General features: G+C 49.4%; 6 protein-coding genes across 6 annotated transcripts; all 6 read left to right on the top strand.

The window, feature by feature from the left end:
- Nucleotides 1-2,407: 2,407 nt before the first annotated feature.
- On the top strand, nucleotides 2,408-16,692 carry LOC116960399 (electroneutral sodium bicarbonate exchanger 1-like). The gene is made up of 24 exons (XM_042800714.1): nucleotides 2,408-2,622; nucleotides 3,309-3,443; nucleotides 3,905-4,040; nucleotides 4,255-4,415; nucleotides 4,788-4,919; nucleotides 5,249-5,355; nucleotides 5,488-5,645; nucleotides 6,019-6,106; nucleotides 6,609-6,748; nucleotides 6,914-7,012; nucleotides 7,488-7,662; nucleotides 7,802-7,935; nucleotides 8,852-9,097; nucleotides 9,204-9,309; nucleotides 10,218-10,379; nucleotides 11,026-11,139; nucleotides 11,508-11,669; nucleotides 12,227-12,478; nucleotides 13,245-13,313; nucleotides 13,859-14,032; nucleotides 14,132-14,266; nucleotides 14,710-14,813; nucleotides 16,208-16,312; nucleotides 16,554-16,692. The coding sequence occupies exons 1-23, from the start codon at nucleotides 2,607-2,609 to the stop codon at nucleotides 16,293-16,295; spliced, it is 3,093 nt and encodes a 1,030-aa protein (XP_042656648.1). The 5' UTR covers nucleotides 2,408-2,606; the 3' UTR covers nucleotides 16,296-16,312; nucleotides 16,554-16,692.
- Nucleotides 16,693-19,354: 2,662 nt separating this feature from the next.
- Nucleotides 19,355-22,090, top strand: LOC122154134 (acrosin-like). The gene is made up of 5 exons (XM_042800707.1): nucleotides 19,355-19,839; nucleotides 20,143-20,343; nucleotides 20,681-20,946; nucleotides 21,232-21,377; nucleotides 21,528-22,090. Exons 1-5 carry the CDS (start codon nucleotides 19,769-19,771, stop codon nucleotides 21,891-21,893), a joined length of 1,050 nt encoding a protein of 349 aa, XP_042656641.1. The 5' UTR covers nucleotides 19,355-19,768; the 3' UTR covers nucleotides 21,894-22,090.
- A 4,473-nt stretch (nucleotides 22,091-26,563) lies between these two features.
- On the top strand, nucleotides 26,564-28,893 carry LOC116961848 (uncharacterized protein K02A2.6-like). The gene is made up of 2 exons (XM_042800711.1): nucleotides 26,564-27,136; nucleotides 27,624-28,893. Exons 1-2 carry the CDS (start codon nucleotides 26,926-26,928, stop codon nucleotides 28,289-28,291), a joined length of 879 nt encoding a protein of 292 aa, XP_042656645.1. The 5' UTR covers nucleotides 26,564-26,925; the 3' UTR covers nucleotides 28,292-28,893.
- A 362-nt stretch (nucleotides 28,894-29,255) lies between these two features.
- LOC122154136 (acrosin-like) lies at nucleotides 29,256-31,965 on the top strand. Its single transcript, XM_042800709.1, has 5 exons — nucleotides 29,256-29,714; nucleotides 30,018-30,218; nucleotides 30,556-30,821; nucleotides 31,107-31,252; nucleotides 31,403-31,965. The coding sequence occupies exons 1-5, from the start codon at nucleotides 29,644-29,646 to the stop codon at nucleotides 31,766-31,768; spliced, it is 1,050 nt and encodes a 349-aa protein (XP_042656643.1). The 5' UTR covers nucleotides 29,256-29,643; the 3' UTR covers nucleotides 31,769-31,965.
- Nucleotides 31,966-41,038: 9,073 nt separating this feature from the next.
- LOC116964185 (acrosin-like) lies at nucleotides 41,039-43,748 on the top strand. Its single transcript, XM_042800710.1, has 5 exons — nucleotides 41,039-41,497; nucleotides 41,801-42,001; nucleotides 42,339-42,604; nucleotides 42,890-43,035; nucleotides 43,186-43,748. Exons 1-5 carry the CDS (start codon nucleotides 41,427-41,429, stop codon nucleotides 43,549-43,551), a joined length of 1,050 nt encoding a protein of 349 aa, XP_042656644.1. The 5' UTR covers nucleotides 41,039-41,426; the 3' UTR covers nucleotides 43,552-43,748.
- Nucleotides 43,749-52,009: 8,261 nt separating this feature from the next.
- LOC122154135 (acrosin-like) lies at nucleotides 52,010-56,088 on the top strand. Its single transcript, XM_042800708.1, has 5 exons — nucleotides 52,010-52,774; nucleotides 53,078-53,278; nucleotides 53,616-53,881; nucleotides 54,167-54,312; nucleotides 54,463-56,088. Exons 1-5 carry the CDS (start codon nucleotides 52,704-52,706, stop codon nucleotides 54,826-54,828), a joined length of 1,050 nt encoding a protein of 349 aa, XP_042656642.1. The 5' UTR covers nucleotides 52,010-52,703; the 3' UTR covers nucleotides 54,829-56,088.
- The last annotated feature ends 4,860 nt before the right edge of the window (nucleotides 56,089-60,948 follow it).

Raw genomic sequence — 60,948 nt, 5'->3', positions numbered from 1 at the left:
CAGTTCCTGGAGTCACAGGACGGTTGGGGGGGGAAGGGACCTTTAAAGTCTATCTAGTGCAAGCCCCTGTCGTGAGCAGGGACACCTTCAGCGGGAGCAGGTTGCTCAGAGCTCCATCCAGCCTGACCTTGAACGTTTCCAGGAATGGGGCACCTACCACCTCTCTGTGACAGGGCCTCAGCACCCTCGGCATCAAACGTGAAATAACCCCTCCAAGACCATGGCAGTGGCCTAATCAGGACCAAGGGAGTTCTGAGTAGGGCCGTTTCCTTCGGTGGCATCTCCGTGCAAGGCTTGATGTGATTTTGGGGTGCTGCAAGGGCTGGGGAAGGGCAACGCGATGCTCAGGGCATCGTGTCACAGAGCCAGAGGTGCCCAATTGTCCACTTTCCTCCTGTTCCTCCTGAGGCTTCAATACGAAATAATAAAAAAGGAGTGAGTTTGGATCATGATGGGATTTGAACTGATTAGACCTCAGTGTCACCTTCCTTTGCCGTGTTATTTTACACCCGTGTCGCCTTTCACGTCAAGCCCAGCGGTTAACCTTTGTGCTGAGCAGTGCTGGGAAGGAAGTTCGTTAGAGCAAATGAATTTGTAGGATGGAAATGACAGATTACCTCAGTTCATAAAGTAAAGTGGTGCTGGAGATAGCTGGAGGGAGCGATGAGAGTAAAACCTGTTGCTTATCTGGACATTTCCGTACCAGGCTGGGACTTGGTCTGGCTAACAAGGATTTCTTGAAGCACCAAAAGGATGGAGGCTGTGCCAAAACGAGACATTCCTGAAACGCCCTGATTTTTTTCAGAAAATCAGTGCTGCCCTGTAACATGTATTTTCCCAACAGTTTGCATCTCTCTTTTATTTTGGCATCTTGCGCTTTTAAATACACCCAAATGCTGCTTATGCCTTTCGCCTTGGTGGGACACAGCATTTATACCCCGCTTCTCTATTCCGGCTGGTTTTTGCTCAAAACAGAGCTGGTTCCTCCCCATCCACTAAGTCTTCCGAGCAGGAAGGGTCTTGGGGGCCGTGGCTTTCAACACCCACCCGGTTACGCATCACAGTTGATGATTTCATAATGGCCACGGCTGTGTCTCCGGAGATGGTGCACACGGGGGGCCACTGAGCTCCTCTCAGAGAGGGGTGCTCCAGTGTCCTGGGGGTATCTGTCCCCCTGACTGATCTGGAGGTTCAGTTATCCCCAAAAAGTGGTGGCTGACGTGAGGATGGACCAGAATGAGAGTTACAAAAGGACACTGCTGGAAGAGTTACAGGTAGCATGGCCGGGGCTCTGCCGAGGGGCTGAGCATCCCCCAACCAGTGGGAAAACTCTCCCCAAAACCCCATGGACATTTCCCCAGGGCACAAAAGGATGGGCAGGGGGAGATGCCTTTGTTTGAATAGTGTTTGGTTGCTGTAATGACAGCAGCAGGCTTCAGAGATGAACCTCAGCAATTCAGTAGTCCCAAGCTTTCCACTTTGTGCCTTTAGTAGAGAAAGAATTTGAACAGTGATGAAAACTAAAGGGTGTTTGAGCATTGCAGAGTTTTTCTTTGTATGGGTGAACAGATTTTGGTTTTCTCAGATTAGTTACTGTCCATGGAGGCAAGGAAGGAGAAGCCAAGTGGCAGCAATGTATTTTCTTTCTATTTAAGACACGCATAGTGATTAGAAGTGTAGCCTAAAGAGGGGAAAAATGCACCAAGTTCTCCAGGAGGCCCTTTCAAAGCCGCAGTTGTGACTCAAGTGTGAGACGTGGCTGGGGTTTTATGGCTTTGAACACAGTAATCCTGCTCATCCCCTTCCCCAGCCCAGGTGTCAAGGGGTAAAGAGCAGCAAAAAGAGTTATTTCTGTTTGCTCCTGTAGTTCTCCTTTGGCTTTTAAGACACGGCTGCTCTTCAGGCAGTGAGAGCAGTGGTATTTCAGGCGAGGAGAGCATTGGCTGTCAGTCTTTGGCTTTTGCAAGGATAAAACCCGTGGTTTTGGTGGAAAGTGCACTTGCAGCAAGGGAAGCCTGAGCCTCGTTGGGCTGAAGATGAAGCTTCACCCTTGCAGGTTCCTCAGGGCCTGTGGAGGTTGTTGGTGGCCATGTCCTGGGGCCAAGTGCCATCTGGTGATTCCTGCAGCTATTGCCTTTCGATAAAGGCTGTGAGAAAAAGTGCAGGGTTTGGGGGGTTTCGCCCACATTGGAAATCCCTTTGTTTTTTTGTTTGTTTGTTTGTTTTTTTAAAAAAAGGAACTGCAAGAACGAGGCAGGAGGTTTGTTTTTCTAGTGTGAAACCCTCAGGCCTCTCCCCCTGTAGTAAGTAACTTCCCAACTCACATTGTATACAATCTAGGTGATGCCACGTGCTGTTTTATTTGGGTATGGGAAGAAACAGCTCCTCCAAGTCTGTGTTTTTAGGGCCGTGCCTGGAGGAGGAGGCACCCAGAGGCCTCGTGGACTGACGTGGAGGCAGGGGTGGGTGATGGCTGGGGGGACGTAAGGGAGCTCTACACACCCATCTCCAACTTTTCCCTTCTTCTCGTTGCTGAACAGAGACATGACGAAGAGGCGGTAATTGACCGGGGAGGAGTGAGCAGTGTTGTCAGGATTCACTATGAGATGGAGGAGTTGGAAGGTGAGTCTCTGCTGAGATGCTCAGAGAGGGGCCACCAGCCCAGCGCCTCTTCCCACTGCACAAAGACCCTACAACATCCCTTGCTCAGTGTCCCCTCACATGCAGGAAAACGTGCTGTGCTTCTTAATGAAGCAGCACAGTTATTTGCACATTGTTTACTATTACAGTTTCTCAAATGGAGGGGAAAAGCCCCTGCAGAGGCCACGGTGTGAGTTTTAGCCACAGGGTTGGATAATGCGTGGTTTGTTTTCCCACAGCAGCTGCTCCTGGGCTTGGAGAGGTCAGGAGACTGATTTGACAGCTGCAGGCATGGGGCTGTGATTTATCATGGGACTGATTTGATCTTCTCACCTTCTGCCATACAAAGATTTTATAAATAAATACCTTCTGTCACTGCTCAATGAGCAAGTCTGAGTGTTGTCGAGCCAAATCTGGAATTTGGGAAGAGGTTCGATAATTCAGGGCACTTTCCGATGACCAGGAGCCATCACTTGTTATTTCTCTGTTGTTGCAAAGCTCGAGTAAAACAGGCTTGGAAAAAAAGGAGAGGTCTCTGATGATCCAGTGAAAACAAAATTAAGAGAAATGGGTGTTTCCTTCTGGGACGGCTGCACTGATTTAGCCGTGGCCTCTGCATGAACCATACCCACAATACCAAGAATGCTGCAAATGCTGCTTTTTCACAGGCCACCGGAACCTGTCTGTGGGCATGTGGATGCCACCAGTGAGGCAGAGCCACCGGCACCACCGACCCCGCAGCCAGAAGCACCAGGAAGGTGACCAGGAGAAGGACTCTGCCCCAGTGGAGCAGGGCTACCACTGTAAGTCCCACCACAGTTTTCACTAAACTCCTCAGGGCTATGTAGGCAATGGGGTCTTCTGCACACAGGTCCACTGTGACTAGCTGGAGTGACTTGCTGCTCTTCCGAGGAAAAGTGACATTATTTAGCAAGACCTCCTTTTTCCAAACTTTGCCCAGTTTTTTTGTTTGTTTGTTTTTTTTTTTCTTTAAGGTAGTTAAATGCATAATGGATTTAGGGTCACCTTCCTTCGAGGGATCCTGGCTTTAAAAATGGAAATGTGGGGAAGAAAAGCTGCCCATCCTTTTGCAGAGGTGGAACTGATGCTTTTCCTACTTGGTGGCTCTGCGCAAGCCTGGACAGAGCCAGGGGAGAGGGGACAGCCGGATATTTATGGCTGAACCCATGTCCACTTTGCATGTGAGCGTGACGGGCCATATTCAAGCACGGTAACAGGATGGGGCTTTTTCTTCTGCCCCCAGACACCCCATCCCAGCGGGTGCAGTTCATCCTCGGGACCGAGGAAGATGAGCAGCACACCCCCCATGATTTGTTCACTGAGCTGGATGAGATCTGCGTGAAAGAGGGTGAAGATGCTGAGTGGAAGGAAAGGGCAAGGTAAATCTCTGCTGCCGACGGCGGTAGGAGAGGAGACCCTGTGCCAACAGCACCCGCGGGCTCTGCTGTCTGCTCCCCGGCAGGCGAGGCTTTTGCAGCTGCAGGTGCTGCTGCGTGGAGCCTTCCCCTCTTGCCACCCCACAGCTCTACCCAAGGGGCTGCGTTGCTGGGGCTGTTTTCTCGCAATGGGGCTGATGGTGCCCGATGCCCGCAGGTGGCTGAAGTTTGAGGAGGACGTGGAAGACGGTGGCGAGCGCTGGAGCAAGCCCTACGTGGCCACGCTGTCCCTGCACAGCCTCTTTGAGCTGAGGAGCTGCATCCTCAACGGCACAGTGCTGCTGGACGTTTCTGCCAACAACATCGAGGAGATTGCAGGTATTGTGGGCGCTGGCAAATGGCAGTTGATCAGCCAGGGAAACTCTGGGAAACTCTGCGCTGTAGATTGCTTCCAGTTTGGTTAAATGTGTAGAGTCAGACCGAAAGGCCACACTGGGCAAGAAAATTACATTATTTAGAATGGGAAATAATTACCTGAGAGTAGTAAATGAGCACTTAGGTGATGTTTATTAGCAAAAGAAAATTCTTGCTTTCCCTCCAAAGGCTGAATTGTGATAAAACGTCTTGCTAAGCAAGGCTGAGCCTGCGTTAGGGTGGCCTGTGTGGCCGCAGCCTTCCCCAGGGGCTCTGGGGGTCGGGACTTGACGGGGTTTCTGCTCCAATGGCTTAATTTCCCTTTGCCGTCCCCAGATATGATCCTGGGCCAGCAAGAACAGTCCAAGGAGTTTGATGAGTGCCCACGGGCGAAAATTCGAGAATTCCTCTTGAAGAAGCATCACCACCAGAATGAGAAGGAAAGAAGCAACATTTTCCCCATTCTGCACTTGTTTGGTGATGGGAGTGGGAAGCAACCAGACCTGCACCCCCTTGACATTCCAGGTGAGGGGTTTTGCAGGGCTTTGGGCCCAGGTGAGGGGTTTTGCAGGGCTTTGGGCCCAGGTGAGGGGTTTTTGTTGGGCTTTGGCCACAGGTGAGGGGTTTTTCCTGGGCTTTGGTCACAGGTGAGGGGTTTTTGTTGGGCTTTGGGCCCAGTTGAGGGGTTTTTGTTGGGCTTTGGGCCCAGGTGAGGGTTTTTTGTTGGTCTTCGTCCTCATTAGGCTATTCCTGGCAAAAGAGAGGCATCCCAATTGCTCTTTTTCCATTTTTCTGTGTGTCTTTCTTTTTCCCACCAGCCCAAACACTCACCCCTCACCCTGCCACCACTGCAGGAGATAAAAACGGGGTGAACCGTGAGACCAGCTCAATGGATTTAAGCAAGGTGAGACACTCATAGCTTTCTTATGCCTTTTGGGCCAGATTTGCTCTTGCAAACTTGGCTGGAGAGCATGCTGCAGAGTGCTGTGGGCTTTGCTTTTGGAGTAATTGCCTGAAAATCACTTGTCGTGCCCAGGCGGAGCTGCACTTCATGAAGAAAATTCCCACCGGGGCTGAAGCATCTGACGTGCTCGTAGGAGAGCTGGATTTCCTTCAGCAGCCCTTCGTGGCATTTGTCCGCCTGACCCCAGCTGCCCTCCTCTCGGGCATGATGGAAGTTCCCATCCCGATAAGGTCCAGATAAGAAGCACAAACTTTTCATTTCAAAGAAAACCCAACTAAACAACACCAAATTGCATGCATCGGTTTGGCGTCCCCAGGGAATGCAGCCAGCGAGAGCAAGCACGTTTCTCCCACTCACATAGCCTTGCCATCGTTTCTCCCTTCCCTGCTCTATCTTTTAAACCCGTTGGCCAATTTTAATGAAAGTTGGCCCAAAAATTCAATTCGTGGTTGGTTTTGATGAGTTTCAAATTCACCACAGAGTTCAGTAAGCCTATGTGTCCCCGCTAGAGCTGTGTTCTGGGCTGGGAGCTCCCGGGGATTTCCTTGGGTGCCCTTTGAGCAAGGGCATGTTTTTCTCTCTCATTTTGTTTTCCTTGCCCAGGTTCCTATTTATTTTGCTTGGACCAGAAGGAAAAGGCCAGCAGTACCATGAGATTGGCAGGTCAATGGCTACTATCATGACGGATGAGGTGCGACAAGATCAGAGATATCTCTGGGTCCTTTTTGGCTTTTTTCACCTCTCCCTGTCTCTGTAATAGTGAGGAAGAGGATTTGCTGTCCCAGCTGCCCGCAGCTCTACAAAGAGCCCACCCCTCGTTCTCACCCCAAAGCAACCACAGGCATTTGCACCACCCCCCGTCCTGGAGGCTGAAATCCCAGCCGGGTGCATCCTGCACCTCGTCCTTCTCCCCGGGGCCCCCACTCGCTGTCCCCAGCGGTGGCATTGCGAGGGCCAGGAAACCTTCTCTTGCTCTTGAAGCAAAAGGCTGCAGGGTGCCATGGGGGATGGGGGCCTCACGCATATGATTACAGATACCAGGATGCACAGATTTTAACTTTGGGGTGGATATTTCCTGGCGTTTCCAGACGAGAATCTGGGGGAAATTATCCTTCATTTAGCCAAGGTCTTGTTGCACGTGTCAGGACATCCAAGATGGGTTGGCCTCTCACCAGGTTGTCTCCTTTGGGCAGGTTTTCCATGACGTTGCCTATAAAGCCAAGAGCCGGGATGACCTCGTGGCCGGCATTGACGAGTTCCTGGATCAGGTCACGGTCTTGCCACCAGGAGAATGGGATCCATCGATTCGAATCAAGCCCCCGAAAAACAGTCCCATCACAGGTGGGTGCTGTGACAGAGGGAGGTGCGAGGGGGACGGGCAGGACAGGGATGCTGTCCCAGGGCCAGAGTTCACAAGGGCCCAGCTTGACACAGTCACCCAGAGCAGAAGCAGAACAAGCCAGGGATTCCAAATCCATATCTTTATCTTACTTCCATTTCAACAGCAAAAAAGGAAGATGCCAGCAGCTCCCGATGACAGTGCTTCTCACAGCAAGCCAGAGAAACACAGCGGTCCTGAGCTGCAGCGGACAGGAAGGTGTGAGCTTTAACAGTTGGGGGTTCTATTTTTTTCTGTTTGCCTCTCCAATCTCAGCACGCACCTTCCCTTCGAGCAGGTGTTTGGGGCTGGTTGCTTGAGTGAAGGGGCTCCACATAACCAGCCTGGTCCCCTGGGCTGGGCAGGGGGCAGATCTGGGCAGCTGGGCTCAGCCACAGCATCGCTGCACACAGGTTTTCCTGATTTGGGGTGGAAGCAGATGTGTAAATACCTCCAGGGAGAGCTCTGCTGCTTCTCAAAGCAAGGGACTGTTGCAATAAGAGGGGCCAGGCCCTCAAGTTGGTTCCTTGTTCTTTTTGTTGGAGGGGGTTTTTGCGTACCTCGGTTTCTACAGGGTATAAAACGGGAAGGGGAGTGCTTCCTTTTAGCAGTGCTCGTGGTGGCCCTTCTGTAGGAAAGCAAACTCTGTTGTGCTCTTCCAAGAGAACAGTCTGATTTTTTTTCCCTCCTCCAGGCTCTTTGGAGGTTTGATCCGGGATGTGAAGCGAAAAGCCCCATGGTACTGGAGTGACTTTCGGGATGGTCTGAGGCTGCAGTGTCTGGCGTCCTTCCTCTTCCTCTACTGTGCCTGCATGTCCCCCATCATCACCTTCGGGGGACTGCTGGGGGAGGCGACCCATGGCCACATAGTGAGCACCTCTCTGGGTTGGGTGGCATGGGGGAGGATGAAACTCATGCAGAAGACATTGCTGCAGTGAACTTGCTTTGGTTTTGTTTTTTTTTTTTCCCTGCTTTATTTGCTGACTGCTGCCTTTCTTCCCTGGATAGAGTGCCATGGAGTCACTGCTGGGCGCATCCCTGACCGGTGTGGTGTTTTCCCTCTTTGCTGGACAACCTCTCACGATCCTCGGCAGCACTGGACCTGTCCTCGTGTTTGAAAAGATCCTCTACAAGTTCTGCAAGTAATGCTGCCTGCTGCGGCTGGGGGCTGCAAGGGCCTTCAGAAGGCAGCAGCGATGGGGAAAAGATGTTTTTATTCTATTTTTCTCGGTGGTAGCTGTTTGGTTTAAGTTGTCTTCTGTGCCAGAGACATGGCATGCTGCTGCTTTAGTACGTGATGGTGCAAGAGCCCTCGGTCTCTGCAGTGTGGAAGGGGTCGTTTGGGGTTTCTAGGGTTAAAGCGCAGCAGGGGGAGGGGGAGAAAGCAAAAGGATGTGGATGCCCAAGATGGGCTGTACAAGAAAGATGAGACAAGTCACTCTGGTTTGGGAAGGAGGGAAGATTGGCTTTTCTCTGAGTACCAAAGCAGGCACTTTTGAGTCTGATTTTTGCTGGGAGTGGAAATATGTTTTGCCCAAACATGCAAATAGTTTTGTGATGAAATACTTTGAGTTTTGGTGATTTTATTGAAAAGTAGGAGCTTTTTGTGTGAAATGGACACTTTCCATGACAGTCCTTTTGTGGTGGTGACTTTGATGTGAGATGAACCACCCATACTGCAATGAAATTTATTATCAAGCCCCAGCTTGCAGGTAGCAGGTGACTGAGCGCAAAACCCTCTGGTTTCCGTGTCAGGGCATCAGGGTGATGTGGGACAACACCACCTCTTCCACACCAGGGACCTGACCTCAGTTAGCCTCCGAGGGCTAACACCAGATAATTGATAATAATAATGATAAAGCAGTCCTTGGCCCCTCCTCCTGCAGGCTCCCAGCCTGCCCCGCAGCCCCGAGGCTGGCTGTCCATGTCCATGGGAACTGCCCTGACCCTCCGCAGCCTGGACACGCTCCTAAATCGCTCCCAGGTTTCCCCGCAGGCAGGCACGGCTCGGAGCCTCGTGCCGGCCTTTCCACCCCTCATGCTGTTTGGGTTTCCCAGGGAGTACACGCTCTCCTATCTCTCCCTGCGGGCGTGCATCGGGCTGTGGACTGCCGCCTTCTGCATCGTGCTGGTGGCCACCGACGCCAGCTCCTTGGTGTGCTACATCACCCGCTTCACCGAAGAAGCCTTTGCCTCCCTCATCTGCTTCATCTTCATCTACGAGGCTCTGGAGAAACTGAATCGTCTGCGGGAGACCTACCCTGTGCACATGCACAGCAAGCTCGACTTGCTCACCACCTACTAGTGGGTGTTTTCCTCCAAAACCACGTCTGCCCCTTGACAGGAGGTCAGGGCTGCACCTTCACAGCCTTTGACCCCTTGACCCCTGTCTTGGCTTCTTTCCTCCCAGCTGTAAGTGTGAGGCACCGACCCATCCCAGCAACAAAACCCTGCGCTTCTGGGAGAGCAACAAGATCAACGTGTCCAGCATCACCTGGGAAAACCTCACGGTGGCTGTAAGTGCCCTGAGCCACTGCTTCCTCGCACCGCGGCCATGGGGCCCGGGGGCATTCGTGTGGTGCAAAGGTCAAAGCCCGTTAGGTGATGATGGACTTCAAACTGGGCTAGTGCTGCTCTGGAAAGCCACTACTTAAATTTAATACGTGGTTTTATGCCGCTTGGACCTGGGAAGGAGAGTCCACCTTATCCAATCCACCTTGTCCCCGGTGTTGTAGGAGATAACTGTCCTCCTCCGCTCTGTTGCTGGACAATATTGCTGACGGGGAGCAACGATAAGTGGGTGGTTTGATTCTGGTAGCAGTTGGAGGACTAAAGTTCATGCTTGAAGGTAGTAATTGGCTTCCTTAACTGGTTGCTAATAACTCTAGGCCTTGCTTTCTTATTCAGTGCTGCCTGCAGGTACATGCATAAATCTGCATGTCTGAGCAGCCTCTAGGGCTGTTGCTGCTGGAAGCAGAGGGATGGGAAGCTTTTCTGGACATCTTCACCCCCTCTTGGTCAGGTTCTGCGAGGCCTCCCCTGGGAAGGGACAATTTGTCTCTTCTCCTTTCCTACCATGGCTGCCTTAGCCCTCCTTCCCCATTCCCTCTTTCTCTATCGTCAAGAGTTTCCAGCGTTTCCTTCCCCTCTGGTGTCTTCTTCAGCCACGGTTACCTGCTGTTGCAGCAGAGGATGTACCGCGGGTCTATGTTATGGTGTCCCATCACATTTCATCTCTCCGCTCTCCTCCGTGCAGTTCGATGTATCACTCGTTCAGCTGCTGCTGGTCATGAACTGTAAATCTCCAGCCACAGCAGTCACAGGGGCATGGATCTTGGGCCGAAATCCTCAAGCCCCCCTAGTTACTCAAGGTTTCCATGCCACACGTGCACTGCCTTTGTGTCCTGACACTCTGTTTCTCCAGGAATGTCAGTCTTTGCATGGAGTGTTTCAAGGACCCGCCTGTGGACACAACGGCCCCTACGCACCCAATGTCCTCTTCTGGTGCTGCATCCTCTTCTTCTCCACCTTTGTGCTCTCGAGCTTACTGAAGAAGTTTAAAACCAGCCGTTACTTCCCAACCAAAGTAAGTAGAAGATGGTGGCCAGTAGCAGTCTCCACCTTCACTTCCCCAAATGGCTTTCCTGGAGCACTAAGCAGTACTTGGCATCACTTGGTCAAGCTGGGAAATGCTGACCTTGAAGGTCAAGCTCTCCATCAGCTCGGACGTCCCTCACTCATTTCCATGAGTGCAAAATGACCGTAGCATTTCCCACCTGCCTTGCAACCTGCCCCAGAGCAATTTTTCGCTCAGGCAGTGGGAAATCAGGTCTTCCAAAGTTTGGGAGTTTTTCCCACCTTCTGTGTATTATGTGCTCGAGGGGAAGTTGATTCAGATGAGGAATAAATGATGCCTCAGGTCCTTATTCCCATTTTAGCTGTGAGTGTGGCTGTAGTGGCAGACATCTGTTCCCTTTTTGGATTTTTTTTTTTTTTTTTAAGTTTCAAATTCAAACAACCCTTTTCCACCTAATTAAAATCTTTTATTGTCTGACACCAAATCTCCCAGGGGTAAACACAGCAGCAATGTGTAACCAAGGGGTTCAGCCGCATGTCCTCGGAGTGTTGGGGTTTCGTTAACCAGCCTTCATGTTGTTGATGTCCCCAACTTTTCCCTCTCATGTTAGAGCCCCATTTGCGACGCCCCTGTCAGCTCTGGTTTCTTGCCCCAGGTGCGGTCCACAGTAAGTGACTTTGCTGTTTTCCTCACCATCGTCATCATGGTGCTTATGGACTTCATGATTGGGATCCCATCACCAAAGCTCCACGTCCCCCACGTGTTCAAGGTAATGAGGGGTTTTGGCACGGAGCTGGTTCCAGCCCTTGGGGATGCCAGAAGGTGATGCTGGGACAGATCAGGGCTGAGTCTGGAGGAGATGGTGGTGGTGGGACCTTCTCTTCTTCCACCTCCGAGTGCATCGTTTCCTTCGGGAAACTAGAAGACAGCCCCCAAACTAGATACCTCCAGGAGAAGTATCTGTGGACGCTTGCAAAGAGGACACTGACACTAGAGAGGACAAAGAGCACGCCCCACAGGAGAGAGTGACATGCAGCCAGGGCTGGGAGATGCTTGGACACAGGCAGGGAGGGGAAGATCAAAGCCAGTGGAGTGGCTGGGCTGGGAGATGATGCTGATGTGCGTGTTTTGTTGCAGCCTACTAGAGACGACCGCGGGTGGTTCATCAACCCCCTAGGACCGAACCCTTGGTGGACGGTGTTGGCTGCGCCCATCCCAGCTCTGCTCTGCACCATCTTGATCTTCATGGATCAGCAGATCACTGCTGTCCTTGTGAACAGGAAGGAGCACAGGCTGAAGGTAAGGGGCTGAGAGATGGCCCTGTCCCCACCCCACTCTCCGGCCTGCAGAGATGGGGAAAAGCTCCTATTCCAAATGCTTTGGGAAGGCATTGCTTTGGGACAATGTCAGACTGCATGGCAAGATGCTCTCGTGGGTTCATGATGACACAGGGAGCAAATGACAGGAGACTTCAGATGAGCAATCTTTTGGAGCCGCAAACTAATCTGAGAGAAATACAGAAGCACTTTTCTGTTTTAAAACGTCAACCACGGCTGGGGGAATGAATTGTTTTGATGCACTGCCAGGGATAAGGGAGTTGCATCTTACTTGCAAGCAGCGGAAATTGCTTTATGAATGAAAACAACAGTTTCTCCAAATGCACTCTGTCTGCACTCCTGGCAGATTTTGATGCAAGGTGCTTGCTCAGAGACTGGATACATCCCTGTTTCTTTCCAATTCTTGTTTTAAATTTTCAAGAAGTTGAGTTGTGCTCAAGTAGGGTTTGAGTCTGACTTGTGATGCTGTCCTTGCGCTCTTACACTGTGGGATGCTGTTTCTTGTTTTCCTCCCTGCAGAAAGGATGCGGGTACCACCTGGACCTTTTCGTGGTGGCCGTGATGCTCGGGGTGTGCTCTGTGATGGGGCTGCCCTGGTTTGTGGCTGCGACCGTCCTGTCCATCACCCACGTGAATAGCCTCAAAGTAGAATCTGACTGCTTAGCTCCGGGAGAACAACCCAAGTTCCTGGGGATACGAGAGCAGAGGGTCACGGGCTTGATGATCTTTGTGCTCATGGGTTGCTCTGTCTTCCTCACGTCTGCGTTAAAGGTAAGAGAAAATTGCAAAGCACCCAACAACCACAAGCTTTTTGGAGGTTATGCAAAAGGGGTCTCCTCTCTCCAGGCCTGAGCAGTTGTGGAGCAGAGGAGGAAGTGATGCCAAACCTTGGGGCTTGCCCCACGGTGGGAAGCCAGCCTCTGTGACACTTCTCATCCCTTCAGACCCCCGTTTGGTGGGCTCATGGCAAGCGAGCAAGGCAGCTGCTTTAATTTTCAGGCATCTTTCAGGCCCACCCGTGTTTATGGGTCACCATTAAGCATATTCAGACTTCTGCTCTCTTTCAAACAGGGAGCACTTTATCGGTTGCAATTTGCTCCCCCAGATGCCCCAAAACAACGATTCCCAGTAGCTAAACACACTGACATTGTCCCCATGGGCTTCCTTGCGCAAAGTAATCTCATCTTTAGGCTAAAAGGGGGCACTTTGCTTTTACCTCTCGCCACACGAATACGTAGAAATGGTTTTCTACTGACACAGAATGCAGCACATGGTAGCATGGGTGAAAACACCGCTTTTCCTCCAACTTTTCTGGAAAAGAGGATTATTTGGATGAAAGGTCACTCAAAGGTTCAGTATAAAGCAGAGCATTAGCTCACTCGCACACACAAAATCTCTGATGGTGAAAATCTGACACATCTCTAACCCTGTGGAAACTGGGAAGATTTAGGCAATTCTGGACAGTGCCTGTAGAAGAGGTGGGTAATACAGAAAATGCAGTTTCAAGAAATAAATTATTGCATTCTTTCTTTTTCAGTTTATCCCAATGCCTGTGCTTTATGGCGTCTTTCTCTACATGGGCACGTCGTCACTCAGAGGAATTCAGGTACAGACTGTTGTACAGCGCGCAGTGTGTCAGCTCCCTGGTGTTTCATCTCTGTAGCAGCAGGAAAAAAGTGGTGGCGTAGGAAAAAACCTCTCCAGGAGCAAACAGTGGAAATATTTGGTGTAGGGGGATGACTGGTGGGGGCACGGGAGGTTACAGAGGTCTGGGAGGACCGGGCAAGCTCAGAACGCTCTTTATTTCACAGTTTAGGGCAGGTCGGTGTTTGGTTCCATGAAAATGGGGGAATTCAGCGCAATAGGAAGGCAATTTCTGCTAGCAGTGGAAATCCTTGCTGAGGGACTCAGTGGGCCAGGAAAGGCTAATAATAGAACAGTGTGGATCAATTGCAATTTGGAGGGCAGCTCTCGTGGGCTGGCTGGTTTTTAGATGGAGTGAAGGGAAAAGGGGTGCTGCTCCCAGGAGGAACATAGTGGGATCCAGGATTTCTCACTGCACACGAGACCTTGAAAAGTCCCCCCACGTCTCAAGAGGGCCAGAAACTTTCTGCAGTCCCAAGGTGGCCACTTTTCACTTTGATTTTGCAGTTCTTCAACCGCCTGAAGCTGTTTTGGATGCCAGCAAAACACCAGCCAGATTTCATCTACCTGCGGCACGTCCCCTTGCGAAAGGTGCATTTGTTCACCATGATCCAGCTGATCTGCCTCGTCCTGCTCTGGGCCATCAAGGTGTCCCCAGCCGCCATCATCTTCCCCATGATGGTAAGAGCCGGTGCCGCTTGGCAGCGGGATGTTTGCAGCGCCGGAGTGAGATGTCACATTATCTTGGGCCTCACCACATCTTCCCTCTTACTCGTGAAGGTTTTGGCTCTCGTTTTTGTCCGGAAAGTGATGGATTTCTGCTTCTCGCAGCGAGAGCTCAGCTTTCTGGATGACCTTATGCCAGAAAGCAAGAAGTTGCTGGATGATGAGAAAAATGAAGCCGAAGGGGAAGAGGTAACACTTTCTGGGTGCTCAGGGCTGGACATCTCTCTCAGGCTGTGCCATTGCCTGTTGCTATCACAGCTTGTCTTGAAATATTGGGGGAAGGTCAGAACTCAATAGAAATAGATCCTGATGGCCTGGATCCCACATTGTAACCTTTCTTTCCTAAATTAGGAGAGAGCTTAACACTTGAATTGGGGTATAATCTTTCAAATGAGTCATTTGTAACGATGGTGATGATGACTGTTTTTATTATTATGGAAAGGTTTGCTCATAATAGTGTGTTTAAATCCATGCTCCCCCTCCAGTGTTTGGACTGAAAGGTCTCTGCCCTGCTGCACTAATCGCTAAAGCTGCCAAGGGTCAGAAGGAGAGGGCATCATGCAATGTTTTTGCTGGCTGCTTGGTTTACCTCCGCTTTGATCAGAGAACTTGATTTGTCCCTTTTACATCAGGAGTCCCAGATGATGATGGAACCTGCTGCTGCTGCTGGAAATTCAGTTCAGCTGAACCTGGGGAAGACCAGTGACTCAGCTATCCCAGAGCAAAGCAGTGACAGGTAAAGCCCACCAAGCACCAGGACCCCCGGCAAAATTAGTTTGAAGGCTTCTGGCACAGTTTTCTCCCCTTGCATCTTTATTGAGCATCCCCCAGAAACCAGCAGTCAGCTGCGTGGGAAAATCAAATGTATGGGCAGGGCTGCAGGATGTGATCGCAGGGCTCTGACCCCAAGCAGAGGGGCTGCCCAGCTCACGTGTGACCCCCAAAACTTGCATCATCATTGCCTTGATTGTAGCTGGAGATCCTCGTGCTTAACAATGAGGAGTTGCAGGCATGATCCGTGCCAGCAGTGGCTCAGGAGCCCACTCCAGGGCTAAACACCAGCAAGAGCCTTGGCTTGGGCCTGCTGCTCTGCAGCTCTCAGGCTTGCCTCCCCAAACTCCCCGTCCAGCAAAACCTCCTGTGTTTACACTGAGCTTTGGTTCTCCAGGATGCCCTGTTCCTCTTGCTGCTGCTAACACACTTGGTGCATCAGTGCCCATAATCACGGGCTGCTGTGTTGCATTCAAGGTGAAGAGGTGAATCCCCTTGTGTTCTAGCCAGTCCTCAGAGATGAGAGGGGCTGAGGGCAGCTGGACTTATCCTCTTAATAGCTATGCCAATTATTGCTGTGACTATAGGCCTGACACCAGGTGCACAAACAGCCCATGTGCTGTAGGTCCGGTGCCATTCAAGAGAAGCAGTCAGGTGCATGAATAGTACAGTTCATTCTTACGCAACATTTACGGATTCTTTGAGATTGCCTACGATAAATGCACAAACTGCAGTTGGCTGTATAGCAATACACACAAAAATGATTGCAAACACAGACTTACACCCCGGGTAATCACTCAGCATAGCTGAGGGCATAAATTTTACCAAAAGGCACCCCTTCTGGGGCGCGGCGAGGAGCACTGAACCCATCCACCTGTCCCTCCAATGTGGTGTTGATTATCGTCCCTCCGAGTCAAATACAAACTTGGGGTGGTATTTATCAAAATGTGTATGTGTGATTGGGTGGGACTGTGGTCAACCCGTTGTTTCTTGAGTAATGACACAGCACATTTCTTGGTGCAACATGCATGCAGTTGTTGTGGGAAAAGAGGAAGCATGGGAGATAGTGTCTGCAGAGTGGTGCAAAACATCCCTTGGGAAAAGGGGAAGAGCAGGAGATAAATCTGCAGAGTCATGTCAAAACATTCCTTGAGAGAAGTAGAAGAACAGGACCACACGGCCTCCACCTCGCTTCTCATTCCTCCTTGGTGACATCACAACACCAATCATCGGATCTTCATCCTGTCCTGTGTTTGTTCTGGGCACCGGGTGTGTGTTAAGGAAATGTGTATTTTGCAGTTTCTTCGCTGTTTTGCTTTTCCCACACTTCCTACACGCTGTGTAAAATATTTATTGCAGGACCGATCCTTCCGAGGTTGGTATCTCAGGTGAAATTTCAACAACGGACGTATGGAAGGCTGTCCCCGTGAGCACAGAAGCACGCTGAATGTGGGGAGGGAAGAGGTGAGGGATTGCCTGTGACCGTGCCCGTGCTCCTCTGCAAGCGGCAGCGCGTGCCTGCGGTTCGCCCGTGCTTTGGGTGGCGATGCCGAGCAAAGGGCCCGTCCCCGGGAGCAGGCGGCCAGGACCGTGGCACGCAAACCAGCTCCTCTCTGCCGGGGTGGTCCCACGGACGGGGCTGAGCCGACAGCGGCCGGCAGGTCTGCCACTGATGGTGCTCTCCCTCTTCCTCTTTTTCCTCCAGTTTTCCTGTCGGGGCATCTTGACTTTGAAGGAGAGGAGTAAGGACATGACTCAGGGACGTGCCAACGCAGACACAGGGAGGAGTGACTTTTTTTGCATGTAGAGGATTCCCATTAAAGCCGTGCAGGTGTTTTCTGTTATCCTTGGTGTGCTGCAGGCATTTGGTGTCTCTACACCAGCAAAGAGAGGTGCACATCCCAGTCACTGGGAGGGAGGGAGGACGGTGTTGTTAAGCCTCCATGTGTACGTGCGTGCGTATTTGCGGTTTTGTAGTGGCAGTGGGGCCACTACACCCCAGCAGAGAAGGTCTCCTCGCAGCCCCCCACCTTGCTGAGGGCTCAGCACATGCTCCTGGCTCTTGGCAGCTGCAACTGGTGCCCAGTGCCCAGCTGGGACCAGTGCCCGAACCACCGGCTTGTCCCAGTGCTGCGGGAGCCTTTGTGCATCAACCCGGCCCCAGGCAACAATGGCAAGTTGTTGTTCCTTGGGAACGGGTGGGGACAAGAAAAGATAAACTTGCTCTGTACGGATGAAAGCAGGACAGCACCAAGCAGGGCCAAAATCAGACTTTTGTTTTTTAAGGGATGGGGTTTTGCACAGTGTAGTTGGGCTGTTGCCAGCGTGGCACGAGGACTGTCAGGGTGGGAGGAGGCTGGTTTAGCTCTTCAAAAATGAAGGGAGGCAAACCCAAAAGGCTTGCAGGAAGGGAAAGGTGCCCAGCCTGGGTTTTCTTCCTGCTGCTCCTGTGTGAAGCCCCTGCATGTCCCATCCAGGCTGCCTTCCTGGGCCTGGCTCTGAGCATGGCCCTGCGCTTGCTGCTGCGACGGGCCGTCTCTCCCTCCCCAGAGAGAAAAGGTCCCGGTGGAGGAGAGCCCTGAGCTCTCCACCGTTTGGCAAATCAACTTTAATGCCCAGGGAGGTACAAGCATTAAGCCAGTGGACTGCACCGGCTGTAGTGCTGGGTGGCTGTGGAACCAATCCTAGTGCTGCCCTGCCCCTAAAATGGAATTGCTGGGCTTCTACTAGGGGACAATTTTAGGTTTTCCATTCGTATTTTCCTCGACGTGGGAGGCAAGAGCCAGGCTGAACCCCACTCCCGCTCCTGGCAGGGATCAGGGCCAGGGGCTGGGATTGTTTTCAGCATGTGCCTGGCACCTCTTCTGTGTCGAAAGAACAAATCCCACCCTGGGAGGGAAATGGTGCCGGTTGGAATGAAGAGTGGGCTGGGCCCAGCCCCTCGGGGCTCGGCCTCCCCCCTGGCCTCGGGGAGCTGCAAAATGGCGGCAGCTGCCTGGGCAATTCCTCATTTAAAAAGCAAACCAGGCTTCCCTGGCGGGCCCCTCTGCAGCCGTCTTCTCCCTTTGAAGCTTTGCTTATCCTGTTTGCGGGTCTGGTGGCTTTTTCTTTCTTTCTTTCTTTCTTTCTTTCTGAAATGAACGCTGAGGTCTTGCTTCATACTGTGACTCTAGGCCCTCTACAAGGTAGGTGCAATGCCCCAGGCTGGCTGTGAGGCCCAGCGCTGCAGCCGGCCCCTCTATACACCATAAACCCATGGCTGGGTCCTTATTTGGGGAGGATTTAGTATTTCTCTGTGCAGAGGGAAAAGAAGTTGGAGGGGAAAAAACCCTCTCAGAGGTGTTCCTTTAGGACTGAAAAAAAAAAAAAAAAAAAAAAGAAAATCCTTGAAGGGACCCGCGATGCTTTAGTTAGCAGCAACCCCCTTCCCAAGCGATGCAGGCTTGGTGCTGGGTGTTTTCCGCATCTTTGGTGCCTTAAAACAGCTCCCCCAGTCTCCCAAGGACCCCTTCAAAAAGTCTCCTAAATGGGAATCCTGAAGGGGTGTAAAAAGGTAAAAAATAAGATGCTGGCCTACTTTTTAAATTTATGTTTTTCCCGCAGGGCGCTACATCTAGAAATATAGGAATTATTTTTGTTTTGGAAATGCTGAAATATGTAATTTTTTATCGTAAGAGATGATCTAGTTTGGACATGCGCTGTGTTGTAAATGAAATTGATGGGGACGGGGGGGGAAGGAGAAATCCATTAAGCAAACCTGTGTTACTTATCAGTTTGAATATTTGGGGGTATGTGTGTTGTTTTGGTTTTTGTTGTTTTTGTTTTGTTTTTTTTTTTTTCTTTTAATTCGGTTTATTTTGGGTTCATTCTGTGGCACTCAAATACCATAGATCCATGTCGCCATCTCATGGACCCCGTTCATGAAGTGCTGCTGCTGACTGATGGGTTCCACCCCCAGAGCCATGGCTGGCTGATTTTTGTCGTCGCCCATTGACTGTAATGGGAAAATAAAAAGTCTCATTTGTCTCGCTGTGCTGCTTCAGAAGGGGGCAGAGGAGTCAGAGGCATCTTCGGAGCTTTTTAAGGGAGTTTTTGGGGGAACCTGCATGGCTGCTGGGTGAAATTCAAGAAGCAAGAGCTACACTGTGCACGAAGCAACCAAAGCTGTAATTTTCAAGTAAAACCTCAAACTCTGCGCAGGCACGTGCTGCCTGTTGTACTAATAATGATGCATTAACTCTGAAGAGTTAAGAGAACAAACAGTGTTTTATGATTTAAGTTGCAAATGCTAACACAAAATCAGCATGCTGCTTATCTCCCAAAATGGGAGATCTATCATTGTGGCTACTAAGAACTGAGACGTACAGAACTTGAGGTAATCGTCCTTGAAGACTAAAAGAAAGAAGAAACAAAACAACGAAGTAGTCGGACTCCAGAACAAGATGTGGAACCCGCTGTCAAGATAAGAATGACTGATCAAGTATAATTCTGTGTATTTTGGATTAGGTAATGCTTTGTAGGTGCATAAATACATGTATGCGAACTCATGTAAGCTGTCACTCTCTGCGGAGGTGACCCAACGCTGCTGGACCTGAATAAAATCCTAGAGTAACCCACGACGGAGTTCGAGTCTCCTTTAACACCTGCCATGGGGCCCACACCCCCTCATCCCGCAGGCAGAGCGTTCAGCGGGAGTCTCTTGGGGGTGTCCAACCCCAGCTTCTGCCTCCCCTCCTGCTTGGAACCCCCCCTTACGTTGCACCCCCCCCCAGGAGAGGCCACCGTGCCCAGCACCTGGAACCAGTGACTCTGTGACATCAGCCCCGTTGCCGAGGGCACCGCGGGCAACAGGAGCACTGCGGGCACTGTGTCGGCTGCTGCGCTGGTGGTGAGGAGCCCTCCGGTCTTGCAGCTGCAGTGATGCATTCGCTTCCTTTCCTCGTCCTGCTGGCCACGTGCTGGGCTGCAGGCAGCACACGGGACAGCTGTGGGTGAGTGGCTCGAGGCTCTGGGAGGGAGCTCGGGCAACCCTTATGGGATTCACCGGAGGGTGCCCGCTTGTCCCCTTGTCCCCGCAGCTTCCCCCACGTGGGAGCCTCAGTTCCTTGCAGCACCCAGGCTGCTGGCACGGCCCATCCTCAGGGCTAACGCAGAAACAGGCTCAGATGGATGCGCCCCCCCAAGAGGGTTCCCTGGCCATGCTCTCCGGGCCTTGTGGGGAGGGAAGATGGCTGAGCTTCAGCCTGCACATCAGCAAGCCACAGAGCAGGATGGTAACGAGTTTCTGATTACAGAGGGACCTGCGGGCTCCGGCCCACGGCTTCTCAGCACGGCACGTCGCGCGTCGTCGGTGGCACAGACGCCCAGCCAGGCTCCTGGCCCTGGATTGTCAGCATCCAGGATCCCTGGGCGATAGGCACAGGACATATATGTGGAGGGTCCCTCATCAGCCCACAGTGGGTCCTCACAGCAGCCCACTGCTTCGTCGAGGCCAGGTAAGGAGGACCAGGGAACGGGGATATCCCCACGGCACTTGCAGATGCCCTGTCTGCGACACCGTGTGCTGCTCCCATACCGTTCCCTTGCAGTATGCCCAGTGCCTGGGCACTGCAGAGCCCCGCTCGGAGACTGCTCAGGAGAAGGCTGGGCTCGTGCCACTGCTTCCTAGCAGCCTCCAGCTTGACATGCCTCCAGCCAGAGGCATGCTAGGGCACTTGCACCCTCCACAGTGCTGCTTTCCCCTCTCCCTTGCCAAGCAGAAAGCAGAGAACTGCTGGGCTGCTGGGTGCATGGCTCCACTCCCTTTGATCCCTCTCTCGATCTGCCTTCCAGGTACATCACCATGTGGCGCGTGGTGATCGGAGCCACCCATTTGTCTCAGCTGGGCCCTGACACCCAAGTGCGCCATATTAAGCGGCTACTGGCTCACGAGCACTACACTAGTATCACAGAGGAGAATGACATTGCCTTGCTGGAATTGGACCAGCCTGTCCAGTGCAGCTACTCCATACAGCTTGCCTGCGTGCCTGACGCCTCGCTGAGAGTGTCAGAGCTGAAAAACTGCTACGTCAGCGGTTGGGGGTCCACAGCTGCAAGATGTGAGTTCCCAAAAAGTGCTCGGGTCCCGAGTGCAAGCCTGGCACGTTGGGGGAGATGGGCTGGGCTTCCTGACAGCAGAGGCGAGAGCCAGGGTCAGACTGCAGGGACATATGCCTGTAGAGAGATGGGCCTGGCACGCTACCCAAAGCAAGACAGAAATGAAACACTGGTACAATGCCTGTCATGATGCAAAGCCGAGCCCTAGGGAAAAGGGAGGTTCACCCAGGCAAGGGAGGAGAACTGGCAACGAGCTGCTGGGTGTTCATTCCTTTCTGTGCTCACAGCTGGAAGACCAACTGATGTCCTGCAGGAGGCCAAGGTCCGGCTCATCGACGTCAAACTCTGTAACAGCACCCGGTGGTACAGTGGGGCCGTCCACCCCCACAACCTGTGTGCTGGCTATCCGCAGGGCGGCATTGACACCTGCCAGGTAGGAGCGTGCGATGGCTTGTCCCCAGCAGCACAGACAGCCCTGTCACCACTGCCCAGACTCCGGCATGTGCTGTGACAGAGGAGGAGCCAGCCCCTGTGTTGCCACTGGCCACCCAACATCGCCTTAATCCTCTGGTCTCCACTGCAGGGCGACAGTGGTGGTCCTCTTGTTTGCAAAGATACCAGTGCTGACTACTTCTGGCTAGTTGGAGTCACCAGCTGGGGGAAAGGCTGTGCAAGAGCAAGACGGCCCGGAGTCTACACCTCCACTCAGCACTTTTACGACTGGATCTTGGTACAGATGGGGCTGCACCCAGCACTAACGGCTGCTCCAACACCACAGCCAGTCTTCACACCACAGCCAGTTTTCACTTCAACCCCCTTTCAGAAGCCAAGTCCAGTACCAACGCAAGAGAGCGGCTTTACATCCTGTCTATTTCCACGCCAGAAGCTGGTGGAATTCTTTAATCTGCTGCAGGAGCTCCTGCAGGTCCTAAGAGGAAAAAAGGCTTGAGTAGCCAGATGAATGGGATCCAGTGCAGGCTGCAGTGTACCATGACCATTCCCTTCTGGGGCAATGCCTGCTGATCCGATGGCAGCCTCAGTGTCAAAGGCCTCTTCTGTCCTGTCCCTGCTCACAAATGCTAGAGTACACACAAATGCTTAAGTTGCCTTAGTTCTTGAAATAAAGTTAACAGTTTTCACAGCTAACCATGCTCCAGTGCAATTCAGTCACCTGTGCAAAGCAAGGACTTCCATGGCTGGCTGGTCCCTGCCAAATGAGGCTGCAGGCAGCTAAGTGGGGCACAAAGGGAAGAGTTGCTCAAAAGGCCTGAATCCCTGTCTGGCCACAGAGGAGGGGGATGGTTCAGTGTAAGAAAGGAACATGGGTGATAGGGGGCAAGAGGTCTTGGGACAGCAGTTGGAAACACAAAGTGTCTTTGGCCGGCTACTGGGGGGATCCCTGTGTGTGTGTGTACAATGCACCAGTGAACTTCAAACTGGACTCTCTCATGACACAGGAGATCTAGAAAGACCCAACGTTTGCACCAATGACTGGCTAAGGAGCTTGACATCCAGCCACAGATATTACATGGACTCGATTTCCAGAGTGTTGCTTGAGGAATCCATGCACACGCTGTGCTTATGAATCTAGGGAATGAAGTTGTGGTTCACTAGCAAACATCCAGTCCTGATCATATGGAAAGGCAGAAAAGGAGCGGCCTGTGTTCACATTTATGTAAGTGGTGGTTACAAAGACCTGGGTGCCGGTAAAGGCGTTACTCTGTCTATGTCAATCTGTTTTGCCGGTTGCATTATTGGTGTAAATCTGTGTGTGTGTGTCTGCATCTGGCTCTTTGGAATGCACCATAAGTCTTCTGAACACACACACACACGTGAGGACAGCAGCAGCCACAAGGCTGGGCTGGGAGAAGCCTCCTGGGAGCGAGAGTCCACTGGATTCAGCTCTTGCAGACCTGAAAGGAGAAATCCCCTGTGTTCAGAAGTCTACTGAATCTAGCTGCTCTGCATGACTTTGCCCATGAAATTCTCTTTGTAAGCATCTGCTGGTTTGATAGCATCATTGGAGAGCTGATGAGAAGGAGAATGCTTGTCACAAACTAAGGGGCACTGGGTTTCTGTAGCATATGGAAACTGTTCCCACATCCCAAGAAAAAAAAAAAAAAAAAAAGAAATGAACACCTCTGCAACTACCTATAGCTACCAGGACTTCGTGAGTAGCCAAACAGACATACTAGCCCATTTTCTGCTCTGTGCCTACAGCAGTCCCCATGTCCTTGGACTGTATAGGGGTCTCATGCCTGTTGGGCCAAATAGATATGTTTTACCTTCACTACATTGGCGCCACCTGCGGCAAACACAAAGGAAGAGCGCAAACAGACTCCTGGGCAAAGCTGAAGCTTTTCTGGGTCACCTGCCTATCAGCTGGGGGCAAAAAAAGGAGAAGTGCTCAGTAAGACATCACCGTAGGCAGAATGCCAACATATTCAGGAGTGGTGGAACACTTGGAGCCCAGAGCCCGATTTAGCTGTCAAAGGCTCCTCACTGTAGTACAAGGCTAGGAGAGTCTTCCCCAAAAGCTATAGGGTTTTAAAAGCAACAGCATCAGCAAGCCATTGATAAGAAGATACAAAAAGAAAAGAGTTCTTGTTGGTTTACCCATGGTACATTACAGATGGATTCTGATGTGCTGTAAATGAGCAATGCTTTGCAGTTATCAATGCATTTGCTGTGCAGCAACTATGAATGTTTTCCAGGCACATCCCTATGATTTTTCCCGTGTGTCCACATGACCTAGACATCATTGCCAGTACTAGTCATGCCTCTCCCTCCAGTTTGGCCTTTTTAACTAGAGGTCCCCACTGCCCTTATTCCCTGTTACCTATATTCCTGTGAGTCAAGGGCATGTTCACAGTATACAAATGACTCGGCTGTTACGTATTTTTACTTAGCAGGCAGTTAGGTCCAGCTACCCCAACCTCAGTAGGACAGAGGCTTTATTTCAGTTTTAGAACAAATCTACTGCATCTTTACAGGACGTGCTGGCACAGCAGTAACAGCTCAAAGTTTGGATAGGCAGATAGCCTGTGTGCCAGCACAGGAAGATGACTCCAGATGATCCACCCGTTCCCACAGACACCACAGCTGAAGTAGTTCAGATTCCAGCTGCTTACCAGTGAGCCCTGCCGAGGCAGATGCTCTCCACCTCTCTGCAGGAACTTGGATCAACTGTTCTGCAGCCTGGGCCTGTTCATTCCCTAGTCCAGGTGGAATACAGCAAATGAAGGCAAGGCAGAGGACTCTCGGAGCAGTGTCCAATCACACATAGAACACTAAGAGACGGATTCATCTACACAGAGGTTCTGTCTACAATAGGACTGCCAATACCAAGTCCATTTGCCTCAGATTTCCTGTACAGCCTGTGCAATCAATGCATTCAAGGCTGACCTGACACATCCTAGAGGAAAGGCTTTTATTAGGTAAGCTCAATCATGCATAAACCCCACCCCTGAACCAAATGAACTTCCCTTGACTACAGTGGGAGCCCAGATATCTCATTCAGGTGGACACACCCAGTCATAGCTGCAATGATTTCTACCATGAATGTCAGCAAGGAAGCCCATGTCTGACAAGGTACTTGACAGAGAATAGCAGGAGGCTGGTCCTGAGGGCATCTGTTCCCCCGTAGATGCTGAGCAGAAAGCTGATACATTATGGGCTCTCACAGGATGCAGGAGACAGATCACAGCCCAAATGACAGCTAAACACACCCAACTACACAGGTTTTATCTGGTGAGAGAAAAACGAACAATATAGGAAAGCTTTTTAAACCACAGGAGAAGACAAGACATAGAAGTTGGTGTAATCAAGAATAAAAAGTAACATACAGGCCACATGTCAGCTGGGACTATTATTAGCTAAAATTCCCTCAGCTAAGAGCTGCGACACTACCCTTACTATGCTACAAGCATGCGTGCTCTGGAACCTGTCCTGTCCAGATGCACCCCAGCAGTCTGTACAACACACACACACAAAAAAAAATTAGAATGACACAATTTCCCAAGTCCTGTTTTCCTCGCAGTTGAAACCCGGGACACAAATCTCAGTCCATCTAGTCAGGGTGACGAATTAGGTTTCACCTCACTAGTCTGAAACGTTCCAGGGCTGAGACCGTGCAAAACTAGGACCTTTTCTTAGCTAGGTTTAGCTATGAGTTCTGCAGACACTGAACACTGATATAACCATATTAATAAAAGAGAAGTCATCAGTAGACGTGACTTATAAAGGACAGTAAGACAAAGCTAGTCAGAAGTGCAAAAAGTGGTAACAACATATGGTACTTTGTCACTAGAGACGACAACAGGAAACAAAATCTAAACATCTTGAAACAGCTTGATTTCTGACACAGTGATAAACAGCCAGGTGCCTGCCACGGGAAATGTTCCATCTCCTTTCGCAGACAAGAATGGCCTTGGGAGGGGAAGCATTCCTCCAAACTGCCCAGGCAGGGGAAGGGAAGGTGATCTCCACTGCAGTGTTCATTCTCTTCAGGTCCCATCAAAGCACACTGGGATTTTGACCAGTTAAGGTAAAAAGCTGTGATTCATGGTATTCTTCTTGTGGTCCTCAGAATCCTGACCCTGTGGTCAAGCCAAGTTATATTTTCACCTTTCCCCAGACTATTCATCCAACCCCAGAATACTAATTCAGTGCAACAAACTCTAGGTATTACCTTATTCATTTAGACTGACAAAATGATAGGACTTAGAGATACAGAATCAAGCCACAGGACAAAAGAACCCAGTCATTAGGAGATGCTAATCCCCTTGAGCAAACAGCAGATTGAAAAAAAAACCCTGCACAGTTCCCAGTTGCTTTTTGTCCTCTCACGGTTTTAGTAGATCCCCTTTCTTCAATTACAGACAGCAGACACCATTTTCAAAGTATCACAAGCACCATACATTTCAAGAACTGTTTCACCTGTAAATACATTCTCTACTCTATACAGTATTGGCTGCTAAAGTGCCATGTAGCACCTTGATGCTGATACCTTGCTGCTAAGGAGCATAAACTGCACTTTGTCTTGTTAGGAAGTGTGGAAAACCAGAAGGAATTTTTCAGTCCTCTATATTTACCCATATTTAAAATATCTAAACATAGGCCTGAAACTGCCTTTATTTCCCCCTCTCCACCCCATGTGGGTTGCGTTCTAACAAAACTACTGTAATGCAATTTTCCCCTCTCTAAGTACCAAGCACTGCTCTAATAAAACAGTGACATAAAACCACGTGGTTTGCTAATTTGTGGCACAAAATAAAAGGCCAGCTGAGTCGCAAGACAGAACTGTCATTTGAAATGAGAGCATAGGACAACCCTAAGGTGATTTGAAATTCAGGTTTATATTAGGCCTCATTAAGCAGTTCAGAGAAATTAATACATCTTTTTATTGCATCTTTTTTAATTTTTACCTCATTACCTTTACAGAATGAGGTACAGAAATACACAAATAAAAATACAGTATTTCTAAAGCACAAAATATTTTGATATTACATTCTTTCAAGTCTTATCATCTCTTGGCTATGAAAGTGGAAAAGGCAAGAACCTTCACGGTTCATTAAAAAAACCCCAAACGACAAAACAATGATAAAAAATCTGGCATATGAGTTGGATGTTGCTTCCGAAATAATTTCAAAGCAGGCAGTCCCAAATATTCAGATAATTAAGAAGCAAGCTGCCAGTTGCCTTTTAGATAAGGATTATATTTATCATAAGATTGAAGCCAACTTACTTTTACAAACTGTAGTTTAAAGACAGATTTGCTCTATTCTGTCACCTTGGACCCAGTTATCAGAGGATCTCCATGCTGTCTGCGATCTATTGCCGCAGCTGCTGAGCTGGTGGAAAAGGCAAAGAATATTGTGCTAGGCCATTATCTCGTAGTCGCTGTTCCCCATGAGCTTGAACTTTTACTAACTAAATATGCAGAAAAAGCACTTTCTGCACAAAGGACACACAGATATGAAATGATCCTTTTGCTAACGGAGAATGTCAAACTTGAGAGATCAAAGACTCTTAACCCTGCTACCTTACTCCCAGTGACTGAACCTGAAAGATCGCACGACTGTGTAGCTGTCTTGAAAACTATAAGCAAGACTAGAGAAGATTTGAGGGACACGCCGGTGGAACACCCTGATTTGAATCTCTTTACTGACGGATCTTCCTTTTATCTTCACGGTAAGAGATTTAGGGGCTTTGCAATAGCTACTGAAAAGTTTGTTCTCATCGCTGAACAACTTGCCACCGACATTAGGAGCTCAAGCTGCAGAATTGAGAGCACTAACCAAAGCAGCATTGTATGCTAAGAATAAACGAGTTAATATTTACACTGACTCGAAGTATGCCTATGGCATTTGTCATGCAGTCGGTGCATTGTGGAAAGAAAGAGGCTTTCTAACATCTGCAGGTAAAACCATTGCACATGGGTCTTTGATTAATGACTTGTTGTTGGCAATACAAGAGCCAAAGGAAGTTGCGGTAATTTATATACCTGCTCATACGAAGCGCACCGATCAGCTTGCGACAGGTAATGTTCTTGCAGATGCCGCAGCACGAGCCGCCGCTCCTAAAAATTACCCCACGACTGAAGTTGTGGTTGCTAATTTCTTTTCTATCCCAAACCCTGATACCCTTTATCATGATGTCCCGACCACCGAAATGGAAGAATGGAAGAAGATGCAAGCTGTGCAAGATAAAGGGATCTGGACCCTGAATGGTAAACCTCTATTGCCCAGAAGGTATGTACTGCCACTTGCCCGTTGGTACCATGAGAAGGGGCATGGAGGTCCCGAAGCAGTAGCCTCAAAGGTAACCCAGCTATGGGCAGCACCAGGAATCTCTTCAGCAGCTAAGAAACTGACTGAAGGATGTTCTTCGTGTAAGAGATATGGAGATATAAGGCCAAAAGTAACGCCAGGGAAGAGGCCGCCAGCAGTCTGTCCTTTTCAGAAACTTCAGATTGATTTTGCGGAAATGCCAGCCGCTCTCCGGTATAAATATTTGCTGGTAATAGTAGATCAACTCTCTGGGTGGGTAGAAGCTTTCCCGACCCGGAAGAACGATTCAAAAATAGTTGTAAAAATCTTGCTTAAGGAAATCGTTCCTCGATATGGCGTGCCTGAGGTGATAGACTCTGACCGTGGACCGCATTTTACAGCAGCTATTTTATTACAAGTTTATGTAACCCTAGACATCAAAGGACAGTTTCATACTCCGTATCACCCACCTTCATCAGGGCAAGTAGAAAGAATGAATAGAACAATTAAGGAGAAGTTAGCGAAAGTATGCAGTGAAACTGGATTAAAGTGGCCAGAGGCATTAAATTTAGTTTGATGGGATCTTAGAACTACTCCAAAGCAGCCGTTAGGAATTAGTCCAGCAGAGGTCCTATCTGGACGAATTTTAGCTGTACCTGGTTTGCATATTTCAGCAAAAACTGCACTACTGGATGGAGAGGAGAATGTCACTCAAGATTTATTATATTTACAAGATTCCTTTCAGAAAATTAGAAAATATGCATATTGGTACCAAGGTGCGACACCAGAAGTACAGGTTCATGATTCTAAGGTGGGAGATGAAGTGCTTGCTGGTAAAAACATTTAAACGAAAGAATAAGATGTTGCCAAAATGGGAAGTAAGCCATATGATGCAAATTGTGCAACGAGACAATGTATCATGGGGTGTTAGTGATTTATGGCAATGGGCTACTTCCTGGATTCCTGATTTTCCAACTTTAATCAAGAAGATTCTAATGGTAGTTGTTTTAGTCATAATCATTTGGATCATGGTAATGTTTGTGTGTCAGTGTTGTGTCTCGTGTTTATCTCGAATTCCCACCAGATCCTATTGTATCCGATAGGATAGCGAGTATCCTAAAAGAAAAGGGGGGACTGTTGGGAAAATGTTGCAATGCAGTGCTGCTGCACAAGCTGTTCTATCAGCTCTGTCCCCTGTATAGCCCCAGCCCAGGGCTGCAAGCACAGTCAACTGAATAGAGCATCAATAAAATGTTGTAACAAAGGTAATGATGGGCCTGACAGTTCAAAGGATGTTGATGTATGAGAAACTGACCCTTAGCTACCGAAGCGATGGGAGATCTATCATTGTGGCTACTAAGAACTGAGACGTACAGAACTTGAGGTAATCGTCCTTGAAGACTAAAAGAAAGAAGAAACAAAACAACGAAGTAGTCGGACTCCAGAACAAGATGTGGAACCCGCTGTCAAGATAAGAATGACTGATCAAGTATAATTCTGTGTATTTTGGATTAGGTAATGCTCTGTAGGTGCATAAATACATGTATGCGAACTCATGTAAGCTGTCACTCTCTGCGGAGGTGACCCAACGCTGCTGGACCTGAATAAAATCCTAGAGTAACCCACGACGGAGTTCGAGTCTCCTTTAACACCTGCCATGGGGCCCACACCCCCTCATCCCGCAGGCAGAGCGTTCAGCGGGAGTCTCTTGGGGGTGTCCAACCCCAGCTTCTGCCTCCCCTCCTGCTTGGAACCCCCCCTTACGTTGCACCCCCCCCCAGGAGAGGCCACCGTGCCCAGCACCTGGAACCAGTGACTCTGTGACATCAGCCCCGTTGCCGAGGGCACCGCGGGCAACAGGAGCACTGCGGGCACTGTGTCGGCTGCTGCGCTGGTGGTGAGGAGCCCTCCGGTCTTGCAGCTGCAGTGATGCATTCGCTTCCTTTCCTCGTCCTGCTGGCCACGTGCTGGGCTGCAGGCAGCACACGGGACAGCTGTGGGTGAGTGGCTCGAGGCTCTGGGAGGGAGCTCGGGCAACCCTTATGGGATTCACCGGAGGGTGCCCGCTTGTCCCCTTGTCCCCGCAGCTTCCCCCACGTGGGAGCCTCAGTTCCTTGCAGCACCCAGGCTGCTGGCACGGCCCATCCTCAGGGCTAACGCAGAAACAGGCTCAGATGGATGCGCCCCCCCAAGAGGGTTCCCTGGCCATGCTCTCCGGGCCTTGTGGGGAGGGAAGATGGCTGAGCTTCAGCCTGCACATCAGCAAGCCACAGAGCAGGATGGTAACGAGTTTCTGATTACAGAGGGACCTGCGGGCTCCGGCCCACGGCTTCTCAGCACGGCACGTCGCGCGTCGTCGGTGGCACAGACGCCCAGCCAGGCTCCTGGCCCTGGATTGTCAGCATCCAGGATCCCTGGGCGATAGGCACAGGACATATATGTGGAGGGTCCCTCATCAGCCCACAGTGGGTCCTCACAGCAGCCCACTGCTTCGTCGAGGCCAGGTAAGGAGGACCAGGGAACGGGGATATCCCCACGGCACTTGCAGATGCCCTGTCTGCGACACCGTGTGCTGCTCCCATACCGTTCCCTTGCAGTATGCCCAGTGCCTGGGCACTGCAGAGCCCCGCTCGGAGACTGCTCAGGAGAAGGCTGGGCTCGTGCCACTGCTTCCTAGCAGCCTCCAGCTTGACATGCCTCCAGCCAGAGGCATGCTAGGGCACTTGCACCCTCCACAGTGCTGCTTTCCCCTCTCCCTTGCCAAGCAGAAAGCAGAGAACTGCTGGGCTGCTGGGTGCATGGCTCCACTCCCTTTGATCCCTCTCTCGATCTGCCTTCCAGGTACATCACCATGTGGCGCGTGGTGATCGGAGCCACCCATTTGTCTCAGCTGGGCCCTGACACCCAAGTGCGCCATATTAAGCGGCTACTGGCTCACGAGCACTACACTAGTATCACAGAGGAGAATGACATTGCCTTGCTGGAATTGGACCAGCCTGTCCAGTGCAGCTACTCCATACAGCTTGCCTGCGTGCCTGACGCCTCGCTGAGAGTGTCAGAGCTGAAAAACTGCTACGTCAGCGGTTGGGGGTCCACAGCTGCAAGATGTGAGTTCCCAAAAAGTGCTCGGGTCCCGAGTGCAAGCCTGGCACGTTGGGGGAGATGGGCTGGGCTTCCTGACAGCAGAGGCGAGAGCCAGGGTCAGACTGCAGGGACATATGCCTGTAGAGAGATGGGCCTGGCACGCTACCCAAAGCAAGACAGAAATGAAACACTGGTACAATGCCTGTCATGATGCAAAGCCGAGCCCTAGGGAAAAGGGAGGTTCACCCAGGCAAGGGAGGAGAACTGGCAACGAGCTGCTGGGTGTTCATTCCTTTCTGTGCTCACAGCTGGAAGACCAACTGATGTCCTGCAGGAGGCCAAGGTCCGGCTCATCGACGTCAAACTCTGTAACAGCACCCGGTGGTACAGTGGGGCCGTCCACCCCCACAACCTGTGTGCTGGCTATCCGCAGGGCGGCATTGACACCTGCCAGGTAGGAGCGTGCGATGGCTTGTCCCCAGCAGCACAGACAGCCCTGTCACCACTGCCCAGACTCCGGCATGTGCTGTGACAGAGGAGGAGCCAGCCCCTGTGTTGCCACTGGCCACCCAACATCGCCTTAATCCTCTGGTCTCCACTGCAGGGCGACAGTGGTGGTCCTCTTGTTTGCAAAGATACCAGTGCTGACTACTTCTGGCTAGTTGGAGTCACCAGCTGGGGGAAAGGCTGTGCAAGAGCAAGACGGCCCGGAGTCTACACCTCCACTCAGCACTTTTACGACTGGATCTTGGTACAGATGGGGCTGCACCCAGCACTAACGGCTGCTCCAACACCACAGCCAGTCTTCACACCACAGCCAGTTTTCACTTCAACCCCCTTTCAGAAGCCAAGTCCCGTACCAACGCAAGAGAGCGGCTTTACATCCTGTCTATTTCCACGCCAGAAGCTGGTGGAATTCTTTAATCTGCTGCAGGAGCTCCTGCAGGTCCTAAGAGGAAAAAAGGCTTGAGTAGCCAGATGAATGGGATCCAGTGCAGGCTGCAGTGTACCATGACCATTCCCTTCTGGGGCAATGCCTGCTGATCCGATGGCAGCCTCAGTGTCAAAGGCCTCTTCTGTCCTGTCCCTGCTCACAAATGCTAGAGTACACACAAATGCTTAAGTTGCCTTAGTTCTTGAAATAAAGTTAACAGTTTTCACAGCTAACCATGCTCCAGTGCAATTCAGTCACCTGTGCAAAGCAAGGACTTCCATGGCTGGCTGGTCCCTGCCAAATGAGGCTGCAGGCAGCTAAGTGGGGCACAAAGGGAAGAGTTGCTCAAAAGGCCTGAATCCCTGTCTGGCCACAGAGGAGGGGGATGGTTCAGTGTAAGAAAGGAACATGGGTGATAGGGGGCAAGAGGTCTTGGGACAGCAGTTGGAAACACAAAGTGTCTTTGGCCGGCTACTGGGGGGATCCCTGTGTGTGTGTGTACAATGCACCAGTGAACTTCATCGAAGCTCCCCCAGCTCCACGTCAGCTCCACTTCTGTTTGGGAAATTGAGCCAATCGGCTGCGCCTCTGCGATAACGTATTGAAGAAGGGATGTGGTGACGGGCAGTCGGACTTGTGAGGAGGAGTTGCTGCAGCTGCATGAACAACAAGGTCAGTGGAGGAACGGAGGAAGAAAGGAGGGGGGAGGTGTGCCGGAGCAGAGACCCCCCTGTATCCTGTGGGGAGACGGCAGGGCGGCCCCCCCCGCCACCCATGAAGATCTACGGTGGAGCAGACATTGATTTACAGCCTGTTGTTCCTGCTCAGCTGATCAAGGTTCTGTGCCCGAAGAAGGCCGGGATCTCATGGAAAAAGGTAGCCCCACTGCTGTAATTCAGTGCTGGGAGGATTGCAGCATGTGGGGGAGTCCCACGCCGCAGCAGCTCGGGAAGGGCTGCAGCCGTGGGAGAGAATCCAGTCGGAGGAAGTTAGTGACCCGTGATGGAGCAGTGTGGGGAACGCTGCGGCCCATGGGAGGAATTCAAGTCAGAGAAAGTTTGTGGAGGACTGTCTCCTGTGAGAGGGGGACCACGATGGAGCAGGGGGTAACAAGTTTTGGACACTCCCCTCACCGAAGATGAAGGAAGTGGCAGCACTGCCTGCACCCCCCATTCCCTGCCCCTGCGCCACTGGGGGAGGAGGTAGAGATATCGGGAGCAGAACTGAGCCCGGGAAGAAGGGAGGGGTGGGGGGAAAGTGTTCTCAAGATGTGGCAATGCTTCTCACTGTCCTACTCTGTTATGTGTTGTTAGTGTCTGTAATAAATGTATGTTCTTTTTTTTCTTCCCCTAACGAGTCTGCCTTTTGCTCATGATCATAAAAGGGGGATTTTCCCCCATCCCAGTCCTATCTTGAACCCCAAGCCTGGCTCTCTGTCCCTTCTCATTGCCGGAGGGGAAGGGAGAGAGAGGTGCTGCATTGTGGTTGGCTGTCAATCAGGCCTAAACCACGACAACTTCAAACTGGACTCTCTCATGACACAGGAGATCTAGAAAGACCCAACGTTTGCACCAATGACTGGCTAAGGAGCTTGACATCCAGCCACAGATATTACATGGACTCGATTTCCAGAGTGTTGCTTGAGGAATCCATGCACACGCTGTGCTTATGAATCTAGGGAATGAAGTTGTGGTTCACTAGCAAACATCCAGTCCTGATCATATGGAAAGGCAGAAAAGGAGCGGCCTGTGTTCACATTTATGTAAGTGGTGGTTACAAAGACCTGGGTGCCGGTAAAGGCGTTACTCTGTCTATGTCAATCTGTTTTGCCGGTTGCATTATTGGTGTAAATCTGTGTGTGTGTGTCTGCATCTGGCTCTTTGGAATGCACCATAAGTCTTCTGAACACACACACACACGTGAGGACAGCAGCAGCCACAAGGCTGGGCTGGGAGAAGCCTCCTGGGAGCGAGAGTCCACTGGATTCAGCTCTAGCAGACCTGAAAGGAGAAATCCCCTGTGTTCAGAAGTCTACTGAATCTAGCTGCTCTGTAACAGAATGGGGAAGGAAACCCAAAGAAACTCTGCAGCAGAGATCACAGGGGTGGGCAGAGAGGCAGCACTGGCGAAGCTGTGAAAGCAATGGGGCGGGCTGGCAGTTGGGTTTGTACTGTATAGTAACTAGACTGCCTTATAACGAAAGTGCAGGAAGAATGCAAGCTCAAAGCTGTATAAAAAAAAATGATGTAGTGTTTGTTTTCTCCAGTATGTACCATTAAAGCATCTGAGCAGGACCCTTCTCTGCAGGTCCAAGAGTGTCCTAGCTCTCCTGGAATGCTTTGCCTTGATAACTAGCAACCATGGGGATGCTCTTGCCCTTTCTTTGACCGTGATGTGCAGTGGCCTGCACCAAGTCAAGGAAGGTCATGCCCAGACAGTCTCCCACAAGAAGGGGAGAGGCCCAGCTGCCCATCACCAGAGCTCTCGGGGCATGAGAAAAATCACTTTCCTCTCTGAAGACCAGCTCTAACTAGCCCCAGAAATCTAGAACAAAGGGAAAACACAGACTCAGGGTCCAGGGCTTAGACAGATGGGGGCTTCTCTTCTCTTTATCCGACAAATTCCCGCTCCTCTTCTGCAGGTCAGAGCTCTGGAGAGGAGCAGGACATGAAACTGCTGAGAAGCATGAAAGCAACAGCTACACTCTGCTGTGGTTCTTTCAAATTTGCTCTAGGGCAGCATGGGCTCTTCAGAGGGTCACCACCTCACCCCTTCCAACCTAGACACGAGCAGCACAGAAACCCCAGGCTGTCACCAGCAGAAGACAAATCTTTCCATGCCTGTAGAGTTTCACCCTTTGCCACAGGCTTTGCTCTGCCTGCGGGAAAAAAGAGCAGAGCTGCTAATCACTTAGGAGGAGTGCAGTAAGTAGAGCCTTTCTTACCTCCAGTTCTTCCATGACTTTGCCCATGAAATTCTCTTTGTAAGCATCTGCTGGTTTGATAGCATCATTGGAGAGCTGATGAGAAGGAGAATGCTTGTCACAAACTAAGGGGCACTGGGTTTCTCTAGCATATGGAAACTGTTCCCACATCCCAAGAAAAAAAAAAAAAAAAAAAAGAAATGAACACCTCTGCAACTACCTATAGCTACCAGGACTTCGTGAGTAGCCAAACAGACATACTAGCCCATTTTCTGCTCTGTGCCTACAGCAGTCCCCATGTCCTTGGACTGTATAGGGGTCTCATGCCTGTTGGGCCAAATAGATATGTTTTACCTTCACTACATTGGCGCCACCTGCGGCAAACACAAAGGAAGAGCGCAAACAGACTCCTGGGCAAAGCTGAAGCTTTTCTGGGTCACCTGCCTATCAGCTGGGGGCAAAAAAAGGAGAAGTGCTCAGTAAGACATCACCGTAGGCAGAATGCCAACATATTCAGGAGTGGTGGAACACTTGGAGCCCAGAGCCCGATTTAGCTGTCAAAGGCTCCTCACTGTAGTACAAGGCTAGGAGAGTCTTCCCCAAAAGCTATAGGGTTTTAAAAGCAACAGCATCAGCAAGCCATTGATAAGAAGATACAAAAAGAAAAGAGTTCTTGTTGGTTTACCCATGGTACATTACAGATGGATTCTGATGTGCTGTAAATGAGCAATGCTTTGCAGTTATCAATGCATTTGCTGTGCAGCAACTATGAATGTTTTCCAGGCACATCCCTATGATTTTTCCCGTGTGTCCACATGACCTAGACATCATTGCCAGTACTAGTCATGCCTCTCCCTCCAGTTTGGCCTTTTTAACTAGAGGTCCCCACTGCCCTTATTCCCTGTTACCTATATTCCTGTGAGTCAAGGGCATGTTCACAGTATACAAATGACTCGGCTGTTACGTATTTTTACTTAGCAGGCAGTTAGGTCCAGCTACCCCAACCTCAGTAGGACAGAGGCTTTATTTCAGTTTTAGAACAAATCTACTGCATCTTTACAGGACGTGCTGGCACAGCAGTAACAGCTCAAAGTTTGGATAGGCAGATAGCCTGTGTGCCAGCACAGGAAGATGACTCCAGATGATCCACCCGTTCCCACAGACACCACAGCTGAAGTAGTTCAGATTCCAGCTGCTTACCAGTGAGCCCTGCCGAGGCAGATGCTCTCCACCTCTCTGCAGGAACTTGGATCAACTGTTCTGCAGCCTGGGCCTGTTCATTCCCTAGTCCAGGTGGAATACAGCAAATGAAGGCAAGGCAGAGGACTCTCGGAGCAGTGTCCAATCACACATAGAACACTAAGAGACGGATTCATCTACACAGAGGTTCTGTCTACAATAGGACTGCCAATACCAAGTCCATTTGCCTCAGATTTCCTGTACAGCCTGTGCAATCAATGCATTCAAGGCTGACCTGACACATCCTAGAGGAAAGGCTTTTATTAGGTAAGCTCAATCATGCCCTAAACCCCACCCCTGAACCAAATGAACTTCCCTTGACTACAGTGGGAGCCCAGATATCTCATTCAGGTGGACACACCCAGTCATAGCTGCAATGATTTCTACCATGAATGTCAGCAAGGAAGCCCATGTCTGACAAGGTACTTGACAGAGAATAGCAGGAGGCTGGTCCTGAGGGCATCTGTTCCCCCGTAGATGCTGAGCAGAAAGCTGATACATTATGGGCTCTCACAGGATGCAGGAGACAGATCACAGCCCAAATGACAGCTAAACACACCCAACTACACAGGTTTTATCTGGTGAGAGAAAAACGAACAATATAGGAAAGCTTTTTAAACCACAGGAGAAGACAAGACATAGAAGTTGGTGTAATCAAGAATAAAAAGTAACATACAGGCCACATGTCAGCTGGGACTATTATTAGCTAAAATTCCCTCAGCTAAGAGCTGCGACACTACCCTTACTATGCTACAAGCATGCGTGCTCTGGAACCTGTCCTGTCCAGATGCACCCCAGCAGTCTGTACAACACACACACACACAAAAAAAATTAGAATGACACAATTTCCCAAGTCCTGTTTTCCTCGCAGTTGAAACCCGGGACACAAATCTCAGTCCATCTAGTCAGGGTGACGAATTAGGTTTCACCTCACTAGTCTGAAACGTTCCAGGGCTGAGACCGTGCAAAACTAGGACCTTTTCTTAGCTAGGTTTAGCTATGAGTTCTGCAGACACTGAACACTGATATAACCATATTAATAAAAGAGAAGTCATCAGTAGACGTGACTTATAAAGGACAGTAAGACAAAGCTAGTCAGAAGTGCAAAAAGTGGTAACAACATATGGTACTTTGTCACTAGAGACGACAACAGGAAACAAAATCTAAACATCTTGAAACAGCTTGATTTCTGACACAGTGATAAACAGCCAGGTGCCTGCCACGGGAAATGTTCCATCTCCTTTCGCAGACAAGAATGGCCTTGGGAGGGGAAGCATTCCTCCAAACTGCCCAGGCAGGGGAAGGGAAGGTGATCTCCACTGCAGTGTTCATTCTCTTCAGGTCCCATCAAAGCACACTGGGATTTTGACCAGTTAAGGTAAAAAGCTGTGATTCATGGTATTCTTCTTGTGGTCCTCAGAATCCTGACCCTGTGGTCAAGCCAAGTTATATTTTCACCTTTCCCCAGACTATTCATCCAACCCCAGAATACTAATTCAGTGCAACAAACTCTAGGTATTACCTTATTCATTTAGACTGACAAAATGATAGGACTTAGAGATACAGAATCAAGCCACAGGACAAAAGAACCCAGTCATTAGGAGATGCTAATCCCCTTGAGCAAACAGCAGATTGAAAAAAAAAACCTGCACAGTTCCCAGTTGCTTTTTGTCCTCTCACGGTTTTAGTAGATCCCCTTTCTTCAATTACAGACAGCAGACACCATTTTCAAAGTATCACAAGCACCATACATTTCAAGAACTGTTTCACCTGTAAATACATTCTCTACTGTATACAGTATTGGCTGCTAAAGTGCCATGTAGCACCTTGATGCTGATACCTTGCTGCTAAGGAGCATAAACTGCACTTTGTCTTGTTAGGAAGTGTGGAAAACCAGAAGGAATTTTTCAGTCCTCTATATTTACCCATATTTAAAATATCTAAACATGGCCTGAAACTGCCTTTATTTCCCCCTCTCCACCCCATGTGGGTTGCGTTCTAACAAAACTACTGTAATGCAATTTTCCCCTCTCTAAGTACCAAGCACTGCTCTAATAAAACAGTGACATAAAACCACGTGGTTTGCTAATTTGTGGCACAAAATAAAAGGCCAGCTGAGTCGCAAGACAGAACTGTCATTTGAAATGAGAGCATAGGACAACCCTAAGGTGATTTGAAATTCAGGTTTATATTAGGCCTCATTAAGCAGTTCAGAGAAATTAATACATCTTTTTATTGCATCTTTTTTAATTTTTACCTCATTACCTTTACAGAATGAGGTACAGAAATACACAAATAAAAATACAGTATTTCTAAAGCACAAAATATTTTGATATTACATTCTTTCAAGTCTTATCATCTCTTGGCTATGAAAGTGGAAAAGGCAAGAACCTTCACGGTTCATTAAAAAAACCCCAAACGACAAAACAATGATAAAAAAGTCTGGCATATGAGTTGGATGTTGCTTCCGAAATAATTTCAAAGCAGGCAGTCCCAAATATTCAGATAATTAAGAAGCAAGCTGCCAGTTGCCTTTTAGATAAGGATTATATTTATCATAAGATTGAAGCCAACTTACTTTTACAAACTGTAGTTTAAAGACAGATTTGCTCTATTCTGTCACCTTGGACCCAGTTATCAGAGGATCTCCATGCTGTCTGCGATCTATTGCCGCAGCTGCTGAGCTGGTGGAAAAGGCAAAGAATATTGTGCTAGGCCATTATCTCGTAGTCGCTGTTCCCCATGAGCTTGAACTTTTACTAACTAAATATGCAGAAAAAGCACTTTCTGCACAAAGGACACACAGATATGAAATGATCCTTTTGCTAACGGAGAATGTCAAACTTGAGAGATCAAAGACTCTTAACCCTGCTACCTTACTCCCAGTGACTGAACCTGAAAGATCGCACGACTGTGTAGCTGTCTTGAAAACTATAAGCAAGACTAGAGAAGATTTGAGGGACACGCCGGTGGAACACCCTGATTTGAATCTCTTTACTGACGGATCTTCCTTTTATCTTCACGGTAAGAGATTTACGGGCTTTGCAATAGCTACTGAAAAGTTTGTTCTCATCGCTGAACAACTTGCCACCGACATTAGGAGCTCAAGCTGCAGAATTGAGAGCACTAACCAAAGCAGCATTGTATGCTAAGAATAAACGAGTTAATATTTACACTGACTCGAAGTATGCCTATGGCATTTGTCATGCAGTCGGTGCATTGTGGAAAGAAAGAGGCTTTCTAACATCTGCAGGTAAAACCATTGCACATGGGTCTTTGATTAATGACTTGTTGTTGGCAATACAAGAGCCAAAGGAAGTTGCGGTAATTTATATACCTGCTCATACGAAGCGCACCGATCAGCTTGCGACAGGTAATGTTCTTGCAGATGCCGCAGCACGAGCCGCCGCTCCTAAAAATTACCCCACGACTGAAGTTGTGGTTGCTAATTTCTTTTCTATCCCAAACCCTGATACCCTTTATCATGATGTCCCGACCACCGAAATGGAAGAATGGAAGAAGATGCAAGCTGTGCAAGATAAAGGGATCTGGACCCTGAATGGTAAACCTCTATTGCCCAGAAGGTATGTACTGCCACTTGCCCGTTGGTACCATGAGAAGGGGCATGGAGGTCCCGAAGCAGTAGCCTCAAAGGTAACCCAGCTATGGGCAGCACCAGGAATCTCTTCAGCAGCTAAGAAACTGACTGAAGGATGTTCTTCGTGTAAGAGATATGGAGATATAAGGCCAAAAGTAACGCCAGGGAAGAGGCCGCCAGCAGTCTGTCCTTTTCAGAAACTTCAGATTGATTTTGCGGAAATGCCAGCCGCTCTCCGGATAGAAATATTTGCTGGTAATAGTAGATCAACTCTCTGGGTGGGTAGAAGCTTTCCCGACCCGGAAGAACGATTCAAAAATAGTTGTAAAAATCTTGCTTAAGGAAATCGTTCCTCGATATGGCGTGCCTGAGGTGATAGACTCTGACCGTGGACCGCATTTTACAGCAGCTATTTTATTACAAGTTTATGTAACCCTAGACATCAAAGGACAGTTTCATACTCCGTATCACCCACCTTCATCAGGGCAAGTAGAAAGAATGAATAGAACAATTAAGGAGAAGTTAGCGAAAGTATGCAGTGAAACTGGATTAAAGTGGCCAGAGGCATTAAATTTAGTTTGATGGGATCTTAGAACTACTCCAAAGCAGCCGTTAGGAATTAGTCCAGCAGAGGTCCTATCTGGACGAATTTTAGCTGTACCTGGTTTGCATATTTCAGCAAAAACTGCACTACTGGATGGAGAGGAGAATGTCACTCAAGATTTATTATATTTACAAGATTCCTTTCAGAAAATTAGAAAATATGCATATTGGTACCAAGGTGCGACACCAGAAGTACAGGTTCATGATTCTAAGGTGGGAGATGAAGTGCTTGCTGGTAAAAACATTTAAACGAAAGAATAAGATGTTGCCAAAATGGGAAGTAAGCCATATGATGCAAATTGTGCAACGAGACAATGTATCATGGGGTGTTAGTGATTTATGGCAATGGGCTACTTCCTGGATTCCTGATTTTCCAACTTTAATCAAGAAGATTCTAATGGTAGTTGTTTTAGTCATAATCATTTGGATCATGGTAATGTTTGTGTGTCAGTGTTGTGTCTCGTGTTTATCTCGAATTCCCACCAGATCCTATTGTATCCGATAGGATAGCGAGTATCCTAAAAGAAAAGGGGGGACTGTTGGGAAAATGTTGCAATGCAGTGCTGCTGCACAAGCTGTTCTATCAGCTCTGTCCCCTGTATAGCCCCAGCCCAGGGCTGCAAGCACAGTCAACTGAATAGAGCATCAATAAAATGTTGTAACAAAGGTAATGATGGGCCTGACAGTTCAAAGGATGTTGATGTATGAGAAACTGACCCTTAGCTACCGAAGCGATGGGAGATCTATCATTGTGGCTACTAAGAACTGAGACGTACAGAACTTGAGGTAATCGTCCTTGAAGACTAAAAGAAAGAAGAAACAAAACAACGAAGTAGTCGGACTCCAGAACAAGATGTGGAACCCGCTGTCAAGATAAGAATGACTGATCAAGTATAATTCTGTGTATTTTGGATTAGGTAATGCTCTGTAGGTGCATAAATACATGTATGCGAACTCATGTAAGCTGTCACTCTCTGCGGAGGTGACCCAACGCTGCTGGACCTGAATAAAATCCTAGAGTAACCCACGACGGAGTTCGAGTCTCCTTTAACACCTGCCATGGGGCCCACACCCCCTCATCCCGCAGGCAGAGCGTTCAGCGGGAGTCTCTTGGGGGTGTCCAACCCCAGCTTCTGCCTCCCCTCCTGCTTGGAACCCCCCCTTACGTTGCACCCCCCCCCAGGAGAGGCCACCGTGCCCAGCACCTGGAACCAGTGACTCTGTGACATCAGCCCCGTTGCCGAGGGCACCGCGGGCAACAGGAGCACTGCGGGCACTGTGTCGGCTGCTGCGCTGGTGGTGAGGAGCCCTCCGGTCTTGCAGCTGCAGTGATGCATTCGCTTCCTTTCCTCGTCCTGCTGGCCACGTGCTGGGCTGCAGGCAGCACACGGGACAGCTGTGGGTGAGTGGCTCGAGGCTCTGGGAGGGAGCTCGGGCAACCCTTATGGGATTCACCGGAGGGTGCCCGCTTGTCCCCTTGTCCCCGCAGCTTCCCCCACGTGGGAGCCTCAGTTCCTTGCAGCACCCAGGCTGCTGGCACGGCCCATCCTCAGGGCTAACGCAGAAACAGGCTCAGATGGATGCGCCCCCCCAAGAGGGTTCCCTGGCCATGCTCTCCGGGCCTTGTGGGGAGGGAAGATGGCTGAGCTTCAGCCTGCACATCAGCAAGCCACAGAGCAGGATGGTAACGAGTTTCTGATTACAGAGGGACCTGCGGGCTCCGGCCCACGGCTTCTCAGCACGGCACGTCGCGCGTCGTCGGTGGCACAGACGCCCAGCCAGGCTCCTGGCCCTGGATTGTCAGCATCCAGGATCCCTGGGCGATAGGCACAGGACATATATGTGGAGGGTCCCTCATCAGCCCACAGTGGGTCCTCACAGCAGCCCACTGCTTCGTCGAGGCCAGGTAAGGAGGACCAGGGAACGGGGATATCCCCACGGCACTTGCAGATGCCCTGTCTGCGACACCGTGTGCTGCTCCCATACCGTTCCCTTGCAGTATGCCCAGTGCCTGGGCACTGCAGAGCCCCGCTCGGAGACTGCTCAGGAGAAGGCTGGGCTCGTGCCACTGCTTCCTAGCAGCCTCCAGCTTGACATGCCTCCAGCCAGAGGCATGCTAGGGCACTTGCACCCTCCACAGTGCTGCTTTCCCCTCTCCCTTGCCAAGCAGAAAGCAGAGAACTGCTGGGCTGCTGGGTGCATGGCTCCACTCCCTTTGATCCCTCTCTCGATCTGCCTTCCAGGTACATCACCATGTGGCGCGTGGTGATCGGAGCCACCCATTTGTCTCAGCTGGGCCCTGACACCCAAGTGCGCCATATTAAGCGGCTACTGGCTCACGAGCACTACACTAGTATCACAGAGGAGAATGACATTGCCTTGCTGGAATTGGACCAGCCTGTCCAGTGCAGCTACTCCATACAGCTTGCCTGCGTGCCTGACGCCTCGCTGAGAGTGTCAGAGCTGAAAAACTGCTACGTCAGCGGTTGGGGGTCCACAGCTGCAAGATGTGAGTTCCCAAAAAGTGCTCGGGTCCCGAGTGCAAGCCTGGCACGTTGGGGGAGATGGGCTGGGCTTCCTGACAGCAGAGGCGAGAGCCAGGGTCAGACTGCAGGGACATATGCCTGTAGAGAGATGGGCCTGGCACGCTACCCAAAGCAAGACAGAAATGAAACACTGGTACAATGCCTGTCATGATGCAAAGCCGAGCCCTAGGGAAAAGGGAGGTTCACCCAGGCAAGGGAGGAGAACTGGCAACGAGCTGCTGGGTGTTCATTCCTTTCTGTGCTCACAGCTGGAAGACCAACTGATGTCCTGCAGGAGGCCAAGGTCCGGCTCATCGACGTCAAACTCTGTAACAGCACCCGGTGGTACAGTGGGGCCGTCCACCCCCACAACCTGTGTGCTGGCTATCCGCAGGGCGGCATTGACACCTGCCAGGTAGGAGCGTGCGATGGCTTGTCCCCAGCAGCACAGACAGCCCTGTCACCACTGCCCAGACTCCGGCATGTGCTGTGACAGAGGAGGAGCCAGCCCCTGTGTTGCCACTGGCCACCCAACATCGCCTTAATCCTCTGGTCTCCACTGCAGGGCGACAGTGGTGGTCCTCTTGTTTGCAAAGATACCAGTGCTGACTACTTCTGGCTAGTTGGAGTCACCAGCTGGGGGAAAGGCTGTGCAAGAGCAAGACGGCCCGGAGTCTACACCTCCACTCAGCACTTTTACGACTGGATCTTGGTACAGATGGGGCTGCACCCAGCACTAACGGCTGCTCCAACACCACAGCCAGTCTTCACACCACAGCCAGTTTTCACTTCAACCCCCTTTCAGAAGCCAAGTCCCGTACCAACGCAAGAGAGCGGCTTTACATCCTGTCTATTTCCACGCCAGAAGCTGGTGGAATTCTTTAATCTGCTGCAGGAGCTCCTGCAGGTCCTAAGAGGAAAAAAGGCTTGAGTAGCCAGATGAATGGGATCCAGTGCAGGCTGCAGTGTACCATGACCATTCCCTTCTGGGGCAATGCCTGCTGATCCGATGGCAGCCTCAGTGTCAAAGGCCTCTTCTGTCCTGTCCCTGCTCACAAATGCTAGAGTACACACAAATGCTTAAGTTGCCTTAGTTCTTGAAATAAAGTTAACAGTTTTCACAGCTAACCATGCTCCAGTGCAATTCAGTCACCTGTGCAAAGCAAGGACTTCCATGGCTGGCTGGTCCCTGCCAAATGAGGCTGCAGGCAGCTAAGTGGGGCACAAAGGGAAGAGTTGCTCAAAAGGCCTGAATCCCTGTCTGGCCACAGAGGAGGGGGATGGTTCAGTGTAAGAAAGGAACATGGGTGATAGGGGGCAAGAGGTCTTGGGACAGCAGTTGGAAACACAAAGTGTCTTTGGCCGGCTACTGGGGGGATCCCTGTGTGTGTGTACAATGCACCAGTGAACTTCGGTGTGCCGGAGCAGAGACCCCCCTGTATCCTGGGGAGACGGCAGGGGCGGCCCCCCCGCCACCATGAAGATCTACGGTGGAGCAGACATTGATTTACAGCCTGTTGTTCCTGCTCAGCTGATCAAGGTTCTGTGCCCGAAGAAGGCCGGGATCTCATGGAAAAAGGTAGCCCCACTGCTGTAATTCAGTGCTGGGAGGATTGCAGCATGTGGGGGAGTCCCACGCCGCAGCAGCTCGGGAAGGGCTGCAGCCGTGGGAGAGAATCCAGTCGGAGGAAGTTAGGACCCGTGATGGAGCAGTGTGGGGAACGCTGCGGCCCATGGGAGGAATTCAAGTCAGAGAAAGTTTGTGGAGGACTGTCTCCTGTGAGAGGGGGACCACGATGGAGCAGGGGGTAACAAGTTTTGGACACTCCCCTCACCGAAGATGAAGGAAGTGGCAGCACTGACTGCACCCCCCATTCCCTGCCCCTGCGCCACTGGGGGAGGAGGTAGAGATACTGGACTCTCTCATGACACAGGAGATCTAGAAAGACCCAACGTTTGCACCAATGACTGGCTAAGGAGCTTGACATCCAGCCACAGATATTACATGGACTCGATTTCCAGAGTGTTGCTTGAGGAATCCATGCACACGCTGTGCTTATGAATCTAGGGAATGAAGTTGTGGTTCACTAGCAAACATCCAGTCCTGATCATATGGAAAGGCAGAAAAGGAGCGGCCTGTGTTCACATTTATGTAAGTGGTGGTTACAAAGACCTGGGTGCCGGTAAAGGCGTTACTCTGTCTATGTCAATCTGTTTTGCCGGTTGCATTATTGGTGTAAATCTGTGTGTGTGTGTCTGCATCTGGCTCTTTGGAATGCACCATAAGTCTTCTGAACACACACACACACGTGAGGACAGCAGCAGCCACAAGGCTGGGCTGGGAGAAGCCTCCTGGGAGCGAGAGTCCACTGGATTCAGCTCTAGCAGACCTGAAAGGAGAAATCCCCTGTGTTCAGAAGTCTACTGAATCTAGCTGCTCTGTAACAGAATGGGGAAGGAAACCCAAAGAAACTCTGCAGCAGAGATCACAGGGGTGGGCAGAGAGGCAGCACTGGCGAAGCTGTGAAAGCAATGGGGCGGGCTGGCAGTTGGGTTTGTACTGTATAGTAACTAGACTGCCTTATAACGAGAGTGCAGGAAGAATGCAAGCTCAAAGCTGTATAAAAAAAAATGATGTAGTGTTTGTTTTCTCCAGTATGTACCATTAAAGCATCTGAGCAGGACCCTTCTCTGCAGGTCCAAGAGTGTCCTAGCTCTCCTGGAATGCTTTGCCTTGATAACTAGCAACCATGGGGATGCTCTTGCCCTTTCTTTGACCGTGATGTGCAGTGGCCTGCACCAAGTCAAGGAAGGTCATGCCCAGACAGTCTCCCACAAGAAGGGGAGAGGCCCAGCTGCCCATCACCAGAGCTCTCGGGGCATGAGAAAAATCACTTTCCTCTCTGAAGACCAGCTCTAACTAGCCCCAGAAATCTAGAACAAAGGGAAAACACAGACTCAGGGTCCAGGGCTTAGACAGATGGGGGCTTCTCTTCTCTTTATCCGACAAATTCCCGCTCCTCTTCTGCAGGTCAGAGCTCTGGAGAGGAGCAGGACATGAAACTGCTGAGAAGCATGAAAGCAACAGCTACACTCTGCTGTGGTTCTTTCAAATTTGCTCTAGGGCAGCATGGGCTCTTCAGAGGGTCACCACCTCACCCCTTCCAACCTAGACACGAGCAGCACAGAAACCCCAGGCTGTCACCAGCAGAAGACAAATCTTTCCATGCCTGTAGAGTTTCACCCTTTGCCACAGGCTTTGCTCTGCCTGCGGGAAAAAAGAGCAGAGCTGCTAATCACTTAGGAGGAGTGCAGTAAGTAGAGCCTTTCTTACCTCCAGTTCTTCCATGACTTTGCCCATGAAATTCTCTTTGTAAGCATCTGCTGGTTTGATAGCATCATTGGAGAGCTGATGAGAAGGAGAATGCTTGTCACAAACTAAGGGGCACTGGGTTTCTCTAGCATATGGAAACTGTTCCCACATCCCAAGAAAAAAAAAAAAAAAAAAAAAGAAATGAACACCTCTGCAACTACCTATAGCTACCAGGACTTCGTGAGTAGCCAAACAGACATACTAGCCCATTTTCTGCTCTGTGCCTACAGCAGTCCCCGTGTCCTTGGACTGTATAGGGGTCTCATGCCTGTTGGGCCAAATAGATATGTTTTACCTTCACTACATTGGCGCCACCTGCGGCAAACACAAAGTAAGAGCGCAAACAGACTCCTGGGCAAAGCTGAAGCTTTTCTGGGTCACCTGCCTATCAGCTGGGGGCAAAAAAAGGAGAAGTGCTCAGTAAGACATCACCGTAGGCAGAATGCCAACATATTCAGGAGTGGTGGAACACTTGGAGCCCAGAGCCCGATTTAGCTGTCAAAGGCTCCTCACTGTAGTACAAGGCTAGGAGAGTCTTCCCCAAAAGCTATAGGGTTTTAAAAGCAACAGCATCAGCAAGCCATTGATAAGAAGATACAAAAAGAAAAGAGTTCTTGTTGGTTTACCCATGGTACATTACAGATGGATTCTGATGTGCTGTAAATGAGCAATGCTTTGCAGTTATCAATGCATTTGCTGTGCAGCAACTATGAATGTTTTCCAGGCACATCCCTATGATTTTTCCCGTGTGTCCACATGACCTAGACATCATTGCCAGTACTAGTCATGCCTCTCCCTCCAGTTTGGCCTTTTTAACTAGAGGTCCCCACTGCCCTTATTCCCTGTTACCTATATTCCTGTGAGTCAAGGGCATGTTCACAGTATACAAATGACTCGGCTGTTACGTATTTTTACTTAGCAGGCAGTTAGGTCCAGCTACCCCAACCTCAGTAGGACAGAGGCTTTATTTCAGTTTTAGAACAAATCTACTGCATCTTTACAGGACGTGCTGGCACAGCAGTAACAGCTCAAAGTTTGGATAGGCAGATAGCCTGTGTGCCAGCACAGGAAGATGACTCCAGATGATCCACCCGTTCCCACAGACACCACAGCTGAAGTAGTTCAGATTCCAGCTGCTTACCAGTGAGCCCTGCCGAGGCAGATGCTCTCCACCTCTCTGCAGGAACTTGGATCAACTGTTCTGCAGCCTGGGCCTGTTCATTCCCTAGTCCAGGTGGAATACAGCAAATGAAGGCAAGGCAGAGGACTCTCGGAGCAGTGTCCAATCACACATAGAACACTAAGAGACGGATTCATCTACACAGAGGTTCTGTCTACAATAGGACTGCCAATACCAAGTCCATTTGCCTCAGATTTCCTGTACAGCCTGTGCAATCAATGCATTCAAGGCTGACCTGACACATCCTAGAGGAAAGGCTTTTATTAGGTAAGCTCAATCATGCATAAACCCCACCCCTGAACCAAATGAACTTCCCTTGACTACAGTGGGAGCCCAGATATCTCATTCAGGTGGACACACCCAGTCATAGCTGCAATGATTTCTACCATGAATGTCAGCAAGGAAGCCCATGTCTGACAAGGTACTTGACAGAGAATAGCAGGAGGCTGGTCCTGAGGGCATCTGTTCCCCCGTAGATGCTGAGCAGAAAGCTGATACATTATGGGCTCTCACAGGATGCAGGAGACAGATCACAGCCCAAATGACAGCTAAACACACCCAACTACACAGGTTTTATCTGGTGAGAGAAAAACGAACAATATAGGAAAGCTTTTTAAACCACAGGAGAAGACAAGACATAGAAGTTGGTGTAATCAAGAATAAAAAGTAACATACAGGCCACATGTCAGCTGGGACTATTATTAGCTAAAATTCCCTCAGCTAAGAGCTGCGACACTACCCTTACTATGCTACAAGCATGCGTGCTCTGGAACCTGTCCTGTCCAGATGCACCCCAGCAGTCTGTACAACACACACACACACAAAAAAAATTAGAATGACACAATTTCCCAAGTCCTGTTTTCCTCGCAGTTGAAACCCGGGACACAAATCTCAGTCCATCTAGTCAGGGTGACGAATTAGGTTTCACCTCACTAGTCTGAAACGTTCCAGGGCTGAGACCGTGCAAAACTAGGACCTTTTCTTAGCTAGGTTTAGCTATGAGTTCTGCAGACACTGAACACTGATATAACCATATTAATAAAAGAGAAGTCATCAGTAGACGTGACTTATAAAGGACAGTAAGACAAAGCTAGTCAGAAGTGCAAAAAGTGGTAACAACATATGGTACTTTGTCACTAGAGACGACAACAGGAAACAAAATCTAAACATCTTGAAACAGCTTGATTTCTGACACAGTGATAAACAGCCAGGTGCCTGCCACGGGAAATGTTCCATCTCCTTTCGCAGACAAGAATGGCCTTGGGAGGGGAAGCATTCCTCCAAACTGCCCAGGCAGGGGAAGGGAAGGTGATCTCCACTGCAGTGTTCATTCTCTTCAGGTCCCATCAAAGCACACTGGGATTTTGACCAGTTAAGGTAAAAAGCTGTGATTCATGGTATTCTTCTTGTGGTCCTCAGAATCCTGACCCTGTGGTCAAGCCAAGTTATATTTTCACCTTTCCCCAGACTATTCATCCAACCCCAGAATACTAATTCAGTGCAACAAACTCTAGGTATTACCTTATTCATTTAGACTGACAAAATGATAGGACTTAGAGATACAGAATCAAGCCACAGGACAAAAGAACCCAGTCATTAGGAGATGCTAATCCCCTTGAGCAAACAGCAGATTGAAAAAAAAAACCTGCACAGTTCCCAGTTGCTTTTTGTCCTCTCACGGTTTTAGTAGATCCCCTTTCTTCAATTACAGACAGCAGACACCATTTTCAAAGTATCACAAGCACCATACATTTCAAGAACTGTTTCACCTGTAAATACATTCTCTACTCTATACAGTATTGGCTGCTAAAGTGCCATGTAGCACCTTGATGCTGATACCTTGCTGCTAAGGAGCATAAACTGCACTTTGTCTTGTTAGGAAGTGTGGAAAACCAGAAGGAATTTTTCAGTCCTCTATATTTACCCATATTTAAAATATCTAAACATGGCCTGAAACTGCCTTTATTTCCCCCTCTCCACCCCATGTGGGTTGCGTTCTAACAAAACTACTGTAATGCAATTTTCCCCTCTCTAAGTACCAAGCACTGCTCTAATAAAACAGTGACATAAAACCACGTGGTTTGCTAATTTGTGGCACAAAATAAAAGGCCAGCTGAGTCGCAAGACAGAACTGTCATTTGAAATGAGAGCATAGGACAACCCTAAGGTGATTTGAAATTCAGGTTTATATTAGGCCTCATTAAGCAGTTCAGAGAAATTAATACATCTTTTTATTGCATCTTTTTTAATTTTTACCTCATTACCTTTACAGAATGAGGTACAGAAATACACAAATAAAAATACAGTATTTCTAAAGCACAAAATATTTTGATATTACATTCTTTCAAGTCTTATCATCTCTTGGCTATGAAAGTGGAAAAGGCAAGAACCTTCACGGTTCATTAAAAAAACCCCAAACGACAAAACAATGATAAAAAAATCTGGCATATGAGTTGGATGTTGCTTCCGAAATAATTTCAAAGCAGGCAGTCCCAAATATTCAGATAATTAAGAAGCAAGCTGCCAGTTGCCTTTTAGATAAGGATTATATTTATCATAAGATTGAAGCCAACTTACTTTTACAAACTGTAGTTTAAAGACAGATTTGCTCTATTCTGTCACCTTGGACCCAGTTATCAGAGGATCTCCATGCTGTCTGCGATCTATTGCCGCAGCTGCTGAGCTGGTGGAAAAGGCAAAGAATATTGTGCTAGGCCATTATCTCGTAGTCGCTGTTCCCCATGAGCTTGAACTTTTACTAACTAAATATGCAGAAAAAGCACTTTCTGCACAAAGGACACACAGATATGAAATGATCCTTTTGCTAACGGAGAATGTCAAACTTGAGAGATCAAAGACTCTTAACCCTGCTACCTTACTCCCAGTGACTGAACCTGAAAGATCGCACGACTGTGTAGCTGTCTTGAAAACTATAAGCAAGACTAGAGAAGATTTGAGGGACACGCCGGTGGAACACCCTGATTTGAATCTCTTTACTGACGGATCTTCCTTTTATCTTCACGGTAAGAGATTTACGGGCTTTGCAATAGCTACTGAAAAGTTTGTTCTCATCGCTGAACAACTTGCCACCGACATTAGGAGCTCAAGCTGCAGAATTGAGAGCACTAACCAAAGCAGCATTGTATGCTAAGAATAAACGAGTTAATATTTACACTGACTCGAAGTATGCCTATGGCATTTGTCATGCAGTCGGTGCATTGTGGAAAGAAAGAGGCTTTCTAACATCTGCAGGTAAAACCATTGCACATGGGTCTTTGATTAATGACTTGTTGTTGGCAATACAAGAGCCAAAGGAAGTTGCGGTAATTTATATACCTGCTCATACGAAGCGCACCGATCAGCTTGCGACAGGTAATGTTCTTGCAGATGCCGCAGCACGAGCCGCCGCTCCTAAAAATTACCCCACGACTGAAGTTGTGGTTGCTAATTTCTTTTCTATCCCAAACCCTGATACCCTTTATCATGATGTCCCGACCACCGAAATGGAAGAATGGAAGAAGATGCAAGCTGTGCAAGATAAAGGGATCTGGACCCTGAATGGTAAACCTCTATTGCCCAGAAGGTATGTACTGCCACTTGCCCGTTGGTACCATGAGAAGGGGCATGGAGGTCCCGAAGCAGTAGCCTCAAAGGTAACCCAGCTATGGGCAGCACCAGGAATCTCTTCAGCAGCTAAGAAACTGACTGAAGGATGTTCTTCGTGTAAGAGATATGGAGATATAAGGCCAAAAGTAACGCCAGGGAAGAGGCCGCCAGCAGTCTGTCCTTTTCAGAAACTTCAGATTGATTTTGCGGAAATGCCAGCCGCTCTCGGATAGAAATATTTGCTGGTAATAGTAGATCAACTCTCTGGGTGGGTAGAAGCTTTCCCGACCCGGAAGAACGATTCAAAAATAGTTGTAAAAATCTTGCTTAAGGAAATCGTTCCTCGATATGGCGTGCCTGAGGTGATAGACTCTGACCGTGGACCGCATTTTACAGCAGCTATTTTATTACAAGTTTATGTAACCCTAGACATCAAAGGACAGTTTCATACTCCGTATCACCCACCTTCATCAGGGCAAGTAGAAAGAATGAATAGAACAATTAAGGAGAAGTTAGCGAAAGTATGCAGTGAAACTGGATTAAAGTGGCCAGAGGCATTAAATTTAGTTTGATGGGATCTTAGAACTACTCCAAAGCAGCCGTTAGGAATTAGTCCAGCAGAGGTCCTATCTGGACGAATTTTAGCTGTACCTGGTTTGCATATTTCAGCAAAAACTGCACTACTGGATGGAGAGGAGAATGTCACTCAAGATTTATTATATTTACAAGATTCCTTTCAGAAAATTAGAAAATATGCATATTGGTACCAAGGTGCGACACCAGAAGTACAGGTTCATGATTCTAAGGTGGGAGATGAAGTGCTTGCTGGTAAAAACATTTAAACGAAAGAATAAGATGTTGCCAAAATGGGAAGTAAGCCATATGATGCAAATTGTGCAACGAGACAATGTATCATGGGGTGTTAGTGATTTATGGCAATGGGCTACTTCCTGGATTCCTGATTTTCCAACTTTAATCAAGAAGATTCTAATGGTAGTTGTTTTAGTCATAATCATTTGGATCATGGTAATGTTTGTGTGTCAGTGTTGTGTCTCGTGTTTATCTCGAATTCCCACCAGATCCTATTGTATCCGATAGGATAGCGAGTATCCTAAAAGAAAAGGGGGGACTGTTGGGAAAATGTTGCAATGCAGTGCTGCTGCACAAGCTGTTCTATCAGCTCTGTCCCCTGTATAGCCCCAGCCCAGGGCTGCAAGCACAGTCAACTGAATAGAGCATCAATAAAATGTTGTAACAAAGGTAATGATGGGCCTGACAGTTCAAAGGATGTTGATGTATGAGAAACTGACCCTTAGCTACCGAAGCGATGGGAGATCTATCATTGTGGCTACTAAGAACTGAGACGTACAGAACTTGAGGTAATCGTCCTTGAAGACTAAAAGAAAGAAGAAACAAAACAACGAAGTAGTCGGACTCCAGAACAAGATGTGGAACCCGCTGTCAAGATAAGAATGACTGATCAAGTATAATTCTGTGTATTTTGGATTAGGTAATGCTTTGTAGGTGCATAAATACATGTATGCGAACTCATGTAAGCTGTCACTCTCTGCGGAGGTGACCCAACGCTGCTGGACCTGAATAAAATCCTAGAGTAACCCACGACGGAGTTCGAGTCTCCTTTAACACCTGCCATGGGGCCCACACCCCCTCATCCCGCAGGCAGAGCGTTCAGCGGGAGTCTCTTGGGGGTGTCCAACCCCAGCTTCTGCCTCCCCTCCTGCTTGGAACCCCCCCTTACGTTGCACCCCCCCCCAGGAGAGGCCACCGTGCCCAGCACCTGGAACCAGTGACTCTGTGACATCAGCCCCGTTGCCGAGGGCACCGCGGGCAACAGGAGCACTGCGGGCACTGTGTCGGCTGCTGCGCTGGTGGTGAGGAGCCCTCCGGTCTTGCAGCTGCAGTGATGCATTCGCTTCCTTTCCTCGTCCTGCTGGCCACGTGCTGGGCTGCAGGCAGCACACGGGACAGCTGTGGGTGAGTGGCTCGAGGCTCTGGGAGGGAGCTCGGGCAACCCTTATGGGATTCACCGGAGGGTGCCCGCTTGTCCCCTTGTCCCCGCAGCTTCCCCCACGTGGGAGCCTCAGTTCCTTGCAGCACCCAGGCTGCTGGCACGGCCCATCCTCAGGGCTAACGCAGAAACAGGCTCAGATGGATGCGCCCCCCCAAGAGGGTTCCCTGGCCATGCTCTCCGGGCCTTGTGGGGAGGGAAGATGGCTGAGCTTCAGCCTGCACATCAGCAAGCCACAGAGCAGGATGGTAACGAGTTTCTGATTACAGAGGGACCTGCGGGCTCCGGCCCACGGCTTCTCAGCACGGCACGTCGCGCGTCGTCGGTGGCACAGACGCCCAGCCAGGCTCCTGGCCCTGGATTGTCAGCATCCAGGATCCCTGGGCGATAGGCACAGGACATATATGTGGAGGGTCCCTCATCAGCCCACAGTGGGTCCTCACAGCAGCCCACTGCTTCGTCGAGGCCAGGTAAGGAGGACCAGGGAACGGGGATATCCCCACGGCACTTGCAGATGCCCTGTCTGCGACACCGTGTGCTGCTCCCATACCGTTCCCTTGCAGTATGCCCAGTGCCTGGGCACTGCAGAGCCCCGCTCGGAGACTGCTCAGGAGAAGGCTGGGCTCGTGCCACTGCTTCCTAGCAGCCTCCAGCTTGACATGCCTCCAGCCAGAGGCATGCTAGGGCACTTGCACCCTCCACAGTGCTGCTTTCCCCTCTCCCTTGCCAAGCAGAAAGCAGAGAACTGCTGGGCTGCTGGGTGCATGGCTCCACTCCCTTTGATCCCTCTCTCGATCTGCCTTCCAGGTACATCACCATGTGGCGCGTGGTGATCGGAGCCACCCATTTGTCTCAGCTGGGCCCTGACACCCAAGTGCGCCATATTAAGCGGCTACTGGCTCACGAGCACTACACTAGTATCACAGAGGAGAATGACATTGCCTTGCTGGAATTGGACCAGCCTGTCCAGTGCAGCTACTCCATACAGCTTGCCTGCGTGCCTGACGCCTCGCTGAGAGTGTCAGAGCTGAAAAACTGCTACGTCAGCGGTTGGGGGTCCACAGCTGCAAGATGTGAGTTCCCAAAAAGTGCTCGGGTCCCGAGTGCAAGCCTGGCACGTTGGGGGAGATGGGCTGGGCTTCCTGACAGCAGAGGCGAGAGCCAGGGTCAGACTGCAGGGACATATGCCTGTAGAGAGATGGGCCTGGCACGCTACCCAAAGCAAGACAGAAATGAAACACTGGTACAATGCCTGTCATGATGCAAAGCCGAGCCCTAGGGAAAAGGGAGGTTCACCCAGGCAAGGGAGGAGAACTGGCAACGAGCTGCTGGGTGTTCATTCCTTTCTGTGCTCACAGCTGGAAGACCAACTGATGTCCTGCAGGAGGCCAAGGTCCGGCTCATCGACGTCAAACTCTGTAACAGCACCCGGTGGTACAGTGGGGCCGTCCACCCCCACAACCTGTGTGCTGGCTATCCGCAGGGCGGCATTGACACCTGCCAGGTAGGAGCGTGCGATGGCTTGTCCCCAGCAGCACAGACAGCCCTGTCACCACTGCCCAGACTCCGGCATGTGCTGTGACAGAGGAGGAGCCAGCCCCTGTGTTGCCACTGGCCACCCAACATCGCCTTAATCCTCTGGTCTCCACTGCAGGGCGACAGTGGTGGTCCTCTTGTTTGCAAAGATACCAGTGCTGACTACTTCTGGCTAGTTGGAGTCACCAGCTGGGGGAAAGGCTGTGCAAGAGCAAGACGGCCCGGAGTCTACACCTCCACTCAGCACTTTTACGACTGGATCTTGGTACAGATGGGGCTGCACCCAGCACTAACGGCTGCTCCAACACCACAGCCAGTCTTCACACCACAGCCAGTTTTCACTTCAACCCCCTTTCAGAAGCCAAGTCCAGTACCAACGCAAGAGAGCGGCTTTACATCCTGTCTATTTCCACGCCAGAAGCTGGTGGAATTCTTTAATCTGCTGCAGGAGCTCCTGCAGGTCCTAAGAGGAAAAAAGGCTTGAGTAGCCAGATGAATGGGATCCAGTGCAGGCTGCAGTGTACCATGACCATTCCCTTCTGGGGCAATGCCTGCTGATCCGATGGCAGCCTCAGTGTCAAAGGCCTCTTCTGTCCTGTCCCTGCTCACAAATGCTAGAGTACACACAAATGCTTAAGTTGCCTTAGTTCCTGAAATAAAGTTAACAGTTTTCACAGCTAACCATGCTCCAGTGCAATTCAGTCACCTGTGCAAAGCAAGGACTTCCATGGCTGGCTGGTCCCTGCCAAATGAGGCTGCAGGCAGCTAAGTGGGGCACAAAGGGAAGAGTTGCTCAAAAGGCCTGAATCCCTGTCTGGCCACAGAGGAGGGGGATGGTTCAGTGTAAGAAAGGAACATGGGTGATAGGGGGCAAGAGGTCTTGGGACAGCAGTTGGAAACACAAAGTGTCTTTGGCCGGCTACTGGGGGGATCCCTGTGTGTGTACAATGCACCAGTGAACCTCAGACTGGACTCTCTCATGACACAGGAGATCTAGAAAGACCCAACGTTTGCACCAATGACTGGCTAAGGAGCTTGACATCCAGCCACAGATATTACATGGACTCGATTTCCAGAGTGTTGCTTGAGGAATCCATGCACACGCTGTGCTTATGAATCTAGGGAATGAAGTTGTGGTTCACTAGCAAACATCCAGTCCTGATCATATGGAAAGGCAGAAAAGGAGCGGCCTGTGTTCACATTTATGTAAGTGGTGGTTACAAAGACCTGGGTGCCGGTAAAGGCGTTACTCTGTCTATGTCAATCTGTTTTGCCGGTTGCATTATTGGTGTAAATCTGTGTGTGTGTGTCTGCATCTGGCTCTTTGGAATGCACCATAAGTCTTCTGAACACACACACACACGTGAGGACAGCAGCAGCCACAAGGCTGGGCTGGGAGAAGCCTCCTGGGAGCGAGAGTCCACTGGATTCAGCTCTAGCAGACCTGAAAGGAGAAATCCCCTGTGTTCAGAAGTCTACTGAATCTAGCTGCTCTGTAACAGAATGGGGAAGGAAACCCAAAGAAACTCTGCAGCAGAGATCACAGGGGTGGGCAGAGAGGCAGCACTGGCGAAGCTGTGAAAGCAATGGGGCGGGCTGGCAGTTGGGTTTGTACTGTATAGTAACTAGACTGCCTTATAACGAAAGTGCAGGAAGAATGCAAGCTCAAAGCTGTATAAAAAAAAATGATGTAGTGTTTGTTTTCTCCAGTATGTACCATTAAAGCATCTGAGCAGGACCCTTCTCTGCAGGTCCAAGAGTGTCCTAGCTCTCCTGGAATGCTTTGCCTTGATAACTAGCAACCATGGGGATGCTCTTGCCCTTTCTTTGACCGTGATGTGCAGTGGCCTGCACCAAGTCAAGGAAGGTCATGCCCAGACAGTCTCCCACAAGAAGGGGAGAGGCCCAGCTGCCCATCACCAGAGCTCTCGGGGCATGAGAAAAATCACTTTCCTCTCTGAAGACCAGCTCTAACTAGCCCCAGAAATCTAGAACAAAGGGAAAACACAGACTCAGGGTCCAGGGCTTAGACAGATGGGGGCTTCTCTTCTCTTTATCCGACAAATTCCCGCTCCTCTTCTGCAGGTCAGAGCTCTGGAGAGGAGCAGGACATGAAACTGCTGAGAAGCATGAAAGCAACAGCTACACTCTGCTGTGGTTCTTTCAAATTTGCTCTAGGGCAGCATGGGCTCTTCAGAGGGTCACCACCTCACCCCTTCCAACCTAGACACGAGCAGCACAGAAACCCCAGGCTGTCACCAGCAGAAGACAAATCTTTCCATGCCTGTAGAGTTTCACCCTTTGCCACAGGCTTTGCTCTGCCTGCGGGAAAAAAGAGCAGAGCTGCTAATCACTTAGGAGGAGTGCAGTAAGTAGAGCCTTTCTTACCTCCAGTTCTTCCATGACTTTGCCCATGAAATTCTCTTTGTAAGCATCTGCTGGTTTGATAGCATCATTGGAGAGCTGATGAGAAGGAGAATGCTTGTCACAAACTAAGGGGCACTGGGTTTCTCTAGCATATGGAAACTGTTCCCACATCCCAAGAAAAAAAAAAAAAAAAAAAAGAAATGAACACCTCTGCAACTACCTATAGCTACCAGGACTTCGTGAGTAGCCAAACAGACATACTAGCCCATTTTCTGCTCTGTGCCTACAGCAGTCCCCGTGTCCTTGGACTGTATAGGGGTCTCATGCCTGTTGGGCCAAATAGATATGTTTTACCTTCACTACATTGGCGCCACCTGCGGCAAACACAAAGTAAGAGCGCAAACAGACTCCTGGGCAAAGCTGAAGCTTTTCTGGGTCACCTGCCTATCAGCTGGGGGCAAAAAAAGGAGAAGTGCTCAGTAAGACATCACCGTAGGCAGAATGCCAACATATTCAGGAGTGGTGGAACACTTGGAGCCCAGAGCCCGATTTAGCTGTCAAAGGCTCCTCACTGTAGTACAAGGCTAGGAGAGTCTTCCCCAAAAGCTATAGGGTTTTAAAAGCAACAGCATCAGCAAGCCATTGATAAGAAGATACAAAAAGAAAAGAGTTCTTGTTGGTTTACCCATGGTACATTACAGATGGATTCTGATGTGCTGTAAATGAGCAATGCTTTGCAGTTATCAATGCATTTGCTGTGCAGCAACTATGAATGTTTTCCAGGCACATCCCTATGATTTTTCCCGTGTGTCCACATGACCTAGACATCATTGCCAGTACTAGTCATGCCTCTCCCTCCAGTTTGGCCTTTTTAACTAGAGGTCCCCACTGCCCTTATTCCCTGTTACCTATATTCCTGTGAGTCAAGGGCATGTTCACAGTATACAAATGACTCGGCTGTTACGTATTTTTACTTAGCAGGCAGTTAGGTCCAGCTACCCCAACCTCAGTAGGACAGAGGCTTTATTTCAGTTTTAGAACAAATCTACTGCATCTTTACAGGATGTGCTGGCACAGCAGTAACAGCTCAAAGTTTGGATAGGCAGATAGCCTGTGTGCCAGCACAGGAAGATGACTCCAGATGATCCACCCGTTCCCACAGACACCACAGCTGAAGTAGTTCAGATTCCAGCTGCTTACCAGTGAGCCCTGCCGAGGCAGATGCTCTCCACCTCTCTGCAGGAACTTGGATCAACTGTTCTGCAGCCTGGGCCTGTTCATTCCCTAGTCCAGGTGGAATACAGCAAATGAAGGCAAGGCAGAGGACTCTCGGAGCAGTGTCCAATCACACATAGAACACTAAGAGACGGATTCATCTACGCAGAGGTTCTGTCTACAATAGGACTGCCAATACCAAGTCCATTTGCCTCAGACTTCCTGTACAGCCTGTGCAATCAATGCATTCAAGGCTGACCTGACACATCCTAGAGGAAAGGCTTTTATTAGGTAAGCTCAATCATGCCCTAAACCCCACCCCTGAACCAAATGAACTTCCCTTGACTACAGTGGGAGCCCAGATATCTCATTCAGGTGGACACACCCAGTCATAGCTGCAATGATTTCTACCATGAATGTCAGCAAGGAAGCCCATGTCTGACAAGGTACTTGACAGAGAATAGCAGGAGGCTGGTCCTGAGGGCATCTGTTCCCCCGTAGATGCTGAGCAGAAAGCTGATACATTATGGGCTCTCACAGGATGCAGGAGACAGATCACAGCCCAAATGACAGCTAAACACACCCAACTACACAGGTTTTATCTGGTGAGAGAAAAACGAGCAATATAGGAAAGCTTTTTAAACCACAGGAAAAGACAAGACATAGAAGTTGGTGTAATCAAGAATAAAAAGTAACATACAGGCCACATGTCAGCTGGGACTATTATTAGCTAAAATTCCCTCAGCTAAGAGCTGCGACACTACCCTTACTATGCTACAAGCATGCGTGCTCTGGAACCTGTCCTGTCCAGATGCACCCCAGCAGTCTGTACAACACACACACAAAAAAAAAATTAGAATGACACAATTTCCCAAGTCCTGTTTTCCTCGCAGTTGAAACCCGGGACACAAATCTCAGTCCATCTAGTCAGGGTGACGAACTTAGGTTTCACCTCACTAGTCTGAAACGTTCCAGGGCTGAGACCGTGCAAAACTAGGACCTTTTCTTAGCTAGGTTTAGCTATGAGTTCTGCAGACACTGAACACTGCTATAACCATATTAATAAAAGAGAAGTCATCAGTAGACGTGACTTATAAAGGACAGTAAGACAAAGCTAGTCAGAAGTGCAAAAAGTGGTAACAACATATGGTACTTTGTCACTAGAGACGACAACAGGAAACAAAATCTAAACATCTTGAAACAGCTTGATTTCTGACACAGTGATAAACAGCCAGGTGCCTGCCACGGGAAATGTTCCATCTCCTTTCGCAGACAAGAATGGCCTTGGGAGGGGAAGCATTCCTCCAAACTGCCCAGGCAGGGGAAGGGAAGGTGATCTCCACTGCAGTGTTCATTCTCTTCAGGTCCCATCAAAGCACACTGGGATTTTGACCAGTTAAGGTAAAAAGCTGTGATTCATGGTATTCTTCTTGTGGTCCTCAGAATCCTGACCCTGTGGTCAAGCCAAGTTATATTTTCACCTTTCCCCAGACTATTCATCCAACCCCAGAATACTAATTCAGTGCAACAAACTCTAGGTATTACCTTATTCATTTAGACTGACAAAATGATAGGACTTAGAGATACAGAATCAAGCCACAGGACAAAAGAACCCAGTCATTATGAGATGCTAATCCCCTTGAGCAAACAGCAGATTGAAAAAAAAACCCTGCACAGTTCCCAGTTGCTTTTTGTCCTTTCACGGTTTTAGTAGATCCCCTTTCTTCAATTACAGACAGCAGACACCATTTTCAAAGTATCACAAGCACCATACATTTCAAGAACTGTTTCACCTGTAAATACATTCTCTACTCTATACAGTATTGGCTGCTAAAGTGCCATGTAGCACCTTGATGCTGATACCTTGCTGCTAAGGAGCATAAACTGCACTTTGTCTTGTTAGGAAGTGTGGAAAACCAGAAGGAATTTTTCAGTCCTCTATATTTACCCATATTTAAAATATCTAAACATGGCCTGAAACTGCCTTTATTTCCCCCTCTCCACCCCATGTGGGTTGCGTTCTAACAAAACTACTGTAACGCAATTTTCCCCTCTCTAAGTACCAAGCACTGCTCTAATAAAACAGTGACATAAAACCACGTGGTTTGCTAATTTGTGGCACAAAATAAAAGGCCAGCTGAGTCGCAAGACAGAACTGTCATTTGAAATGAGAGCATAGGACAACCCTAAGGTGATTTGAAATTCAGGTTTATATTAGGCCTCATTAAGCAGTTCAGAGAAATTAATACATCTTTTTATTGCATCTTTTTTAATTTTTACCTCATTACCTTTACAGAATGAGGTACAGAAATACACAAATAAAAATACAGTATTTCTAAAGCACAAAATATTTTGATATTACATTCTTTCAAGTCTTATCATCTCTTGGCTATGAAAGTGGAAAAGGCAAGAACCTTCACGGTTCATTAAAAAAACCCCAAACGACAAAACAATGATAAAAAAGTCTGGCATATGAGTTGGATGTTGCTTCCGAAATAATTTCAAAGCAGGCAGTCCCAAATATTCAGATAATTAAGAAGCAAGCTGCCAGTTGCCTTTTAGATAAGGATTATATTTATCATAAGATTGAAGCCAACTTACTTTTACAAACTGTAGTTTAAAGACAGATTTGCTCTTTTTTATGGAGGTTCTGTTTATTCTTTCTTAGTCATTGCCTCTTATAATACCGGTCAACTCCTTAGTTTAGGGCTTAAGCCATGACCTTTATACAACACAGCAATAAAACATGCATTTGTAAATGCTTATGGCTTATCAACAGGGCCTCATTAGCGGAAATAATTTAATTTGTTCATTAGTCCCTAAAGAGCCATATGCACCTTCTCTGACAGCATAGGATTTGCTGACTGTGGTTTGTTCATTTGCAAAAAATTTCCACTCAGTATATTTATATAGTAACCATCACGGTCTAAAAATCAAATTTAAAGCAAAGCAAACCAAAATATTTTACTGAGATAAATGAGTGGGTTTTTGTTGGTGGTGGTGTTTGTTTGTTTTTGTGCGT

The sequence above is a fragment of the Tyto alba genome, unplaced genomic scaffold (assembly GCF_018691265.1).
Source record: "Tyto alba isolate M040663 unplaced genomic scaffold, T.alba_DEE_v4.0 Super-Scaffold_32, whole genome shotgun sequence".
Lineage (NCBI taxonomy): Eukaryota > Metazoa > Chordata > Aves > Strigiformes > Tytonidae > Tyto > Tyto alba.
This window is presented reverse-complemented; position numbering and strand designations above follow the sequence as displayed.

Coding starts and splice junctions, on each gene's coding strand:
- LOC122154136 (XM_042800709.1), top strand. CDS start 29,644: ATGCATTCGCTTCCTTTCCTCGTCCTGCTGGCCACGTGCTGGGCTGCA. Junction 29,715..30,017: donor AGCACACGGGACAGCTGTGG/GTGAGTGGCTCG, acceptor TTCTGATTACAG/AGGGACCTGCGGGCTCCGGC. Junction 31,253..31,402: donor GCGGCATTGACACCTGCCAG/GTAGGAGCGTGC, acceptor TCTCCACTGCAG/GGCGACAGTGGTGGTCCTCT.
- LOC122154135 (XM_042800708.1), top strand. CDS start 52,704: ATGCATTCGCTTCCTTTCCTCGTCCTGCTGGCCACGTGCTGGGCTGCA. Junction 53,279..53,615: donor CACTGCTTCGTCGAGGCCAG/GTAAGGAGGACC, acceptor TCTGCCTTCCAG/GTACATCACCATGTGGCGCG. Junction 53,882..54,166: donor GGGGTCCACAGCTGCAAGAT/GTGAGTTCCCAA, acceptor CTGTGCTCACAG/CTGGAAGACCAACTGATGTC.
- LOC116960399 (XM_042800714.1), top strand. Junction 7,936..8,851: donor ATCCTCTACAAGTTCTGCAA/GTAATGCTGCCT, acceptor TGGGTTTCCCAG/GGAGTACACGCTCTCCTATC. Junction 12,479..13,244: donor TCCTCACGTCTGCGTTAAAG/GTAAGAGAAAAT, acceptor TTTCTTTTTCAG/TTTATCCCAATGCCTGTGCT.
- LOC122154134 (XM_042800707.1), top strand. CDS start 19,769: ATGCATTCGCTTCCTTTCCTCGTCCTGCTGGCCACGTGCTGGGCTGCA. Junction 20,344..20,680: donor CACTGCTTCGTCGAGGCCAG/GTAAGGAGGACC, acceptor TCTGCCTTCCAG/GTACATCACCATGTGGCGCG. Junction 21,378..21,527: donor GCGGCATTGACACCTGCCAG/GTAGGAGCGTGC, acceptor TCTCCACTGCAG/GGCGACAGTGGTGGTCCTCT.
- LOC116961848 (XM_042800711.1), top strand. CDS start 26,926: ATGATCCTTTTGCTAACGGAGAATGTCAAACTTGAGAGATCAAAGACT. Junction 27,137..27,623: donor ATCTTCCTTTTATCTTCACG/GTAAGAGATTTA, acceptor CCGAAATGGAAG/AATGGAAGAAGATGCAAGCT.
- LOC116964185 (XM_042800710.1), top strand. CDS start 41,427: ATGCATTCGCTTCCTTTCCTCGTCCTGCTGGCCACGTGCTGGGCTGCA. Junction 41,498..41,800: donor AGCACACGGGACAGCTGTGG/GTGAGTGGCTCG, acceptor TTCTGATTACAG/AGGGACCTGCGGGCTCCGGC. Junction 42,605..42,889: donor GGGGTCCACAGCTGCAAGAT/GTGAGTTCCCAA, acceptor CTGTGCTCACAG/CTGGAAGACCAACTGATGTC.